This window comes from Setaria italica, chromosome V, assembly GCF_000263155.2.
Source record: "Setaria italica strain Yugu1 chromosome V, Setaria_italica_v2.0, whole genome shotgun sequence".
NCBI classification, from domain to species: Eukaryota; Viridiplantae; Streptophyta; class Magnoliopsida; order Poales; family Poaceae; genus Setaria; species Setaria italica.
The window spans coordinates 6,592,412-6,660,865 of record NC_028454.1 but is presented as its reverse complement, the minus strand read 5'-3'; the positions used below and the strand labels follow the sequence as shown (position 1 = coordinate 6,660,865).

Below are 68,454 nucleotides of genomic sequence, written 5' to 3'. Positions count from 1 at the left end.
TCAACCGAGCCGCGCCGCGCCGCGCCGCTTTTTCACTTAAGCCCCCGCATTTTCCGCAAATCAACCCGCGGTCCAGATCGCGTTGAAAATATTTACAGATCTGCCCTCGCCTTTTTCGGTTTAACCCTTGAGCTTTCCAGAAATCAACCCGCCGTCCGGGTTTGTTGTTTTTACACGTCAGACCCTCGGTTTATACGCATAATTACGTATAAGCCCTCGGTTTTCGCGGATAGGCCCTGAAACTTTTGTTTTTCTCACAGAAAAGTCCCTGGATCTTGTTTTAATCATATCTTTTGCATCTTAACTCCGTTTTCCGCGTTCTTTATATCCACGTGTTCGTTTTAAAGCGTAGATCATCTTTTCAAGCTTATTTTCTCTGTTCAACTATGTTTGGTGTACTGTTTTCTTACTTTTGCCCATGTTTGCTTGTATGTGCTCGTGTGACGCGTGTAGACGCCCCGCAGTTCGAGGGAGTTGCCGATCAAGCTTTCGAGGAGTACGAACAGCAGGAGCAAGGCCAAGAAGGCAAGTCGTGTCCTTGATCACTACCTTTTGTCCTAAACACCTTTACTTTCTCGTACTCAACATTTATGCTATGCACATATTAAGATTAAATTGATGGGTCCCAATTAAGGTTCGCCTAGATTGATTTACCTTTGTCTTGACCAACCGGTTTACTTTATGTTGGGTAGCTCATGCTTAGTGCTTACTTGGTATATGGTGGTTTAACTAAACACAATGCTTAATCTTGATTTACTTCTGTTATACCTTTCATTAAGACAAGATCATTATTTGTTAATCGGAACATGGAGAACCACCCAGGAAAACAGTGCTACCACAAGACTAAATGGCTCTGGTCTTGGCTGATTAATTAGAAACTCTAGCTTGGGGTTACCTTACCGGCCGGAAGGGCAAGAGGGGAGGCGTTAATGGGATATAGCACTCGCTCTCTTGGGAAGTGGGCTTGGCTAAGACACTATGCCCTCTAGGGGACTGCTATGTTTCGCTTCGACCTGAAACCTTAGCGGGTTACCACATTGCTAGCGAATCTTTGTAAAGGCCTCGTAGCGTCCCTATGCAATTACACCTCGGAAGTGTGGTATGGTGCCTAGCTAGCATCGCATGGTTGGGTCCAAAGTTCTTTTGAACTTTTACGCGACTTGTGGGTAAAGATGTGCCACCTCTGCAGAGTGTTAAACTGATCGATCAGCCGTGCTCACGGTTAAGAGCGGCCTGGACCCTCACATGATAATATTATCGGAAGATGGACTTAACTTGTTATCATTTCATGCATATGTTGTTTACTTTATTTATGATCATGTTTAATTTTGGGTGGTATAAACTTATACTTAGTTAATTGCTAATAAAACTTGACCAACTTAATTAAAAGCGACTGCTAATCATGCCTTAGCCATACCTTGAATTAGCCTTACACTACACTATTCCCCACGACTTGTTGAGTACCAACCATAAGTGTACTCACCCTTGCAAAACCGCTGTTCAGACCAAGTTAATTGGGAAGAGGAGTACTTCCACGACTTCGAGGAGTTCTAGGCGTACGTTCCTTCAGTCAGCTGCCTGTGGAGTCGTCGTCATCTTTGGAGTTCCGCTGCGTAATAATTAGACTTTGTGGTTTATGTGAGACTTTCGGTCATGTAATAATGGTTAATACTCTCTTTATTCGATTTAGCACTGTCTTTGCTATTCACTAATGTCGTACATGTGTGTAACTTGATCCTGGCGCACATGTATTTAATGCACTCGATTTTGTCCTTAAAATCGGGTGTGACAAAAGTGGTACCAGAGCCGTGTTGACTGTAGGACGTTAGCCTAGTTAGAAAATGGTCGTATTTAAGGATTATAATAATCTAGTAGCCATTCCCACCTTTCTTAATTTAAATCTACTTAATTATTCTTAAACTTGATTTGTCTCATCCTTATTGCTATTTTATTATCTAGCTTTGTTCAAAATTTTATTCTAAAAATTTCTTCTTTCTTTCTGTTAGATGGCTCGCACCCGGTTGACCGCACGCAAGAGCACCCGTCCGCCGCGTCATGGCATCGCGCCGTCGCACGCCCCCGTGGATCCTTGGGACGAGGAAGAAGAGGAAGAGATCTTCCAGCATCCGGGGGATGACTCTGACGAGGACGCCGTGACCGGGGAGCAGGAAGTCACGCCGTCACCAGCACCGTCGCCAGCACCGGCGCCCGCTCCTGCACCAGCCCCGACGCCCGTACCGGTCGTCAACTTGACGGATGATGAGCCCGAAGCAGATCCCGAGCCCGAGACATGGATCAAATGGGTGAAGGAAGATTATGGCCAAGGAGTGCAAATGGACGACATACTCAGGTGGACTTGTCACCGCTTGGGGTACGGCATGAGGCCACTCTACAAGTGCTCCCGGTTCACCCACCCTCGCTATCCCACTTTTTGGGAGGTGAAGGTTGTCCTTCGTGAGGAGCACGAAGGAGGATGGGAGGTGAAGGCTATTCACCATGATGTGACCGTAAGGAGGACCATGGAATCCGGCATTGCCGAGGCCGTCAGGAGGGCACTTGAGGTCGTCTCCCACAAGGAACGGCCGCGACTGCAGCACACTTACCATCGGTTCCTTCCATACCGAGCTAGTGGGGAGGCAAGAACCTTCATCGCTACTAATGATGGGGTTGACATGGCTACAGACTTCCTTCGCAAGTACACGTCGGCAGCTCTCACCGCATTGAATGAAGCAAACAACCACATCCAGGAGCTTCAGCAGGAGGTTCAGGAACTCCGGTGGGAGAGGGATGCGAATATGGCTGCCGCGACGGGAGCACCGCCGCCGCAGGAGTTTGCTGTTCATCCCGCTTCGTCGCCGTCGCCTAAGCGTCCCCGCTACGACTCGCCCGGCACCGCCGCAGAAGACCTCTAGGAAATTAGGAGTGTTTTAGTTTAATTTCTTGCAATCGTTAGACGTCGTTCGAGTGTGTTAGTTAAAGTGTGCTTAGATGATTGGTTTTGTGATACATGTTTGAGTTGGATTTTGTAATGAGTGCGGTATGTGGGGCAATTGCCACACGATACTGGTCTTAATAAATAAAGTGCTTAGTTGGGTTTTATTTCTGTTCTAAATCAGTATTTAATCTTCCTTAATCATGATCTACCATCTGTCTAAATCCATCCACCGTGCAAGCTAAGCGACATACAATTCTGTTCTCGACATTAACTGACACGCCAGTACTGTTTTATTTATATCTCGAGCTACAGAAGTCCAAATGACGTGAAACCAGTGGGGTTAGTTTCAGAATTTCGTGGAGTATTTTCTGTACATTTTTCAGAATTTTTGGAGTAACCGTATGGGAGATGTATGCGAATTAGTAAAGCAATCAGAATCTGAAACTGTCAACCGACACTGTCAGCTTGTTAATTTTATAACTCGAGATCCAGAAGTTCGATTGAGACGATTCCAGTTGGGTTGGATCACAAATTTAATAAGTTACGACTTGGAAAATTTTCAGAATTTGTGGACACTTCTTCTGACGGCCACACCTAATTAAATGGAGCTAACAGAATCTGTTTTACTTTTACATCTTGTCGCTTTATCTTTCTCAGTTATTCTTTCACACATCTATCTAAATCTATTGTCTCTAACGCTCAGATGGTAAACACCAGGTCCGGATCAGGAGTTTACCGTCCCGCAGTGCCTCGCCTCAGGGACAACAGCAGCAATCCCAACACCGCTCCGCAACAGGATCAGCAAGCACCTGTAGGGATGGAGCAGTTTCTAGCAGCTCAGACTCAGCTTCTCGCCGGACTGACCAACACCGTGGCAGCTTTACAAGCTCAGCTGAATAATAATAACAACAACAACAACCAGCAGCAGCCGCCGCCAAGGGACAGGCACAGGGAGTTCATGAGCCACAAGCCCCCGACGTTCTCACATTCTCCGGATCCGTTAGATGCTGATGATTGGCTGAAAACGGTGGAGAAGATGCTGAATATCGCCCAGTGTACTGACAGGGAGAAGGTCCTGTATGCTTCAGGACGCCTAGAAGGGCCAGCTGCTGATTGGTGGGATGCTTACACCGCCGCACATGCCAATGCTAATGGCATTACCTGGGATGAATTCCGGACTAGCTTCAGAAGTCATCATATTCCTTCTGGGTTAATGAAGCTTAAAAAGAAGGAGTTCCTTGCTCTTAAGCAGGGGAACATGACAGTGGCAGAGTACAGGGACAAGTTCGTCCAGTTGTCCCGATATGCTCCCGAGGATGTTGCTGATGATGAGCAGAAGCAGGAGCTGTTCTTGGATGGATTGATTGGGCCACTCCAATATCAGCTTATGTCGCACACCTTCCCCAGTTTCCAGAAGATGCTCGACAAGGCAATTGGCCTGGAACACAAGAGGAACGAGCTCGGGGAGATGAAGAGGAAATTTAATTCCCAGTCGTCTTCAGGAAGCAACACTCGCCCTCGCTTTGCTCCACAGCAAGGGACGCCGTTCCGCGCAGGGGGTCCGAGTGGGAATTATGGGCAGCAGTCATTCCAGCGCCCCGCTCAGCAGTCATTCCAGCGCCCCAGCCCGCAGTTCCAGCGTCCAGGGATGTAGACTATGCATGCTCCGCGCCCTAGCTTTCCGCAGAGCCGCCAGATGACACCTGCAGGCGCTCCAGTGAGGCCTAATGCTCCCGGGGGTAACACTTGCTACAAGTGTGGTGAAGTTGGCCACTATGCCAACGCTTGTCCCAAGAGGAGTGTGCCTTCTACCCCTGTGCAGAATAATAACACCCCTCGGCAGAACCCACAGGCGCAGCAGTCCAGGAATGTGAACCAGACCCCGCAGCGCGCGCAAGGACAGCAGAACTTTGTGCGTGGCAAGCTAAACCACGTGGATGTGGATACCGCTCAGGAGGCTCCAGACGTTGTGCTCGGTATGTTTCTTGTCAACTCAGCACCCGCCTCAGTATTATTTGATTCTGGAGCATCCCATTCTTTCATTACTGCACAGTACGTAGCTAAGCATAACATACCCATAAGTACCATGCCACGCCACATGCTAGTCAGTTCACCAGGGGGAAACATGAAAGCATCATATCGATGTAACCAAGTGAACCTCAAGATAATCGGCAGAGATTTCCCGGCTAATCTTATAGTATTGGAATCAAGTGGAATTGATGTGATACTCGGTATGGGATGGTTGAGCAAGTTCGATGCAGTGATACAGTGTGCAAAAAGGTCGGTTCTTCTCACAAGCCCAGCAGGGGAAAGAATTGAATTTGTGGCTACTACACCTTCAGCAGCAGATTGTGCAGTTAATCAGTTGGCTGGAAAATCCTTGGAAGATATCAAAGTGGTGTGTGACTACCCGGATGTGTTCCCCGACGATTTACCAGGTATGCCACCTGACCGCGACATTGAATTTGCTATTGATCTTTTACCTGGTACTGCACCTATCTCCAAACGTCCTTATAGAATGTCGGTTGAACAATTAAAAGAATTGAAACAACAACTAGAGGAATTATCAGCAAAACAGTTTATTCGGCCTAGTTCATCACCATGGGGAGCACCGGTTATCTTTGTGCCAAAGAAGGACGGTACTCAGAGGATGTGTGTGGATTACAGAGCACTGAACGAGGTGACCGTCAAGAACAAGTACCCATTGCCTCGCATTGAGGATTTGTTCAATCAGATGAGAGGAGCCAAGGTATTCTCCAAGATTGATTTGCGATCGGGATATCATCAGATGAAGATCAGGCCGTCTGACATACCCAAGACCGCTTTTACTTCCAGATATGGTCTCTTCGAGTACACGGTAATGTCGTTCGGGCTGACAAATGCTCCAGCTTACTTCATGTATCTGATGAATAAGGTATTTATGGAGTACCTGGATAAGTTCGTCGTGGTGTTCATTGATGATATTATGATTTACTCCAAGAGTGAGGAAGAACATGAGGAACACTTGAGGTTAGTGCTTCAGAAATTGAGGGAACATCAGTTGTATGCGAAATTCAGCAAGTGTGAGTTCTGGATAAAGGAAGTCTCTTTCCTTGGTCATATCATCTCCGATGGTGGAATTTCAGTGGATCCAGGCAAGGTTAGGGATGTCTTGAAGTGGAATCCGCCGCAGACAGTAACTGAGATCAGGAGCTTTCTCGGACTTGCAGGCTATTACTGCAGATTCATTGAGGGATTCTCCAAGATAGTAAAGCCCCTCACTACGCTACTAGAAAAAGGAAGGGAATTCAAATGGACAGAGGCATGTCAGGCAAGTTTCGAGGAACTGAAGAAGAGGTTGACCACAGCTCCAGTATTGGTAATGCCAGATCTACATAAGGGGTTCGACATATATTGTGATGCATCTCGACAGGGTTTAGGCTGTGTTCTGATGCAGGAAGGTCATGTGATCGCCTATGCTTCCAGGCAATTGAGGAAACATGAGCAGAATTATCCGACTCATGATCTGGAGTTAGCTGCCGTGGTTCATGCCTTGAAGATTTGGAGACACTACATTCTGGGGACTAAGTGTCAGATCTATACTGATCACAAGAGTCTCAAGTACATCTTCACTCAGAAGGACCTTAATCTGAGACAGCGACGATGGTTAGAGCTCATCAATGATTATGATCTGGAGATTCATTATCATCCTGGTAAGGCTAACCTGGTTGCAGACGCTTTAAGTCGGAAGGGTCATGTTAACTTAGCCTTAGCATTCCAGCTACCTGACGAGTTGATGAAAGAATTTGAGAGGCTCAACTTGAGCGTCGTTGCACATACTGAGGGAGCAACGATGGAAGTGGAGTCGACTCTAGAGCAAGAGATACGGGCAGGACAGCTTGAGGATGCCAAGGTCAAGGAAACTAAGGAGATGGTAAAGGAAGGAAGAGCCACTGACTTCACGGAAGACTCTCAGGGAACCTTATGGGTCAAAGGAAGGATTTGGGTACCCGATGTGGGAAATCTCCGAGAGGTGATCTTGAAAGAAGCTCACGATTCTGCTTATTCCATCCACCCCGGCAGTTCAAGATGTATCAAGATCTTAAGCAGAAGTATTGGTGGCCCGGAATGAAGAAAGATGTAGCTGCACATGTAGCCATTTGCGACATATGTCAAAAGGTCAAGGCTGAACATCAGAGGCCAGCTGGGTTACTTCAGCCATTGAAGGTGCCGGAATGGAAGTGGGAAGAAATTGGGATGGATTTCATTGTGGGTTTGCCTCGCACCCGAGATGGGTATGACTCTATATGGGTCATCGTGGATCGATTGACCAAAGTAGCTCACTTCATACCGGTAAGGACTACTTACACCGGATCCAAGCTAGCAGAGTTGTATATGGCAAGGATTGTGTGTTTACATGGTGTGCCTAAGAAGATTGTGTCTGACCGAGGTACTCAGTTCACGTCACGCTTTTGGCAGAAATTGCATGAATCTCTAGGCACAAGGTTGAATTTCAGTTCCGCTTATCATCCTCAGACAGATGGACAGACCGAGAGGACCAATCAAATATTGGAGGATATGTTAAGAGCATGTGCACTGGAGCATGGAGGTAGTTGGGACAAGAGTCTACCTTATGCAGAGTTCTCCTATAATAACAGTTATCAAGCCAGTCTCAAAATGTCACCATTTGAGGCTTTATATGGCAGAAAGTGCCGAACACCCCTTTATTGGAGTGAAACAGGAGAGAGTCAGCTATTCGGGCCAGAAATTATACAAGAGGCAGAAAGACAGGTCCAGATTATCCGAGAAAACTTGAGGACTGCTCAGTCTCGACAGAAGAGTTATGCTGACACCAGGAGAAGAGAATTGACCTTTGAGGTAGGTGATTATGTGTATCTCAAGGTATCGCCCATCAGGGGTATGCGCAGATTCAAGGTCAAAGGGAAGTTGTCACCTCGATTCATCGGTCCGTTCAAGATTCTTGAGCGAGTGGGGCAAGTAGCCTATCGACTGGAGTTGCCTAACCAGTTGTCGGATGTACACGATGTGTTCCATATCTCACAGCTTAAGAAGTGCCTCAGAGTTCCCGAGGAACAGTTGCCAATGGAGGGATTGGATGTTCAGGATGATCTCACTTACACGGAACACACCATTAAAATTTTGGATACTATGGAAAGGGTTACAAGAAATCGGACGATCAGAATGTGCAAGGTTCAGTGGACTCACCATACAGAGGACGAGGCAACTTGGGAAAGAGAGGATGAGTTGCAGAAGGAATTTCCCCATCTCTTTGCAGGATCTTCCGAATCTCGAGGACGAGATTCTTCTTAAGGGGGGTAGGATTTGTAACACCCAAAATTTTGAATAATTTAAATTCATTAAAATTTGCTCAAATTAAGGTGTCATTTAATTTCTAGGCATTTAAATTCATTTTCTTTAATTCAATTAATTCATCATAGGATTTATTTGTGCATTCATGCTGGTGCATTTATTTTGATTGCTTGAGTTCGAATCAAAGTTTGAATTTTCAAATTTGAATTCAATTTCCAAATCATTTTCTATTTCTCTTTCTCTTTCTTTTTCTTCTTCTTCCACTGGGCCGCATCTTCCCTTCTTCCCCTTTCTTTTCTTCATTCGGCCCAGCACCCCGCCTCTTTTCTTTTTCCTCTCCGGCCCGCGAAACGCTCCGCCAGCCCCCTTTCCTTTTCCTCCGCAACGGCCCAGCTGCGCCGCCGGCCGCTCGGCCCGCTCCTCCGCTTCCTCGCCTGGCCGGCCCAGCTCTCCACAGCGGCCCGCCGCTTCATCCGCGCCCCGCGGCCCACGAACGCGCGCGCCGGCCCGCGAAGCCGCGTCGCCCCGCCGTTCGCCCGCGCCCGCTGACGGGTGGGCCCCACCCGTCATCCCCCACCTCCGGCCGAATCCGGCCGGAACTCCGCAACCGCCGCGCGCCTTCTCCGCCCCGGTCTCCATCCGTTCCGCCTCCTCCGGGGGATTTGAACCCGCGCCGGCTCTATCTCCAAGCCCTATAAAAGCCGCCGCCCCCTCCCGGTCTCCTCCACCAGCGCCCGCGTCCAAAACCCTAGCCGCCACGAGCTCAAGCGCCGCCGCTGCTTCCCCGCCGTCGCCCGCCGCCTCCGGTGAGCCCCCGTCGACGAGACCACCACAGCTTCGTCAACAATCATCCACAAATCAAGCTAAGTCACATTTTTAATTATTTTCTGGCTTATTTTCCGCATGCGCGCAACACACGCTCTACTCACCGGAGGGCAGCAAACTCTTGCGCACAACACGCACTCTACTCGCCGGAGGGCAGCAAACTCTTGCGCGCAATCACGCTCTCTTTTTTGTCGCAATGCTGACTACTTACTTTTGTCTTCTCTTAATGTCACTACTCTTCTCGAGCAGAACACGCCATAATTCGTGAAAGCCTCGGGTGCACCTGTGACACCTAAATGCTAGCACACATACATGAGACTAAGCTCTCAGCTGTGCACACAGCAATGCCCATACGCGTATACGAGACAAAGCTCTCACACATGCAGTGGCTACGGCTAAATGGGGACTGAGAGCCTAAAACGTAATAGGCTAACTACTCGGGAAGAATATGGCCGAAACAAGAGCATGACACACAATGTTTATATTAATCACTGAATAAATTTCAATAAGTTCAATATTCTATAAATATGCTACATAATGTACGCATCTTTTCTTTCAGGCCACGCCTCGGCGACGACGCTCCAGTATGCTCAACGTACGTCCAAAGGCACAGACTGGTTCCCAAACTCGGGGGCTAAGCGCCAATCAGTACTCGAAAATACTTCCAGTGGCTCAGGTGGCTTCCAAGCATGGGGGCTAAGCGCCAAACACTACTTGACGTGGCTTCTACGGCTCACCTGGCATATAAGCTCGGGGGCTGGACGCCGCAAGACTACTCGGATGATGACTGGAGTGAAGATTTAAGATCCTTGAGTTGATTATTCAATCAATTCAAGGCTCGGGGGCTGATAAGCTACACCCAAGAATTTTTCAAGCCGAAAGAAGATTCAAGATTTTGACCCTTAGCCTGATTCTACGATTCAACCTAAGGCTCGGGGACTACTCCATATGGAGTGCAACTTTCACCGCCCTCCATACATGAAGACTACAATATCAAGTTGATCAAGGCTTTATGCACACCATAGCCTCATGGCAACTTTGAGAAGCTTTGAAGATTCCGCCAGATAAAGTACTCAAGGAGCACCAAGACTACTCGGCAAAAATCTTAAGACTACTCAAAGACTACTGCATTCGACTATGAAGCGCTCGGGGGCTTGACAGGGATAGATCCCCAGTACCCGCAAGGAAGGAAGAAGTTGGACTCCTACTAGGACTCATCCCGTGTACTCCTACTAGGACTCCTCCTTGTAATCTGACTAGGACTCCCGCCCCCTGGAGTATATAAAGGAGGGCGAGGGTACCTAGATCAGGAGAACCACAACAGCGGATCAACTCCTCACACCACAACACCCAAGCGCAGGGCGCAATATACAACACCCCCAAACAGGACGTAGGGTATTACGCTACTCTGGCGGCCCGAACCTGTATAAATCCGTGTCTTGTGTCCTCGCTTTTACCTTCGAGTTCTAGGTCCGGCAATCCCCAACCGACCAATCTACTACCTCGGGTACTCCCTTGGCGGGTTGCCGGTATAAAACACTGACAACCATTGTGCAGACGTGCGTAGGGCGTGTGCGGTAAGCCTCCGCGTATGGACGGCTGACCTGGGGGTCACCTCGTTATCCGTTCCACTTGCTCCCTAAGACCACTACGGATGGTCATTTCTATTCGGGGGGGGGTCGGCGTAGGTGGTATGGTGGAGACTTGGTCGGGAGAACAGGTCACGAATGTCCAATCGTTTGTAGCTTGTCGGGAGAACCTGTCAGGACCACTTGGTCGGGAGTGCTCTAGTCGGGGTTAGGCTACAGTCCCACCTCCGACGAACTGCGTCCGGTTGGAATACCAGTTAAGTTCCCTGGTTGGGAAGCTAGTCGGCAGTTGGCCCGCAGTTTCAGCTTTGTTCGTGTGCGGCTGGGCCGGCTTGAATGCTTGTTGTCTGTTGTGCCCCTTGTTGGGCCAGAGCTCTCTAGAAACGGTCCCGTTGGGGATCACGGGTCTATGGACCCGTCAGGAGCCTCCGAGCCCCTTTGGGGCTTTGTTGAAGCCGCGGAGGGGCTGTCGGTTGGGACGTTTCGCCGAGGGAAGGCACCTGAGGGTGTCGGACATTTTTGTCTTACGCGAGGAACGGTTGGGCCGCATTGAGGGGGCTGACCCAGTACTCGAGGAGATAAGGACGGAGTATGTGTAAAGCCATACCGGCGCCTCGTGGCCCGGTACTTTCCCCTCAATTTTCATCATGCGGTTATTGAGCCATCGTTTCGTGGAGCGGCGCCTTTAACGCGGGGTAGCTGATAAGTCGCCTCAATGTCAGGTGCTTTTACCGCGCATCCATGGGTGCGGAAGGAAACCGCTCCCGGATCGTGGCCATCCGCCCGGCTATAAATAGGGGACTTCTGCGTTCGGAACCCCATGGCTCGAGTTGTAGGCGCCATGGCTTAGGCTGTAGATTCGGTAGGTTTGAGACACCTGCTCTTTGCCCTAGGCGGCTTCGGTTGCTCCATATGACTGCTAGAAGAACTCTCTAATAGGCATTCCTCGTCCCTATCGTAGCCCTCTACTGCACATCTGGAGACCATACTGCAGGAAGAACTCTTGTAGCATGGTCCTGTCGTGGGGTAAGTCGATGGATGAGAGGACGAGGGGGCCGCCTTAGGAGGTTGGGAAGACAGGGCTTCCTCATCCTCATACCCTAGTCCGCCGATCATCAGAGGTCGTTCTCCTCTGTCTCGTCCCTACAGCCTCCTGCACTGGGAGGTGCGGAGGTGCACGTCGAGAAGGCACGAGATGACGGCGTCAGTGCTGGTCCGCTGGGAGTCAGCAAGAGCCAGTTGACCCATAGTATCGGGACGCGATACTCGTACTCCCCCCACGCCTCTTCCCCTCTGTTATTCAGGTTGTCCTGGTTCAAGGAGAAGGCTCTAGGGAACTCCAGAGGTAGCACCATCACTTCCCAAGTTCTTTTATCTCATTCTTCTTTGGGCGTCCCTGGTTCAGAGGGAGAAGATCGAAGGTGATCCGGCATGGACGGGATGATGGGCGAGCTTTCGGGTGCGACTTCCTTGTATGGATTGCGCTTCCCTTGTTTATTCCAGTCCCAAGTTGTAGGGTAGTCCCTAGGTTGTGCTTTCACACTTTGCGTGATATTGTAAAGCCCTCGGGGTCCCATGTTCACATGCTTTGCGTGATATTGTAAAGCTTCTAGCTTATGTTTTCATCTTAATGAAAAAGTTTGTCTTTGAGATGTGATTCGTGTGCCCGTCACGCCCCTGGGGAAGATTGTTATTTGGCTCTCGACGGGACATTTGCCAGAGGCCGCAGGGGCGTGTCAGACGAGTGCTGATGCCAATTCCCAAAGAGATGGCTGGCGTGGGCCGCAGGGGCACGCCGGGCTGTGCAGGGTGTCCAGTTCCTGACAATTCACCCTTAGTCAATATTCCGCTAGGTTCACGCGAGCGGACCCAGTGGGTCTAGCCCCCGAGCCTGCGATTGACTAGAGAGTTGGTCGAAGGCTGAACACTTGAGCATTTCTTTGACCAAAAATGAATCGAGTGGGATCCTGGCCCCTTCCTCTTGGGAATAAGATCTAGCATCGGTTAGGTGTATTTGCATCGGATTGGACGTACCTGCCCCCGTGCGAGTATCGGCATCCAACTCTCGACGGGACGTTTGGCAGAGGCCGCAGGGGCGCGTCAGACGTGTGCTGGCGCCCAGTTCCCAAAGAGATGACTGGTGTGGGCCACAGGGGCACGTTGGGCTGCACAAGATGTCCTGTTCCTGAGGACTCACCCTTAGTCAATATTTCACTAGGTTCATGCAAGCGGACCCAGTGGGTCTAGCCCCCGAGCCTGCGATCGACTGGAGAGTCAGTCGAAGGCTGAACAGTTGAGCGTTTCTTTGACCAAAAATGAATCAAATGGGATTCCGGTCCCTTCCTCCTTGGGAGAAGATCGACCATCAGTCCGGTCTCCGCCAGGTGCGCGCGAGCGCACCCGGTTGGTGTAGCCCCCGAGCCTGCGGCTGTCCGGGGGTCGGTTGTAGGCTGAACACCTGAGCATTCTTTTTTAGGGGCCAAGAACCTAGGTATCTTTGCCCACCAGGAGGACATCGCGATGGTCGAGGTATTTCGTCCTCGTTTGTTCTGATCACAACTTGTGTTGTTGGTCGTACCCCTAAGTCGGGATCTATCGGCCCGAGCCCCCGAGCCCAGTCGAACTCAGATGGCATCAGTCGGGTTTCATGCATCACCCCGTCCTCGGTCTCCACGACTAGAGGGCTAAGCTAACACCGTTTGCCTCGATGGCTTGAGTGGCGCACTCGGTGAGCTTGCTAACGGGCCTGTTCGAGCAGAATCCGGGTTCGTCATTCGTAACGGGGTTGGCATAGCCCGCATGGGGCATTCCGCTGCTCAGGTGGCCCACCTCCCGGCAGATGCCCGAGTTGTTCCGGAGACCGACTCAGGTGGCCCGCTAGCCTCCCCTCGATGGAGATTCTGTGGGCTGGCTCGAGGTCGGGATCGAATGAGAAGGTCGAGATGGTCCCTGACTACTTCTGAGCGGGTCGGGCGAAAGCCACTACGGTCCCATCTGTGTTTTCTCCCCTGGCTCTGTTTGACACGAGGTGGCCTCGAGCCCTCCGCGGGCTGGCCTTCGAACCTCGGTCGGTCGCAGTCCATTTTGGACGAACCGTTATTGCTTTGTGACATGATGCAAAGCAATTGAGATGCAATCGAGTGCAATCATGGGATGTATGTATGATGCGTGAATGTATGCATGTATGATGCGGATGAATGAATGTGATGCTCAGGCCTTGTTTAGTTGCCAAAATTGGGAGTGCCAAAATTACTGTGCCGGCACTGTAGCGTTTCGTTTGTATTTGTGAATTATTGTCCAAACATTGACTAATTAGGCTCAAAAGATTCATCTCGCAAGATACAACAAAACTGTGCAATTAGTTTTTAATTTCATCTACATTTAGTACTCCATGCACGTACCGCAAGTTTGATGTGATGGTGAATCTTCTTTTTGCATAGTGTCAAAGTTGGGAGTTAGGGGTGAACTAAAACAAGGGCTCATTCGTAAAAAGAAAATAGCGGAGAGCCAGTAGCGTTACCTTGGTCGGACGTATCAGGCATCGTTTCTCCTGCGATTTTCAGGATCACGGAGGTTGGGGTATCGTTGCTTACCTCGGCGGTTTCAATTGGCCAGCTTGGGGCACCCTCAGCGGGTGCGCCCGGGTGGAATCCGTACTCGTCGTTCGTGATGAGGACGCGTGTCCTGCATGTTAGGCTTCCACAAATATATATGCTTTAATCACTCTTACCGCCTGATGCTCGATCTGTCCTAGTCGACTTGCATGGCCCGCTGGCCTTGGTTGGGGGAGACTCAGGTGGAGGGTCCCATGCTTCGTCCATCCGGCCCGAGCGCCGTCCGTCCCCGGTTCAGCAAAGGCTTCCATTGGTGGGCCCTTCCGCTTTCTTGCCTTGAAAGGCAAAGGGACGGCTGCATGCGCGCACAGTCAAGGTCGGTGTCCTTCGGTACCGCTGCGGCAGTTGGTAGGCCCCACCTAGGGTCGTGTCCCATCGGGCAGAGGCGCATCCCGTCGGTCACGTCCCGTCCGACAGGACTCCGCACCCTACCCTTTATTTAATAATAGGGGTGTGACGGAGGTCTCCTAGCGCATCCTTTCGCCTTCTTCCCGCCCGCCGTCGCTTCCCCTTTCACCCAGACCTTCCTCGCACGCTGCAGTTGGCTCCGAGAGAGAAGTGAGTAGGAGGAAGGGAAGAGAGACTTACAGATTCGTCCGCCGCCATTCGCGTTCGTGATGTCGAACTGGAGGAGTCCACTGTGAGGGAGGATCTGTTGGAGCATTATGCGCGAAGAGGAGTGCTGCCATCGAAAGCGGTCGCCGGCTGGAGGGCGCCTTTGCCGGGGACCGTCTTTCCAGAGCCCCAGCCTAGCGAATTGGTTTCCTTCCTCCCCTTCCACGAGCGTGGTTTGGGATATCCTACGCATCCATTCCTGCGCGGCCTCCTCTTCCACTGGAGTCTGGAGTTGTAGCATCTCAATCCCACCGGGGTGTTGCACATCGCCGGTTTCGTGGTCCTTTGCGAGGCTTTTCTTGGGACTGAGCCGGATGTAGACTTCTTCGTGAAGTTCTTCTCCAGGCGACCCAGGAGCGAGGGTGCGAGATCGGGACCTCCCGCCCCAGTCGGTGGATTTTCATTGCAGAAAAGGACCGGCAAGAGCTATCCGTCGTACACTCGTACACCCCTACGAATTCCAACCGGGGGTGGCACAGCGATTGGTTCTATATCCGGAACCCGGTCGACGATCCGTTCCCGACGTTCACCGGGGCGAGGCCGTCAAGGGCGGAGAGTTGGTCGTGGGGGCCCGTCAAGGACCGTCGGAACCGCATGGGTGTGCTCGAGTCGACGCTGCAGAGCCACCTCAACGAGAGCCTCACTGGAGTCCAGATTGTCCACACCTTCATCAGTTGGCAGATCGCTCCGCTAGGGTGGAGGATGCGGACGATGTGGCGGTACTCTGGCCTAGGGCTGAGCCGGCAAAAATCGAGGCCCTGTGCCAAACTCTAAAAATGAAGCCTACCTCCCTAAAAAATAAGACTATAAATAAGATATATGATATATCACAATAAGATATATCAAAAACCGTACCTATTTGACTCTTAAAACACTAGATAATCCAGAATCAAAACAAAGATAATGGAACACCTAGATGGATCAATATTATATTAGCCATCACCCATCAATATTGATTAAAATATTGAAAATTAATTGGACCAGATGAATATACCTGATGCGCAACCGCAACCGACAGGCAAAAAGCAAGACTGAAGGGACGCGGTGAAAACTAGGCCTTGTTTAGTTGCGCAATTTTGGAGAACCAAAATCACTGTAGCATACTGTAGCGTTTCGTTTGTATTTATAAATTATTATCAAATATTGACTAATTAGGCTCAAAAGATTCATCTCGCAAAGTACAACAAAACTGTGCAATTAGTTTTTAATTTCATCTACATTCAGTACTCCATGCATGTACCGTAAGTTTGATGTGATGGGAAATCTTCTTTTTGCATAGCCAAAATTAGAATTTTTGAGGAAGTAAACAGGGACCTAAAAAGCAATTGGCCGAATTGCAGGAGTCATGCTGCACCTGACGCCTGATCCGCTGATCGCCTGGAGTCATGCAATGTGAGTAATGACCTTGCGTCTAGTTTGCCAGTCCAGTGAGGGAGCATCATTGTCATGTGAGTTAAAGATCCACCTGTCTAAGGACCCTTTGGGCATATACTCATACACCAAAAGCCTATGTAATTTCTCTGCACAGAAACCGATCAGCCTCACCAGATGAATGTGATGAATGCTGCCGATTGTCTGAACCTCTGCTAAAAATTCTCTCTTACCCTGACCAGCTCGATCCAAACGTTTAACTGCAATTCTTTCTTCGCCATATTGCCCCTCGAAAACAGACCCAAATCCTCCTTCCCCAAGCTTGCACTTGAACTGGTCGGTTGCTTCTTGTAGCTGCTGAAATGTGAACCTAGTTGGCATTCCTGGTAGCTCCCCAAACTCTTCATCCTCTTCCTGCATCTCCTGGTGTCGCTGTTTTCTTAGTTTATATGCAAAGAAAGTGATAAATACCACAAGTACTACCAAAATGCCTATGGAACCTAGAACCACACTTAAAACTCTGCTTCTTGTGAAGGATAATGACCCAGTACCAGTAGGTGCATGAGGATTTGTAGCTGGAGGTGAAGCTGAAATGTCGTTTGAGGGACAGAAGACGACCTGATAGTTGGTGCCTGAGGGACAAGTGAACGTGGTGCTCGAGCTATCATCCCTGGAATAGCTGTATGCATCGGGGCACATCCTTACGAACACCAATGAGTAGGTGGTGGGTTCGCAAGTGTTGTTGCTGTTCCCGATGCAGCAATACTTGTCTTTGTCCTCGAACACCGTGCACGCGCTGTTGCAACCCCCTGGTGCCTTCAAATCTTTTGGGCACTGGGATGTTATGTTGGCTGCGCATCGCGGCCCCCTGCTGCACCCTTGTACTCCCTGTTGTATGTTGGTTGGCATCGGAAGGAAATCCATGGGCACGTTAAAGCCATCGACAAGGGATATGTCGAAGTAATCTGTTGTGTTCCCCACTCCAAGTGTGAACTCAGCAGTTGTGATGGGTGGCTGGCCACTGATTTTGCAAGAGAGCATGCCACCGCAGTCGCCTGTTTGGCACGACCCGTTCCTGCCGCCCTTGAATGAGCAGCCCGTGCGCGGCCACACACGCCCACCTTTGGTGCCAGCCAGCATGTTGAGGATCCATGACTCCCCAGGGTCGAGCTGCCGCCCCCCACCCACTGGCCAAGCAGCCGGCCACACAGTGTAGGGGCATCGGTTGGTGATGTTAAATGTGGAGTCGCCATTGATGGTGACTGGTAGGAGAAGTAGGAAGAGGGGCAGAAGGTGGAGATTCAACGAGGTAACCGTCATGACCATTCGTGTTGTGAATTTCTTGCCTTGGTCTACTTCAATGGAATTCTAGGTACCATGGCTGTGGCTTTGTGATCGTGACAAGAAGAAAACAAATGATGGGCGCTAGATAAAGAAGCATTCCAATGTGCAGAAGATTTGTGTGTTGAACTGGTCTATGGTCAATCACAATAATTTGGTCAAGGACCTAACCATATTGAAGAGTGCTCCTGTCCCCTCAGAATAATTTGACTTGGCTGGACTTACTTGTGGAACTTGTTTACATGTTATTTCCAAAGTAGGCTGGACTTACTTGTGGAACTTGTTTACATGTTATTTCCAAAGTACAGCACACTCAAAACTAATTAATAATTACTCTACCTGCAAATTGTTGACTAACAATTTTCTTGTTGAAAACTATGTAAACAAAAGGAGGGTTTATGTCAATAAAATCATCCATCTCATGATACTGCTTATTTCTTAACGTAGTACTCCAGTCAGTTTTAATTGATGTTTCACACTAGCAAGAAAAACTACACGCAAGTCAAATTTGCCGTATGAAATGTCAAATAAAGATGACTGTAGGTAGTATTATGACAGTTTAACAACTTACTAGCATATCAGGTGACTGTATCGAGTGTTTATCTTTCAGAGACCTACAGTTCTGGAGCGACCACCACCGCAATATAGATGATAAGGTGGAGAGGGGGAAAAAAAGCTTCAACACTTACGGCGCATGTTCAAATGCAGACGCGCGGAACCAGCTCCAGGCTTTGGCGCTTTGACTGCCCAACCGTGCCGTCAACTATGGTCCAAGAAGAGGTCTCATTCCTCAAGGAGCTTTGTGATTGTGACGTTGATTATTATGTCTGGAGTTTTCTTCAGGACTGGACTATTATACTTAAACTATAATCTAGCTAGATTGTTTTTTTTTTGAAACAACCTAGGTAGATTATTACAAGCACGAATTTTTTTTATGACACTGATATGCATGGTCAAGCTCTGTAAACCCATGTTGTCATTCGGCATTCGTGCTTGAGGTGAGCATCTCCAGGATCCACTACAACCAGTGGCTTGTGGCTGTGTTTACACATGTGTTATGGAGGTCTGGTGAAGCATGGCTGGTGCATAACTTTCAGATTTTAGAATTGCCAGAGGATGGTCTTTTTCGTCCAGCTGTTCTGCTGTTCTGCTACCAGATTCTTGGCCTCGAATATTTTTGGTCAGCAGTCAGCACTCAGCAGACACTGAAACTGATTGGTCAGCGATCACCATATCCGACACATCTATTCCAACTTCCAGGTCCCAACCATGCATGCACACAATAACGCATTGTTGGCATAGTTCGATGCTTAACACCGCGCGGAGGAAATCCAGTGCCTGGATGAGCTGCCTGGCACACGCAGTTTTCCCAAGACTCAATACAAGCATGCCCTTAGTATCGCAACAAACAAACTTACCCTGACTCCTCGTGATGGCTATTAGCACAAACTAATAAAATGGGCTCATGGCACGACACCAATTGTTGACGCAAGATGGGTTAAACGCACTAGATAGTAAGACTCTTTTTTTAAGGGGGTAAGACACTCTTTTAACAGTACCTTCGATGCTGCGGCGCCACCATTTCAATCTACCATATCAAAATTTAAAACAAAATACTCAAAAAGGATATTAAGGGCACTCTTTCTATGGATCGTGACTGTTACCCTTTATTTTCTTAACGTTGTTTGATCAAAGTAACACGGCCCTCATAGAGGCCCACGCTATCGGCCGAGCTTTGATGGGCTCCTCTTGCTGGGTCATAATCCGTGGGAGCGCAGCCCATTCAACTGTGGATGTCTCAGCCCAGACTCACGGAGCCCATCCATCCGGCCATCATCCCCTTCCTCCCACCGCACACGCGTCCTTCCCGCCGGTGCTCCGACCGGGGCGGCGACGGCCGGGATCTGGATTCTGGACGGTCTGCTCTCCTTCAGTGTTGTGCCGCTATGCCGTGCTGCTGGAGGACCGCTGCTTCTCGTCCTCTCAGGCGCCCCCGGTACGCCGTCAGTCCTCAATCTTCATCGCTCACCAGTCACCAGTTCACCACCATAGGGGGGCCCTTCAGGGCACCTCATCCATCGCCACCTTCCTCCTCTGCATTGCTAAGGTGAGTGTCTCCTGCCTTCCGATTGCTCACTCTCATGGCTTGAGCAATTAGGTCACAGTTAACTCGTTGTGCAACTGTGTAGGAGTTACTCGTTACAAATAATCAAGGTTTGCAATGGAGGTTAATCCCCATAACAGCAAGGCCGCAACAATTTCGTGCTATACGGAAAAGTAGTACACGGCCAACAGGAAGCTTAATTTCAGTAGAAAATCCATGTCTGGAAATATTTAGGAGAATATGCATTATGACACACTTATATACTATTACTGCCTTTTCCCCCTTCAGCATTTTGGAGATTGGGAATCCAACTCCCAATTTGCTTTAAGCCTGTTCATATTATCATTTTGAAACGTTTTATAACTTTCCAAAAGAAAACTGTAAGAAATCCAAACAGGTTTGTGTTACAATGGGAAACCAAACAAAAGAATTAAACTGAGAAGCTAGCACAAGATATAGGGCCTTAGGATTGTAGTGATTTGAAAAAGAAAATACAACAGATAATGGCTTCTCACAGTTAGCCCCATTTCATCTGGGGGCTGATAAATTTGAGGCTTGAGGTGGATCCGAGGAATCTGTATTGCCAGCAATACCAAACATTGTTTGGCTTGTTGCAACAAAGTTATGCTCAATTTTGCTTTCTGCATCCAAGTCACCTTCCAAAACTTTGATCACCTCAGACATTTGAGGCCTTCTTTTTGAATCAATTTGTAAACACCACATTGCAAGTTTCATCATCTCCAATATTTCCTCCCGGTGTGCTCGCATGTCAGTATTGTCCTTTTCAATCAAATCTGCTAACTCATCACTCTTCACCTTTTCTTCCAGTAAGGTTATAAGATGGATGCTTTCTTCAGATTGTGAAGTGTCCAGGTTCTTTCTCCCGCTGATCATTTCCATGACCACAACGCCAAAGCTATAAATATCAGCTTTTTCTGTGATTTGGGAGGTCAACCACTCGGGAGCTAAATATCCAGGTGTGCCTCTCATTCTTGTGATCACTTGGCTCTTATCCCGATCAATGAGCTTGCATAATCCAAAATCAGAAAGTTTAGCATTGAAGTTTTCATCTAAGAGAATATTTTGTGGTTTGACATCTAAATGGGCAATCCTCTTCATGCACTCCTCATGAAGATAAGAGAGACCCTTAGCTATGTGAGTAATAATCTTGCGTCGTGTTTGCCAATCCAGAGGAGCAGTGCTACTGTCATGTCGGTAATAGATCCACTTGTCCAAGGACCCTTTGGGCATGTACTCATATACCAGAAGCCTGTGTGATTTCTCTGCACAGAAGCCGATCAGCCTCACCAAATTGATATGATGAATGTTGCCAATTGTCTGAACCTCTGCCAAAAATTCTCTCTTCCCCTGACCAGCTCCATCCAAACGTTTTACCGCAATCCTTTCCTCCCCGTATCGTCCCTCAAAGACAGACCCAAATCCCCCTTCTCCAAGCTTATCTCTGAATTGACTCGTTGCCTCTTGTAGCTGCTGAAATGTGAACCTTGACGGCGCTCCTAGTAGTTCCCCAAACTCTTCATCCCCTTCCTCCATCTCCTGTTGTTGCCGTGTCCTTAGTTTATATATGAAGAAAGTACTTAATATGACAAGTACAGTCAAACCACCTACGGAAAGAATCACAGCAAAAACTCTTCTCCGTGCAAAGGATGAGGACTTCATGTGTGTTGGCTCAGTTGCAACAGGTGCAGATGGAATCGCAGGCAGAGGCGAAGCCAAAGCTGATATAGGCGGATTTGCAGCTGGAGGCGAAGCCAAAGATGATATGTTTACCGGGGGGCAGAAAATAACCTGGTAGTTGGTCCCCGATGGGCAAGTGAATGTAGTGTCCGAAGTATCCAAGGCGTAGCTAAATGCTTCCGGACACATCCGCTTGAAAAACCCCGAGTAGTTGGTGGGTTCGCAGGTGCTGCTGCCATTGCAGCAGTACTTGTCCTGCTTGAACACCGTGCACGCGTTGTTGCAGCCCCCCGGCGCCTTCAGCTCTTGTGGGCACTGCGGCGTGATGTTGGCTGCGCAGTGAGGCCCCTTGCTGCACCCTTGCTCTCCCTGTCCCTTGGCTGGCACCGGCAGCAAGTCCATGGGTACATTGAATCCGTCGACAAGGGAGATATCGAAGACATCCGTTCCTCCTGGTCCAAAGCCTCCAAAGTTGAACTCGGCAAGCGTGAGGGGCGGCTGACCTTTGCTTGTGCAGGTGAGCATGCCGCCACAATCACCTGTCTTGCATGAGCCTTTACCCGTGCTTTCGAAATCAAATGAGCAGCCTGTGCGTGGCCACACACTTCCTCTGGTGGCGGACTCCATGTCGATGGTCCATGACTTCCCCGGGTTGAGCTGCACGCCGCCGCCCACCGGCACAGCAGCTGGCCACACTGTGTAGGAGCATTGGTTGGTGATGCTTAATGTGGCACCCTTGGTGGTGACTGGTAGGAGTAGGAAGAGAGGCAGCAAGTGCAGAGCACCCGAAAAACACTTCGCTGCCATCTTGTGTCGAGATTGTGGCTGCATTGGTTTACATAAAATTGAATTCTGGGCTGTAGCATGGCTTCTGTGACAGAGGAAGAACAAATCCACGGAACTAGGAAAATAAAACAGATAGGGCCATAGGTGTGAATGGAAGTTTTAGTTTTTCTAAAGATTTGCGTCCTCCCTGTTTAATTGGGCTATGGTCTACAGTCAAGAGTCAACAATAAACGCTGGAAAACTATAGGTCTACTAACAAAGATTGGACTCTTGTGGATTGTGTACTTGTTGCTTTCATTTCCATTTCTGCACAAATTTGATAGGCTCGAATTCTTTATTACAAAATTTTGCACATGCGTTGCTGTTTATGTTGATATAGTGTTAGTATGTTACTATCACATGATTAAGATTTCTTAAGATTTGCAAGTGTATGCAAATCATGTAACTTTATTCAGTCCTAATTCTCTCCAGCCCTTTTGGCGCCATTCACCTAATTCTCTCCAGCCCTTTTGGCGCCATTCAGTTCAGACCACCTTCCACTAGGTTATGAAGTGAAATTGGAATCAAAGCTCTTGCCCAGCACGTACTCCCTACATGGAAGCTGCAGCTATCCAGAGTCCAGGCAGCTGGAACCAGCTCAGGCTCACACGCATTGACTGGCCAACCATGCCGTCAACTATGGGCCAACAAGTCACATTCATCGTATGAATATGCTGTAAAGTGAAGAAGTTATGGGAGGCTATCAGCAGTTGAGTACTGCAGGTTTTCAGACATTGTAGTCTAAAGGGTGTTTGGATAACAGGTGCTAAACTTTAGATGTGTCACATCGGATGTTCGGATGCTAATTAGGAGGGCTAAATATGAGCTAATTATAAAACTAATTGCAGAATCCCTAGGCTAATTTGCAAGATGAATCTATTAAGGCTAATTAATACATCATTAGCAAATGGTTACTGTAGCACAACATTGTCAAATCATGAGCTAATTAGGTTTAATAGATTCGTCTCACGAATTAGACTCCATCGGTGTAATTAGTTTTGCAATTAGATTATATTTAATACTCCTAATTAGTATCAAACATTTGATGTTACAGGTACTAAAGTTTAGCACGCGGAAGCCAGGCCCTTAAGTTTCCATCACGACCGGAGGTAGATTAGTCCTGTCAATTCGGTTCTGTCAAGTTTGTGAACGTTCCTCTCTCCTTTTTAGGTCCCAAGAGGAGTTCTAGAATATTATAGATCTAGATTATTCTGAAAAAATGAAGAGCGTGACAAAAAATACATGCTAGTAAGATGAGAGATCAAATGTCATGGAAATCCAAAACTTAAACATACAAAACAAGTGTCTGCTAAGTAAATGACTTCTCAAGTAGTGTAACGAGGATGGACGCTTTTTTTGCAGGTTCTTGATCAAGACTCAAGAGTGATGCTTGCAGCGCACTGATGACAGATTAGAAAGGAGGAGCTTGTCACGGTAACAGAATGTCAGTATTTAGAGCTATGGAGCTTTTCGAGTTCTATATGGATGGTTGTTTATTTTACGCATAGGTTAAAATGTGGAATAGACTGTGTCTTAAAATTTCTGAATGATATGGAGTTTGAAGTAGAATTTTTCTATTATTAGAAAATAGTAACGGCCACTGTTGCGGTGCAGTTAGCCGCGTCGGAGATGACAAAGCACCCGTGTCCAATCCTACCAGTCGTCGCTATGTTTCATGCTGCTAGACCAGAACTACAAACACGTAAGGTTCAAAGCAATCAGTTCACACTTCGCACTTGGGTGCAGCTCGGTAGCTGAGTCAGCGGACCCACGCTTCCAGGTACGTACGCGTGTTTCATTAAAAAAACAATATTACATCGACCCAGATAGCTGATGACAACACACACAACACCACGTCCCAAATTAGGGAACAACCCACCGCACAACTCTCGAGGACTGCTGCCTTGTACATTTTAGCTTTTCTAATAGGGGAGGTGTGGATGACATGGGCTAAAATTTAGCCCATATCATATCGGATATTTGATACTAATTAGGAGTATTAAATATATACTAATTACAAAACTAATTGTGCAGATGGAGTCTAATTCGCAGACGAATCTATTAAGCCTAATTAGTCCATGGTTTGACAATGTGGTGCTACCATAACCATTTGCTAATGATAGATTAATTAGGCTTAATAGATTCGTCTCGCGAATTAGACTCCTTCTGTACAATTAGTTTTGTAATTAGCTTATGTTTAGTTCTCTTAATTAGCATCCGAACATCCGATGTGACACTGCTAAGTTTAGCACATGGTATTCAAAGACCCCTTAGATCTATAGATTTTATAACTGTAAGCACAACAAATATTAGATAAATAGCAAAGATTATAACTATATGGATGGAGTACAAAGCTTGACGGAACGAAACGCTACTAAATCCGTAATCCAATCCTGGTCAAGGGACGAGCCACCATCCAAACTTGAAAATAAGAGTGCATAATGAAAAGAGCGACCACCTCACCTTCATTAGCAACGAAACGAAGTAAAATCTCATCTTGCACAAGAAATATTTGACTGCTAAAACCAGTCAGGATTTTTTTTAACGAAACAAGCAGGAGAGCCTGATTATATTAAAAAAAAGAATAAACCTGTACCGAGCAAATAACGAAAAAACAACACCGAACGGTTGGATTAGGATATCAACTCACACCGTACCACATCAACACACTACTCAAACTCAACTCAACCACATAACATCAGCCGGTTGGATTGGGACATCAACCGGGTCTCTCTCAACTTTGCTCGGTCGGATTGAAACATCGACACGAGCCTCACAAACACTTTGTTCGGTCGGATTGGGACATTGACCCCAGTCAGATTGAGACGTCGACACGAGCCACCACACAACCAACACCACAGAGTGTATCCTTTTCTTTTAAGAAAGGAAAACAAAAGGCAAGGAAAAAGAAGAAAAACGCGCTTTCGGAAGCAGCCACCGCACCCCAGCCGCATCGCGCCATAGAGTCGCTGGGTGACACCGCCGCCGAACCACACCAAGCGCTGCTGCAGCCGGTCAACTCGCTCCGACCGCACACGCCACCGTAGCTAGGCACCACCGCTGCTGCCGGAAGAGCAGCCGCCGCAGACGCAGTTGCAGCTGCCGGACGAGCAACCGCCGGGGACGCCGTCGCAGTTGGGAAGAACGATCACCACAGTTGAGCCACGCCTCACAGTGGTCGTGGATGCCGCAACAGTCGAGCCATGTCGCACGCCAGCTGCAGTCGCCGCCCTTACGAGGCCACGTCGCGTGCTGGCTGCTGGTGCCATCGTAGCCGTGCCCAGCCGCGCACCCGACGCACGCGTTGCTGTAGCTGGGCTTCGCCGCCGCCGCCGCGTGTCCCCAACACGCCGAGGCTGCCCCAGGGTAGCAGATCCCGCATCCGGGGGTGTGGATCCGGCCATTCATTGGGCAGATTTGGTCGCGGACGGCCGGAACCAACCGCTGCCGCCATGGACGAGGCCAGCCACCAAAGAGAGCGTGAGGGGAGGAAAGGAGAGGAGGTGGTGGTGGAGCCCCGCTAATGCTTTCTTGCGGCCACGCGGGCTTCTAGCTGCCGCTCGGGCGACAACGAGGAGGGGAAGGGGTGCTAGAAGGGGTAGTGGAGCCGGGCTCTAGTGTTCCGCCCGTGTCACCCCGAGGAGGAGCAGGGGCGTGCGTCAAAACTGCATGTTAAAGAATTCAGATATTCAAATTCACGACCCTAGTGAGGGATCCTTGAGATGACATTTTCAGCAAGGACACGACGCTCTAAGTGTCATCGTTGTCGCCCCTCCGATCCTTCGAACAAAGTTTTCACCGCCAAGGATACAGATGTGGATGACTGGATCACCACAATGCCGTAGAAGCATTGGCGTTATAAGATTTAGCTCCGGTGAAGCTTCGTTGGCGTGCTGGCTTTCCTCCGTGAGCGGCGGCCGCCTCCGTCAGGCGCCAGCCGACGGACTCTCTACAGTCTACACTCGCGGCGCGCTTCCGCTTCCGCGAGAGCACGCACGCGGGCCGGTTCGAATTTGACAGCATTGCATGTTTGATTTTGATCAAAGAAACACGGCGCACATAACACATGATTCAAGGCCTCCTTTGGCCTGGATTAAGCTCTGTCAGTAATCAACATGGCCTGGATTCATCGGCTCCGTTATTCTCTTCTCATCATTCAGTTACAAAAGATTGCATTGGCAATTAGCATGGTCACTGATACTTTATTTTGACCACTAAGTATAACCAGTGACAGCAATAATGATGGCATGCTATTTTGGCACTACTTTTAAGGCAAATCTAACTATAAGATTTTCAAATTTCAGCCAAAGTATTCAAAAGAATATTAATGGTACGTTTGGTAAAGTTTCATCTGATTCTAATTCTCTATGGGAGCTGATTCTTTGAGATTCTCTAGCCTAAACTCTTAAAATCAAGATGGAGAATCACCTCACAGAATCAGGAGAAGCTACTTTTTCTAGCTCCCAACCTCTTAGTTCATTTCAGAGAATCACTTTACAGAATCAACAAAGAATCACTTCTTTTTGAAAAACTGTTTGGCAAAGTTCCTGCTGGATTCAGCAGAGAATCAGCTCTGGAAACTCTGCTAAACGCACCTAAGACACTCTTTTATGAGGAGTTGTTTGATCAAAAGTAACACGGCCCTCTTAGAGGCCCACACTATGGGTCAAGCTCTGATGGGCTGCTTGCTGGGTCAGGCTGCCGGCCTGTGCCGGAATGTGCCTCAGCCAGCAGGCCTAATCATTATTTCAAGTAGCCCAGCCCACATCAACTGTGGAGTGTGTGTGTCTCAGCCCAGACTGTCATGGGGACTCGGGGAGAACCGCTTCCTCCCACCGCACACGCGTCCCGGCGGCAGTGCCAGTGCTCCGACAGAGGCGGCGCCGGCGATGGCGGCGATCTGCTCTCCTTGCATGTACTGCCGCTCTGCCGTGCCGCTGGCGGGTCGCTGCTTCTCGTCCTCTCAGGCGCCCCCGGTACGCCGTATGCCGTCGATCCTCACTCCTCACCGGCCACCACGCACGGCACCACCATAGGGGCTAGGGCCCCTGTAGGGCACCTCATCCATCGCCGCCTTCCTTATCTGCATTCATCAAGGTGAGTTTCTCCTGCCTTCCGATTGCTCACTCACATGGCTTGAGATGAGCAATTGTGTAGGATTTATTCGTTACAAATAGTCAAGGTTTGCAATGGAGACCCCACAACAGCAAGGCGGCAACTCTTACGCGCTACACGGAAAAGTAGTACACGGCTAGAACAGGAAACTTAATTTCAGTACAAAATTCATGGCTGGAAATATTTAGGAGAATACTATGCATTATGGCCCCCTTATATACTAGTATTGCTTTTTTACCCCCCTACTTCAGCATTTTGGAGATTGGGATTTAGGAACCCAACTCCCAATTTGCTTTAAGCCTGTTCGTGTTAGCATTTTGAAACGTTTTGTAACTTTCCAAAAAAAAAATGTAAGAACTCCAAACAGATTTGTGTTACAATGGGAAACCAAACAAAAGAATTAAACTGAGAAGCTAACACATAAGGCCTTAGGATTGTAGTAATTTGGAAAAGAAAATACAACAGATAATGGCTTTTCCTAGACACACATATCTTCTGCGCGTAACTTCTCACAGTTATCCCAATTTCATCTTGGGGCTGATAAATATGAGGCTTGAGGTGGGTCTGAGGAACCTGTATTTTCAGAAATACTGAACATTGTTTGACTTGTTGCGACAAATTTATGATCAATATTGCTTTCTGCGTTCATGTGACCTTCCAAGACTTTGATCACCTCGGACATTTGAGGCCTTCTTTTGGGTTCAATTTGTAAACACCACATTGCAAGTTTCATCATGTCCACTATTTCTTGCTTGTGTACTTGCATATCAGTACTGTGCTTGTCAATCAAATCTGCTAACTCATCACTCTTCACTTTTTCTTCCAGTAAGGTAATAAGATGTATGCTCTCTTCAGATCGTGAAGTGTCAAGATTCTTTCTACCGCTGATGATTTCCATGACCACAACGCCAAAGCTATAGACATCGGCTTTTTCTGTGATTTGGGATGTCAACCACTCAGGAGCTAAATATCCAGGTGTGCCTCTCATTCTTGTAATCACTTGGCTCTTATCCCGATCAATGAGCTTACTTAATCCGAAATCAGAAAGTTTAGCATTGAAGTTTTCATCTAAGAGGATGTTTTGTGGTTTGACATCCAAGTGAGCAATCCTCTTCATACACTCCTCATGTAGATAACATAGACCCTTAGCAATGTGAGTAATAACCTTGCGTCTAGTTTGCCAGTCCAGTGAGGGAGCATCATTGTCATGTGAGTTAAAGATCCACCTGTCTAAGGACCCTTTGGGCATATACTCATACACCAAAAGCCTATCTAATTTCTCTGCACAGAAACCGATCAGCCTCACCAGATGAATGTGATGAATGCTGCCGATTGTCTGAACCTCTGCTAAAAATTCTCTCTTACCCTGACCAGCTCGATCCAAACGTTTAACTGCAATTCTTTCTTCGCCATATTGCCCCTCGAAAACAGACCCAAATCCTCCTTCCCCAAGCTTGCACTTGAACTGGTCGGTTGCTTCTTGTAGCTGCTGAAATGTGAACCTAGTTGGCATTCCTGGTAGCTCCCCAAACTCTTCATCCTCTTCCTGCATCTCCTGGTGTCGCTGTTTTCTTAGTTTATATGCAAAGAAAGTGATAAATACCACAAGTACTATCAAACTGCCTATGGAACCTAGAACCGCACTGAAAACTCTGCTTCTTGTGAAGGATGTTGACCCAGTACCAGTAGGTGCATGAGGATTTGTAGCTGGAGGTGAAGCTGAAATGTCGTTTGAGGGACAGAAGACGACCTGATAGTTGGTGCCTGAGGGACAAGTGAACGTGGTGCTCGAGCTATCATCCCTGGAATAGCTGTATGCATCGGGGCACATCCTTACGAACACCAATGAGTAGGTGGTGGGTTCGCAAGTGTTGGTGCCGTTCCCGATGCAGCAATACTTGGCTTTGTCCTCGAACACCGTGCACGCGCTGTTGCAACCCCCTGGTGCCTTCAAATCTTTTGGGCACTGGGATGTTATGTTGGCTGCGCATCGAGGCCCCCTGCTACAACCCTGCGCTCCCAGTCTGTTCGCCGGCACCGGCAGGAAGTCCATGGGCACATTGAAGCCGTCAACCAGGGAGATGTCGAAGTAATCCGTATTGTTGAACTGGGCTAGCGCGAATTCAGCCATTGTGTTGGGTGCCTGACCGTAGCCTGTGCAAGCAAGCACGCCGCTGCAGTCACCTGTCTCGCACCTGCCGTTACCAGCACGGTCGAACGAGCAAGCTGTGCGTGCCCACACACGCCCTCCGGTGGTGCTGGCCGGCATGTTGAGTATCCATGACTCCCCGGGGTCGAGCTGCCGGCCACCGCCAACAGGCATAGCAGCCGGCCACACGGTGTGGGGGCATCGGTTGGTGATGTTAAATGTGGCGCCCCCGGTGGCGGCTGGTAGGAGTAGTAGGAAGAGAGGCAGGAGGTGGAGAGTCCAGGAAGAACTCAGCGCTGTCATCTTGTGTTGTGGATTCCTTGCATTGGCGTGCTTGTTGGTTTTCATTTTGGTTTGTAGCATGGCTCCTCTGGCATGGCGGAGATAGAGGCAATAGATATTTAGATATTCTATTGTTTGCGTGTTGAATCAGTCAGTTGCGTGCAGCCAACCACGTAACACACTGGAGAACTAGAAGACCCAGTGGAAACAGTTTGACACGGGCTGGGACTGGCTTGTTCAACTTGTTTTTGTTTCATCATCAATCATAGGCGCACAAAACTACTGTACCTGCGAGTTGTTCAGTAATACCATTTATCATCTGTCAAGCACCATATGCAAGCGCGAAGTAAAATCTTGCTGAAGCGCATGATAATTCTTACTGCTATAAGACAATATGTCAATATAGCTTATGAGCAGATTATGCAACTCTGTTCAACCTAAACTGCTGCCCTTTTCCTTTCAGATCACCTGCAACTCTAGAGGCAGCACCATTCCTTCCAGATGCAGCCGCGTGGAACGAGGTACAGGGCTCCGGGCTTATACGCCTTGAGTCTGCCAGCTATTGTGCAAAGAAGTCTCACTCGTCACATAATTTTGTGATTGGGATGTCGATTTCGGGAGCGTTTGGATACCAGGGGTTAAACTTTAACCTTGTCACATCGGATGTTCGGATACTAATTAGGAGAATTAAACATAAGCTAATTACAAAACTAATTGCAGAAACCCTAGGCTAAATCGCGAGACGAATCTATTAAGCCTAATTAATCCATCATTAGCGAATGGTTATTTAGCACCACATTATCAAATCATGGACTAATTAGGCTTAATAGATTCGTCTCACGATTTAGCCTAGAGGTTGTGTAATTAGTTTTGTAATTAGTCTAGGTTTAATACTCTTAATTAGTGTCCAAACATTCGATGTGATGGGGAATAAAATTTAGTCCCCTCCTCCCAAACACCCCCTTCCGTGGTTGGACTTTTCGGAAATCGGGAACTAAATATGAATTACTATCATCTTAGCTAGACAAGTTTTTTTTTCTGACAGAACTGTACATTATAATTGTCAAATGAAGCACCGAACCGTGTACCGGGATGAGCAGCTTGGGCCTCTTGATGTTCTGCCTCATTTGGCCACTGTAGTGGGTTGTTAGCTTGTTGCCCTTCCGATATCCGGCCGTTTGTGGACTGTGGAGGCCTGGAGGGTAGGGAGGGAGAGAGGTGCATGATACATGCTCCGTTCCTGGCCGAGGATCGACGCATGGTCCTTTTGAGATCCATGAAACTTGTTCCAAATAGTAGAGAAGAAACGAACACGTCCCACAATATGCACTGTAAAATCGATTCGAAAATTTTGGCGATAATATGATCTTGTATTGCCCTCTGAATCTCTGCCTTCATGCTTAAAATCGATGTCCAGGATTGGGACTGGCTAATTATGTCTTTCAGGATCATGCTATAAAGCGTCCTTCAGATTATTGACAACCTCCATACACGTCTGATGCCAGGACACACCTGGAACTGATATGGGCCATCCTTGTCTTCTACTACTGCGCGCTGCCGAGGCGGCTGATTATTTGCAAAAAGGCCGGTCCACCTATCCAAAGCCCACGTCAAATGTATAGAGTATTGCAGCCCAGAGTAATCTGAATGGAAGAAATAATAGCTCTGCATCCCCTTCCACCGCACGTCCGCACACGCGTCCCGCCGGTACTCCGGCGGCGGCGGCGGCGACCGGCGATATGCCCAAATGTCTTGCAGTAGCGACGGGCCACTGCAGCTTCTACCGTCCCGGCGCCCATGGTGCGCCGTAGATCCTAACCGCATTATAAGGGGGGCCGTGGGGGTACCTGACCTCATCGGTGCCGCCTTCGAGCTTGAGTCTCCTCCGGTCCTCCTTGCAGATTAATCGGTCTGTATTTCTTAGCAACAAGGGGTGATAACCAATATCTTGTCTAGGAGGTAGGAGTTCTTATTTAAGGTTGGCTAATCAGTAATCTCTGTCAATGTTTACAATGGAGATAAATCGCACGAGCAGCAGAAATTTTCGAAGTAAGAAACAGCTTCTTCTACGTTTTACATCCACTCAGTAATCTGTGGTGTTTTGACCACAGTCACTTGGCTCAGCTTTTGCAGAAAGCAAAGCAGAGTACGCCGGTTTACCAGCTTTATATGTTTATATGACTCGTTTCTAGAAGCAAAAGCCTACCCAAGGCACTATATGAGCAGAGGACCTCGATCTACAAGAATTTACATATTCCTTAACATGGTTAAAACAATAATCTGATTGTGAAGAAATGCAGAATCCAGAACACACAAAACACAATGGTAGAATATCAAAATATGATAGACATGAGGCATCATTTGTACATGTTGATAACTGATAGGTACAAAATATCTGAAAGACTGATGTGGTCTCTAGCTTTTGATTCTTGTCTGCTAGCCAAAGGATGAAACAAATGGTTTAGGAGGCATCTTTAGGCTCTGCAAGCTATCAGTTAGCATGTTCACCACTTTTGTCATAGACGGCCGATTCACTGGGTTCCACTGAATGCACCAAAGCGCTACGATAGCTAGCTTCCTCATTATATCTTTCTCCCCTTGTGTTATTTCCCTTATCAGTTCCAGTTCTTGCCCGGTGACTATTTTCTCATATATCCATTCTGGAATGTAAACATCATTATCGTTCTTGGTCTGTGGGTCTGAGCTACTCTCCCCACTCATCATTTCCAATACCACCATGCCGAAGCTGTAAACGTCTGACTTGTATGATACTGTCCCAAAGTTCCGAGAATATATTTCTGGTGCAATGTAGCCCATTGTGCCTCTTGCTGCGGTCAGTGTGACAATGCTTTGATCCCTTGCACACAACTTCGCTAGTCCAAAATCTGAAATCTTTGGTTTAAAACTGTAGTCCAGTAAAATGTTGGAAGGCTTAATGTCGAAATGGAGGATGCGTTGATTGCACCCTTGATGCAGGTACTCAATCCCTTTGGCAATCCCTGTGGCTATGTCAAGCATTCTGTTAGGTGTTAAGTTTTCTTGGCAACAAGTATCAGATGCTCGTGAGAATATATATTTCTCTAGCGATGCATTAGGCATAAATTCATATATTAGAGCACGTCTTGATCCTTCAGAGCAGAAACCTAGAAGCCGGACGACATTGGCATGGTGGATTGTTCCAATGGTTGCAACTTCGTTGATAAATTCTTCTCCTTCTCCTTTTGAGTTCTCCAACACTTTGACTGCTACAGGTACTCCGTTGGATAGGTCACCTTTGTATACGCTTCCAAATCCACCTTGTCCAAGTTTATTATTGAATCGTCTTGTTATCTTCTTCACTTCAGAGAACGTGTATCTTGTTGGTTTTGATGCGCTATAAGTGTTTAGGAACATTTCAACTTTCGAGTGTATCTCTTCGTCATACTTTGATTTTAGGGTGAGATATAATGCAGCAGCCACAATCACTGAAAGAACTAAAATCGTGGCTACTGATGATGTTGCTGAACAAACACAAAGAAGCAAATCAGATAGTCAGATAGAAATCCACTATCCATCACATACTATCTCCTTTATGAATGATAATGTGGCCACTAAAGTTGTAAGCAACAAAAGAAGTCCATTAGTTAAGAGGGTTTTAAATTGCATACCTGCAATGACTTTGACATGTGAGCCTGCAGGCAGGAAAGAGAGAATTAGATTCTGTCAAGTCTTTCTTTTTAGGCAGCATCTACTAAGGTCAGCCAAATCACTGGCCACTGGACCAGTTCACAAACTGGAGCTTGTTCTACCAAAATAGTTGGAGAACTCGCCTCCAGAGATTAAGATAATTCTAAGCACATATCTGACTGCAACACATCTCGAACACTAAACCCATTTGATACGCATTTAGAAAGTATAATAATTTAAATTTTCAGGGGAACAGTTGGTAGGCCTATAAATGTGGAAATGTGTAAGTTGAGGGGACAGATTTTTATTTCGTGCATGTGGGAATATCTTGCAAAGGAGCCAAGTCTGGGTTTTGCATTGTGGTGGTATTTTGGACTGATCTCAGACACCTAATCTTTTCTGTCATTACCTATGACCTCTTTTCAGGGAAATAACAGAATCATTTTACTTGAATCAGAAAAAATGCTCTGTAACAAAAGAATATTCTGCAGCAAAATGCAACAGTGACAACTGGTTGAAATAACTAAGAATTAAATGGAAGACCATATTATGTACTTAGGCCATCTCTATGTGTGTTTCATGCCAAAATCAATAAGAAGTCTATCATAGCATATGATCTTTTGTTCAAGATAAGTTCTCAGTTGCAGGAGGTAGTTAGAAACTTACTGTGCTTCTTACAGAATGCTTGCCTAGTTTCTGAGTGAAATCCACAGTGCCTCCCTCCAATTTCACATTGTTGGCAAACATTGGAAATGTTGGGAACTGACCACTTGAACATCGTCTCACCAAATGCAATGGTTCCTTCTGCAATTTCATTAAGGCGCAACCTAATCCAATTCTTCTTATGGGGCGGTAACCAAATGTCATTGGAAATCACTATGCAGTCCAATGGAAGAACATCCATGGATTGAAGAGAATACACCAAGTATGAAAAATGGCTTGTGTTGCTAAGGCAAGAGATGGGGCCAGCAACAAGATCCTCATTACTTGGTCTGAACTCTGTTGAACAACTCACTAAGGTCACACCATGACCGTACGGTCTATATACATCTGTAGATAGATTGGTGGAGATGATCTTTTGAAGAGGGCACTTGGAGGCTCGAAGTGGGATAACATAAATTGAAGCGTACCTATACTCGATGTCAATCACCTTGCATAAACCAAGATTTGGGTGAAAAAGGATGGTTTCTGCTTCCTTAGAGCAACGCAACTTCATTCCCGGTGCACCACATGATGGAGGACTGGTTTCAAGGCGGAATGGAAACCGAATCTCCGGTCCACCTTCACTACAATAGGATGCTGGGCAGTTTTGGAAGAAGTTTTCATCACTGCTTGCTGTGGCCATTGTGACTCCATAGTTGAGAACCGAGAGCAGTAGAGCTGCAGCTAAAGCATTTGGCATTTCGTGATTCGTGTGGTAGAAATTAGACAGAAGGCAAAGCGATGGTGTTGTACCTCGAAAATTGAGTGTCTCATTGGTTTCACTGACCATCAAATATCTGTTGTGATGGCGGGCCCATTATAGTGGTGGAAGAATTCACTCCATGCCTTCATAAGGTGGAATTTCTTTAGAGGTGCAATACGAGTCAAATAACGTCCTTATCAGTATGGTAGTGAGGTTGGAACGAGTCAGTCAAGTCAACTAAATTAATTTGGGCGGCAGTTCATGACTGGTATGACAGGGGCACTAAGAGTGCAACCTTGCAAATAAGTCTGCAATTATTTTTGTGTGGTACTTGCAATACTATTGAGGTTTGTGCGTGCATGTGAAAAGTCCACATCAGTGGATAACAGTTAGGATGCCATGCTTGACTTTTCTTCCTCCTTGCCCATATGCACCCAAAACATTTTATAGTTTTAACCATTCTGCAACAGTATTAGTGAAGTCACAGATAATTAACCCTGTCCTTTACTCTGGCTTCAACATTCTTCTCTGATCTTGCCTTTGCTAAGCTTCCATGGCTAGCTCCCGTGGGTTTCTTCTCTGTGTTGCCCTGCAAGCATTAGCCATGGCTTCCACACTTTCAGTTCTTCCAATAAACACTGAAGCGATAGATGTTCAAGGGCAAACCTTTTGCCCTTCTTCTTCCTGTGGGTTTCTCCAAGACATTCGATATCCTTTCCGTAAGCAAGGTGATCCACCTGGTTGCGGTTTTTCAGAATACGAGCTGGTTTGTATTGATAACAAGGCTATAATTCACATCAACACTGGAAGATACTTTGTGACTAGCATCTCCTATACTGACAGTACATTCTGGGTTGTTGATGCCAATTTGTATAATAGCAGTTGTCCCATTCCTGAGAGGAACCGACGCCCTTACGCAGATGGTTTGCAGTCCAAAAGCTTCTCCTTGCTGCGTCCTGATGCATTTACTTGGGCTGCCTTTGTGAGTTGTTCAGAGCTGATAGCAAGTGATATTATTCCCTCGTCCACCGGTTTCCTTAGTGATGTTATGTACAAGCCCGTTGATTGCAGGAGTACAAAGAATTCTTTAGTTTATGTTTTCATTACTACAATCACTCCTAGGGTTGGAAACATCAAGCCTTCATGCAGATACTTGTCCATGATTCCTTTGGGTAGTTGGGATGTGATGGCACCAAATAATGCAAGTTTTGAAGATGTTGTAAAATTTATGAGGAATGGATTTGCTGTTAGATTTCCTGTGAAAATTGAAGATCGCCCATACCGTGTCATCATTAACCATTGCCTGAATGATTCAGTGAGGTGAGTCCAAGCTCTGCAGACTGGAGACTTCTATATGGCTCTATTTTGTTTTAAATCTGATTCATATATCAAATGTGCTCATCATAACTTGCAGCTACTTCTACACTCAAATATCTAGTTCAAGCATCCTGAATCAGACTTCTGCCATTGTGGGGATCGACCTCAATTTCTTAAGATGTGTAAACGATGAAACCTACCGAAGTAGACTATTTTGGATTGCGGTGGCCATAATATCTGTTATGGACATTGTGAAGTTCGTGATCGGTATGAGACAATTACATATTCCAGATCATTGAGGTGCATCCTTGCATTCATTTAACTTAAGTCTGCAATCTTTTCTGCGCAGTACTTGCAATACTATCGAGGTTTGTGTTTTCACCATTAGCTGTATTGACCTTCCTCGCCTACAAATATTGGAAAACAAGGATATCCATTGATGCAGTTGAGAAGTTTCTCCAAATGCAACAAGCTCTTAGTCCAACAAGGTACGCCTATACCGACATCACTGCAATCACAGGGCACTTTAGAGAGAAGCTGGGGCAAGGAGGCTATGGGTCTGTGTACAAAGGTGTGCTTCCTGGTAATGTTTTTGTTGCTGTCAAAATGTTGGGCAATTCGTTCTGCAATGGAGATGAGTTTATCAGTGAGGTTTCCACCATCGGAAGTATCCACCATGTCAATGTAGTGCGTCTCGTGGGGTTTTGCGCTGAGGAAATGAGGAGGGCGCTCGTGTATGAGCACATGCCCCGTGGATCGCTTGATAAGTACATCTTCTCATCTGAGCGTAGTTTTTCCTGGGATAAGATTAATGAAATAGCTTTAGGCATTGCCAGAGGAATCAATTACTTGCATGGAGGATGTGATATGCAGATACTGCACTTCGACATCAAGCCACACAATATCCTTTTAGACAACAACTTCACACCTAAAATTGCTGACTTTGGGCTGGCCAAATTATACCCAAGGGACAACAGCTTTGTGCCTGTGAGCGCTGCGCGGGGAACTATTGGGTACATAGCTCCTGAGATGATATCTCGTAACTTCGGTGTCGTTTCCTGCAAATCAGATGTTTACAGCTTCGGGATGCTATTGCTGGAGATGGCTGGGGGGCGAAGGAACTCAGACCAACATGCAGCAAGGAGAAGCCAGGTATACTACCCAGCTTGGGTGTATAATCATCTAACCCGGCAAGAGATAGGGGAGATTTGTGAAGCTTTTAATATCCATGAGGTGGAGAGGAAGCTGTGCATTGTTGGGTTATGGTGCATTCAGATGAAATCACATGATCGACCGACGATGAGTGAGGTCATTGAGATGCTTGAAGCTGGCGTTGATGGTCTCCAGATTCCTCCCGAACCATTCTTCTGTGGGAGTGAGCAAAATTCTGTAACTGGTACTTTCCATCTCTCCTCGGAGTTGAGTGCAATCTCAGAGAATGAGGTTACTGATTCCACAAGATGAGCCCATTGTGCCCCTGTACGTGCGACAAGTAGCTAGAATATGAAATCTGTATTCACGGCTGTAATTGAATGATGCTCAATATTTAATCATTTGCAATGCCATGTAATTTGATTATATGCTGTGATGCTGTGATCCGAGAGATTTGTAGGTATGTGTGACTCCTTTTTTCTAGAATACGCAGGAGAGCTGCGTATCTTTTCATTAAGAACAAAGTTTTGTTACAATGCACACCAACCGGACACACGCACACGGGATAGTGGTAGATGTTCGGTGTTACATGGTTACACGACACAATGGTTACAAAGATCAACAAAAGTACAAAGCTAGCTCCCTAGTGGCTCGGTACTGCCGGCCAACTGAAATGCGTTAGGATGCTAGCCCTGACCGCGCACCAATGCGTCGCTTCCTCCGCTATAACTCGGGTCAGCTCTGCGGGATTCTTCTCTGCTGCACGATCAAAGACGCGAATGTTGAGATTCGCCGTATCCATGGAACCTGATCACGACCGGTTGTGTTGCTTGCCGCGCCGGTGGTCACACGCTCACCGTTCTAGCGCTGCTCGCAATCTGCATGAGTTGATCATCAGTCAGATCGTTAGCTAGTGGAAAGATGTCCTATAGCGCTGTAAAATGTTGCGGCTGCATCGTTGTCTTTAGAAACTTGTCAAAATCTTTTGCGGCGACATGGTCGGCATCTGCATCGCGATCGATTATCCCTTATTTGCGCATGGCGAGCACCTCGCCCTTCTTCTTCTTTGAAGGTCGAACAGTGATGTTCAACGGCTTGCTGGTGAGGCGGCCGCTTCGTCTTGGCGTCGGCGCCGTGCTCTCAGCTGGCGCCCTGGCTGGCGGCCTATCCACGAGAGGGAGCTGTATTGCTAGACGGACGGAGCTTATGAAAGCCGTTGTCTTTTCTTTGGCAATCGTGGAGGAGCCTGGCGCCGCCGTCGGCGTTCCGGGAGGCGCCGCTGTCAGTAGTGGGGTGGCCTGAGCAGCGGTTAGAGTCCGTGGCGTGTTCTTGAAGCGCTTCGTGATTGCGACGCCGTCGGCCCCCGGTTCGCCAAGGGTGTCCAGGAATCATTCTCCGTGGGCGCCTGCGGGGATGGCTGACCGGCTTCAACGTGCCTTTCGCGTTCCGCACCACAACGTGCCCGGCGGCAGTATGTGTGACTCCTATGATGAATAAGAGTGCGGTGCGAATTACATGTATACTTCCATATGATGTGACCCTGGCTGCCATTGGCTCTGAATTCATAATTTTGGGAGGAATCGGAACGGCCTAGCAAGTTGCATAGCTTGGCTCTGTTCGAACTTGGTACTTTTTTCAGCTTCAATGGAACTCCAATCAGAGGTTGTTATAATCATTATTAATTCTGTTAATTTAGATGTGCCGATCTTTTCTCTTTCTCCTTTCACTTTCTTCTTCACAATGTACGGATAATCCTAGTTCCTCATAGATAGGTTCAATTTTTTTATTAAAAAAACATTCGTTGCTACTATCAGAAGTTAAGAAAACGGTTCTGAAGGAAAGCGATTAAGAGAAAGCTAGAGGTATTCGTCATATTTCCGATCAAGGAGGAAAAGTATAAAAACTCGAAAGGTGGTTGCGTGTGGATGGACCGTTTACTCTCTGACGTATTGAGGTACAAGTCCAGTCAACGGTTGGTGATGGTCATTGGATTTTATTTTATTTTATTTTATTGCGGTGCTGCTAGCGATCGACGTCGGAGATGACAAAGCAGAAAGCACCAGTGTCCAATCCTACCAATCGTCGCAAAAGACCAGGACTACAATTACAAACACCTTGCATCTGGGTAGTTGACTCATCGCTTCCAAGTAAAGTACCAATCAAGAGTAAGAGTCCAGCCAACCAATGTTGACCAAGAGCTAGCGCTTTCAGAGCAAGAAATCGCCGCCAGCTTTCACCGCAACACGGCAACTCTTCCCTATCAATGAAATAGGCACAATCTCGAACTATTCGTTCAAAAAAAAGATTGATTGATCAGGGATGCAGCCACAGTCTCATTCAACCGCCTGGTGGAATTTGTCAATCTTTGGAGGGCCCTAGCTACGTGACTAATCTCTCCAGCAGAACGTCCAAGCAGATAGCGTAACTTGGAAGAGGTAGGGGGAATCATCTGGAAATTATGAGGGCTTGCGAAATGCAAGTTTATTTTCTTCAGGAACCGATTTTAGACCTCGGAAAACTCGGATCATCGTGCGACTGCGAAGCGTGTTGCTGGGGCTTGGGATCGCAACCCATCACGCCTCGCTGGACGTGCCTCATCGCTGCAGATGGGGTCGTGGAGTAGGAGGAGCCCGTTCATGCATGGAAGTAGGGCAGCAGCCCACCGGGCGGGGGTGATCCATTACACTTTAGCCGAGCCTTTTCGGTGGGCTACAGATTGCTTGTACTTGTGGGCCTAACTGAGGCCGATCGGTCCACCTTGTTAAAGCCCAGCTCAATAGCAGATTGTGGGATCACCCCTTTCCTCCAACTACGGCCACCGCGTACAATTCCCGGCGGTGCTCAAGTGCTCCGTGCGCCGTTACCGCCATCGCCGAGGCGATCTAGTCATCTGGACGGTGTACCCGATGGCTTAATGACAATATAGTTATTAGATTAAATGTATTTGGAAGATGTATTTTTTAGGTACTTTATAGGGTCCAAGGATGAATTACAAATCATCAAAATGAGAAGAAAAAGAAAGATTTAGAAAAATTCTATGGCATCCAAATGATGGTAATGAAGACGGGATAAAGACACGTGAAGATTTGAAGCCTGCTAGAAATATGCACCAACATATTCCACCGATTTATACTCTAGGAACAGTAATCATCACCGATGCAGTCGGTGACCACAGGCAGGGTCAAGATAGGCGCGTGCATGGTTACCACCAATTCATACTTTGGTACCAGTAACCATCACCGATTCAGTCGGTGACCACAGGCAGGGCCAAGGTAGGCGCATGCACTGTTACCACCGATTCATACTTTGGTAAGTCAGTGATCGTCGGATCGGCTCATCATCGGCTCAAAATCGGTTCTGGAAGGTTTGTAGTATAATTTATGCCCCACCGATTCATACAGTGGCTACAGTAACCATGACAACAAATGAGTCGGTGATACGCATAAAGTTACCACGGCTAGTTCTTAGTTGGGGCTATATAGATCCCCTTGCCGAGCTATTTAGTTATTTAAGGGGTGTTAGAGTTTGGAGAAGCTATTATTCATCAAAGTGCTAAAGAGAATATTAAGGCAATTAGCATAAAGCTTAGGTCTTTGTTAGTGCTAGTTTAGGCCTATTAGCATTGCTTTAGGATTTAGCCTAGAGTTAGGCGAGATTTGCACACCTCCTTTGTATCAGTGCTTGCACGCACTAAGAGTTGTAAATCCAGAGCTTATAGGTCTTGAGAGACCCTCCAACCTTGTGGAGTGGCCGTCGGTGCTTGTGAGAGGGAGGAGAGGCTCTCGACGTTTTGCCGAAGCTCTACCAAGTGAAGAGCGGCAAGGAGCATCCGGAAGAGGCTAGGAGGAGACCCACCTACGTGTGGGGAAGGACCGTCAGCTATCCTACGGAGTTACTTGACTTGGGGGTTTATGCCCTCGTGCAGGCATTCCCTTTGAGAGGGACTCCAACAACAAGGACTAGTGGAAACATTTGCTTTATTTCCTATACCTCGGATAAAATCGTCATATCGCCACGCCCGAAGTTTGCCTTCTCTACCTCATTTACCTTCCTCATTTCTTATTTTACTTACTTTTCGCGTTTACTTTTTCTAAAATTGCCATATGTAGTTTATACGATTAGAATCTAGGGTGCAAAACTCTTTCAACACATAGAAAAACCTAGTGCACGTCTAGATAGAAATTGAAATAAGTTTTTATAAATGTTTGGAATCTTAGATTTTAGAACATCCAATTCACCCCTTTTTAGTGTCACAGTCCCTTCACCCTTGCTGCGGGATTTTTCTTATACCATCCTTAATAATGGCGCAATCTCACATCCCATTCTCCATTTCTCCTTACTCCTTAGCGATTTGATTGCCGCCGTAGAGAGATCAGAGATGACTTGGTTGCCAATTTGAGACGGTAGGTATGGTCTTCTTTTTTCATCTTGTTCCCCAAGTACAACAAAAGGTAAGAAAATGCTCATCCAAACTCCACGGATTGCGCACAGTACAACACTTCCATTAACAAGGGCAAGAGCAATATGAGAGGGAATCTTCTCAAGAGCCAAATTGACTGATCCTGATTCTTGCATTGCACATGTATAGATGATCTAATGCACATAGGAGGCTATAAGCTACTGCCAACGGTACCTTTTAGTTCATATGATCAGGAGATGTCGTGTCACCAAACTTCGTAGTTTAGCAATGCTTTCAGCTTTTTCTCATTGGTTTGTTTACTAGATTTAGGCCGCAAGCTTTTGTCTTGACGAAGAGCAGGTTTGCCACCTGGAAGCAATTGCATAAATTCTATTTGCCTTCTTTTTTCCCATGAAAAATTGATGGTTGCTAGCGTGTCTATGATGCTTCATATGGACTCCGTAATATTTTCAGTTCATAAAATAAGTCTGCAGCATATCTTGGTCGTTCATTGCTAGATCAGAATTGCAATGGGTTTATAGCATAGGAACAATAGGAAAAAAAAATCTCAACCAACTCCGTTACCACTTTCAATTACATAAGTACAAAGAGAGGATTCACTGTGGTTATCCATCTGTAAGTGGAACAAACACTAGAGGGATTTCGCATAAGAACGGGAATTGGGAAGCACTCTCCAATCTGAACTCATATTGTTGGAGAAGATAACTTTTGGGCTACACCGAATTTCTTTACTGACTTGCCAATTTTGGGAGAAGATAACTCCTCTTGAACAACACAACAAACAATGCCCGTTGGACTAGTTTCTATCTGGTGACAGGGGTTGCATGCCGTGATCCTGAGAAATGGAAGATTGGTGATGGCTATTACCGGAGACTGGAGCCGGTGGTTGCTCCCCTTGCTCTCGCTTACCCATGTACTCTGCTGCTGTAAAATCAGTAGAATGTAAGGTGCCATTCAATATGCAGCAGAAACAAATGCTACATAGTTTTTGCATACGAACTGGAAACCAAATCTGAAAATCATGATATTTGAACTGAATCTTGGTACCAGTTGTTCTCCTAGAGCAACTGGATGTACTCCAATTACAATAGGTACTCTTTCTTTTTTTCTTGGAGAAAATTGGGGTGATTAATATAGCTAGTTGGGTAGTAGGCTTGGTAATAAGTGCAGAACATGATCATTCGATTATGGTGCCACAGGACACAATAAAGGAGAAGAAAGACTGTTTCAAGTTTGAAAAACACAATGACGTTGAGATGCCACACCGCTTGAACTAGTCATTGTCTGGAAGGATGGAAGCTGAATGAGGACTCCCGCTGGAGGTTGGCGCCGGAGGTGGCATGACATCCACTCGCCCACCCATGTTCACTGGTACTGTAAGTTTAGTAGAACGTGAGCTGATGTTTGGCATTCCCTAGAAAAAAATCCTTGAAAAAATGGTTGCTATTGCTACTCTACACTACAGATAGCTAAGAACTGTTTTTGGCGATGCGCTGAATACTGAAATTTCTCTTAATTTCATAAATGGAGATACTGATGAACAGAGTGAGACTGGAAAGCGCACGATGCTTCGGTATGGAAAATGGCAAGGATCCAAGGACAATAGTGATGCTGAAAGCAAAGGGTGACCAAAGAAATTAGACCATGCAATAAAAAGGCGACAGTGTTGTTACCACCTGTGAGGAAGCCGATGAGCATCACAGCAAGGACGACCACGGACATCAGTACCGGGAGGAGCTTATGGTTGAGGAACAAGCACCAGCTCCTCTGCTGCTTCATCTCCTCTCTGTGCTTTGTAGAGCGATTCTTCATTCCTTTTGCCTTTCAGGAGAGCAGCTCATTTACTAGTATCACTCTATCATGTACGTACACCAAGTGTGCTAGGAGTTTCACCTCTGCTGTGTTGAGACCACTCTTCTCTATCTTTTTTTTTTAAAAAAAAATGAACAGGCAGGAGAGCTGCCTATTGTATATTGAACTAATGAGAAAGAAAAGCACTCATCTTGATCTGAGCCGTTGTGTAATTAACCACAGGATAGTTGGGTTAATAGTTTTGGAAGTCTGACTAGCTGGCTTAGCTTCTGGGATCTAGTGAGCATCTTGGTTTACATAGACGCTGCACGTGTGACACATTCATGGCAGTATCGAACCGAATCAAGATGCACGAATTGTGTGTTGCTCTGCTGTAATATTTCCCCGTTTCAATGAGCACAGTTACAATGTCGAATCTCTGGCTACAATTAACTAGAAGATGCAAAGTCAACTTGATTACACGACAGGTTGACAACGTTACAGAGGAAGCAGACGTGTTAAAGTACGGTTTATTCCTGAAGATTAACGATGGACCACGAACCCAAAATGATTCGTGCTGTCGAACTCACGAACTGGTTTGTTTTATTGTGTTGGTGTATTCTCAAGACCGAGAGAAGTTATAGGTTCTTTTCCATGACACTTGTCGAGCATGGATGAGTTGACATGTGAGATGCAATATTTGGTTACTAAATTGTTTAGAACAAGAAACACATATACTTTCTCATTTCCTTTTACAAGATGTATTAGGATTTTGAAAACTTTTTTAAAATATGCTGTCACCGCCAATTAACTACATATTATTAATCCGCATTAAAAAAATATGGTAATACAACTTTATATACTATAAATAAATGTGTATTATCTGACTAACTGTCAATGAAAATTTACAAAGTTTGATATTTTCGACTCCTAACATGCATTATATTTCGAAACAGATGGGAGTTGAGCATCCTGTGATTGTAACTTCCCTCTGACCCACATGTCAAGGAAATTAAGTTATATCGGAGGAACCGGTCCCCTGTGTGCAAGAGTCAAGTTGCTAAACGCCGTCGTCGGAGGGTTGAAGGACCTTGTGGGTTGATGTGGGGGTGCCGATGGAGGTTTGCCGGGCCTAAAGGGTGGATGTGGGTGTGGAGACGGAGGTGGCGGAGGCTGCCTGGACCCTGCGTGTACGTCATAATTAACAAATAATCAGTACATGCAAATCAGGTCAATTGTATAGTGAACTGAAGGCGCAGCCACACCACACACACACCTGCCACCACAAGCTCAACGTGGGTGGTGAGAAGGACGATCATGGGTAGGGCTGCGAGGATCATTTCTGCCGCTGGCCTGTAAATTTGTGGGTGCATCAGAGGTTGTGGTGAGTACGCGGTGACACGCTGCCCTTTTATAACGTGTATCCAGGAGATCGATGCCAGGACCCAGCTCGCATCCATCGCTTGCCAGTGTGCAATGCACCAAATTAAAGCTAAAAAGTGTAGTGGCGTGGTGTCAAACTCTGCGTGCTTGCCAAACTTTGACTTGACCGCTTGGCTGGTAAGGACTACCGTCAAGGCGTACGTCAACCATATGGAGTTTGGATTCTAAAACTGAGGGGGGCCAAACAAAGCGGCGTTGTTCGAATTTGAGTGGAATGGGTTCAGCTGGCAAACTTTCTACACACGTCACAAATGGTCTCGAGCCTCCCGCGCGCTAAGCTTCGCGACCCTTCATGAGAGCTCGTCGTTCGTCCCATCGGTTCTTCACGCAGCCGTTCGCATCCGCCTCTACATCCATCTAACCAGCGGCGCCGGTGCCACTTCTCCGTGTCGGGCCCTGGCTCCCCGCGGTTGCGTCCCGGCCTCTCCGTTCACGAGCGCAGGAGCGTCCGCAGGCCCGCGGCGGGAGCCCCTGCAAGACAGCCAAGTCGTCCCCTGGATGAACGATTGCCGCGATCGACGAGCTCCTCTTCACCAGGAACAACGTCACCGTTTCTCATCTTCTTCCTTTCCTGCCTCCTCATACTATCCACTAACTCATCTCGTAACCAGCATGATATCTCTGATGTAAAGGGTATGAACAGTCCGTGGGGAAAAATAACGGCCTCCACGTTCAATAAATGAGTCTCCGTTAGCTGAAAAAAACGGACACCATCAACTGAGAAGCTATTCTGTCTGGAAAATGCAAGCACCATGACAGTCAAATTTCGTCACAAATCACAAAATCGTCACAGATTGACGCAATCCGTGACGTTTCTAAACCGTTATAGAATAACCTTGAGCCTGTGCAACCCAACCTAGGTCCAGTATTAGTGACGAAAATAAACATCACGAACAATTGCCACGTGGGATAATATTCGTCATGGATTAAATAGGCGCATCATTCAACATTGACATGGATGATGATGTGGCTGATGATGATGATGAAGTAGACAATAGCGTGGCTGCTGACATGGTGACTAACATTGGTGATGACGTGGCTTTTGATGGTGACATGGCTGCTAACATGGATGATGACGTGGCTGCTGATATCACTACCACGACCCATTTGGTAACAGGCCCGTTAGAGAAGTGGGCCCAATATTTCAGCCCATCGGGATCAACCCACAAAATTTAAGGTACACAGCCCATATCAAATAAAATCAGCCCACCAAATTTCAACCATTTTCCAGCCCAATTCGTTCAACAATAAGCCATTCCAGCCAATTAATAGCAATAATTACATCACAAAATTAACAGTAAGCAATTCCAGCCCACAAATAACATCATCACATATGTTCCCATTCAGAATCGCATCAAAATAACAGATCAAATATATTTATTCATCTAGCATCACTAGCAGTCCAGCATAGCATATCAGGTCAACTGCTTGCTGATCCAATCACTTCTAATGGCTTGCTCCTTGATGCATCTAATCCTCGACCTGAAAGAGCACGTTGCCAACTACTTGTCAAAGAGCAGTATTTGTGATAGAAATTACTAAAATGCTATGTATATAGGTATCACAAACATTCATATAGCATGGACTGCAAGTACAAGCATATGTTATATCATACAAACATAAGGTGGGCAAGAGTAGATACACGTTAAGTTCTCAAATATTAAGTGTCATGGTGGCTTTTACTACTCAACTAGATTCTTGCTTAAAGTTCTAGAAGAACAAAATCGAGATGGACCAGGGAAGCACAATGGTAGAACAAGCTGATTTACTACGACAGGTAACTAACACCAGCAATATTCCAATCATCAAACAATTGAGTATCACCATGAGACAGTTGTGTGTAATCAGTATTGGCAGGTAATATTTTCATTAACAAGATTTGGCAGGTAGCTATGAATTTAATAATTCATTTGGTTGTACTAAAAGATCTTTTAGCACATCCTACTGTATGAATGCTCATCCTAATCAGGTTGTTCTTAGCAAGTACTGTCAGAGATTAGAAGACTAGCAGGTTAATACTAAGTGGATGGAGAAAAATAACTCCTAAACAGTAGGCAGACAAGTGCTAAGTAGAGGGTGCGCTCGCTGTAAACTTTAATTTTGCAGGAAGGCGGCAGCAGGATGGTGAAACTTGAGATGGCGTCCTAAGGCCCTGTCTGGATTGGAGGAATTTTATAGGAAAAGTGTAGGAATCTAAAACGGAGGAAAGGAAGTTACTCAGAGCGTTTGGAACGGAGGAATCCTCCATTACTTTCCTTTGGAATCCTGAAGCAGCCTAGCCATTTCACAGGAAATAAAATATCCACTTCAATCCGTTGTTTTCTTCCCTTCGCATGCTGCACACGCATGAAGATGAGAACAAAATCGAGCTGTGTTGAGCCGCTGAAGAAGAACATGTTCTGACCCAAAGCTTCAGGTCTGGACTGACACCGTCGTTGTCCCGTGGGCAGCCGCCAACCACCGCTAGCTTGCCGCTCTTGCTACCCTGCTCTGCTCGGTCGCTCCGCTCAAGATTAGCTGCTCGGTGATCCAGATCCGCTCAAGTTTGCTTTGCTTCTCCCCTGGATTGATTAGATGAGAACGAGAGAGAAGTGAAGAATGAATGAAGAGCCAGCCGGAAGGGATGAGAATGAGTGGACAAGTCGGACGAGAGAGAGATATGTAGACTTTGACGATGATCTCAGCTTGGGTCCATATGTCAGCATCTAGGTAGTTAAGAGATGCACATGGTGATAAGTGCGTGGCTGTTTTTTTCCTCCACTTGTGCGACCCACCTGTAACTCTGGTTTCATGCGATCTTATTCCTGCGTTCCAAACACCAATTCTTATGTTTTCTTCATGTTTTCCTTGTCTCTGTTTTGCCATTGCATACAAACTCTATTCCTGCGTTTTCCTTTGTTCCTCTATTTTCCATTCCTTCGCTCCAAACATATCCTAAAGTGAGGAGGAAACCATCACCTGGAGGATGGCAGTGTTGTGATCCAGCTCCCAACACTTTGCTCCCTGTGTACTCTGAATCAAACTGTTGAAAACAAATTGCAAACCTTAAAATCAAAGTCTGCCATTGCTGCTTTGAACTGAACGATTGAACCTGCACAAAAGAAATAGTTTATGACGGTTTATCCGTGGTAGTGACCTGAACAAAGTCCGTGTAGTCCACACGTGGATTTTTTTTATCACACTAGTAACAGACTATGTTAAGTGAGCACTAAAGCATTGCATTACCTTGTAGGTCTGTTGTTTATTCAGTTGCTCATCTGCAGTAGACCAGCCTGCATGTGCCTTCAAATCAGAACCTGAAATGCAGAACAATTGATATTAGGAAAGAACTGATGCATTAAATGTTGCCTCATGGTGGTTATCGTGGGAGCAAACAAAAATTCACCTAAAAACGTTGTCCTACCTCTGTCATGAGAAACCGTTGATGATCGCCATGAGAAACCGTTGATGATCAAATTGGTAAACAGCTTGCCCGACCAAACTAAAATGGCATCAGTCATTTACTCAATTTTTTCTATCAATTCTTTTGCGAGTTAAACAACCAGTTTAAAACTACTACTTTTGTGAGCTGATCTCCTCGCGGAGAGCTCATCGCAGATTCGCGGAGCAGCACGGGGTGTGCGCACAGATCTGTTGGAATTGCCGACTACCAAGGTTGCAAAAGGCACTAGGCGCTCTCTAGGCAGGATTAGGCGTTTCCAGGCGTTTTTTAGATGTTGCCATACAAGTATTACTTTGACTCCGTATAGGAAAAGGAAGTCGTTTTGGACAGCGACACGGTCTCCAAAGCATTACTTTGACTCCTTGTTTTTATAAAAATATTTATCCAAAAGTGATATATGTATATTTTTATGAAAGTATTTTTCAAGAAAAATCTATTTATATGGCTTTCACATTTCAAACTCAACAACTTAAAAGTTATTCATGATTTATATTCTCAATGTTTGATCCAAACCTTGTCCAAAACAACTTCCTTTTCCTATACGGAGGAGGGAGTACGTATACTATGCCATATAGAAAAGGAGAAACAGGAAACGGGAAGGCCTTGAGTTGAAAAGAAAGACCCATGCAGCCCAACTATCTCAACGGCCCACTTATCCCCACCTCCCAACTTAGGGCATGTTCAACAGTTTAGACAGCTACCGTCTGCAAGTGCTTTGGAGATCGTACACAGACAACAAAACAAACAACTATACAGTGGCTTGTCTATTAGGCTGTCTATGTAATATTTAATTCGTGTATGGGTACATAACTCATGTTGATGAAGTATAATTTGATCTTTGTATGCTATTATGTTGCTTTTTTTTTAGAAAACACAATGTATTCAATCAAGTCACGTAAATTTTTTTTAAAGCATAAGTATAATATATATATTTATAGCAACAGATACTCGGAATACATACATAACATGAACAATACAAATTTAGTTAAACTAATTGCAATAGAGAACAGCTACACCATGACACTAGTTAAAATAGTTTGAAGCTGCCATGCAAAGCCTTAGCTAACACCATCCTTCGTCTGAACAAAGCAACAATGATAAACAATTAACATGTTAGGAAACATTTAGTAAACAGCTAGCCAACAGTGAAAAACAATTCATGTGTGCAATCATCCTGGAAATTAGAATGACACCTTGAAGAACATATGGACCAACAATCAACCATCAAGTAAAAGCATTTTCCTCGTATGTGATCAGACTTGAAACAACTACAATCTGCATTTGACACATTTCTACTGAATCCCTGGTGCTCTATATATGTATCAGAAACATTTGACAGATATGGCATGATACAGTATGATCATTAATATCAGAGATTAATTAAGAGAAGTAGCAGATTGCTTACTGAACCCACAACAATGGTTACAGAAATGTCCCTTCTATAAACCTGAAAACAACTTGCAGTCACTACAAATCTAATCCAAAATTTAGTATACACTGAGACTTATCTGAACTTCTGTGGTATGCAACACTGATAAATAATAGACATGTTTCTAGCTGCAAGCAAAACTATATTTTTGGGCAACATTGATAAATGAACAAAAGATTAACCTTGTACATGAAAACTGACGTTATCCAACTATTTTATGAGTGTCAAAAAATCATGGGGGTCTTGTATTGGTGGTTCTTCCTGAACCAATTGACATACAACAAAGGTAGCATGAGCAACGTCCAAGTAAATACAGAAGATAGTAAGATCAAACTCATGCAAGTTAATTTCTTCGTACAATTAGTTCAAGAACCAAAGCATGATGAGACACAAATGAAGGGACTGAAGTCTTTCGTTTCAAAAAAGAAGGGAATGAAGTCTTACCATCCTGCTACATCTGAATCTTGAGGACGCCACCATCAGGGGCATCGCCAAAGGCAAATCGAGGCCCCGAGCTAGCCGCCACCATCAGGCCATGGCTAGCTGCAGATCGAGTCCCTACGCTAGCCGCCGCCGCGCTTCCGTGTCATGGCCGCACCTTTCCTGCTCCTACACGGCCGCGGCCTTCCATCCGGCACTGCCGCCGCATCTAGCAACGCGCCGCCGCCGCTACTCATTGGTTTCGAGGAAGGGCGCCGCCGGCTCGTGGGTTGGAGGCAGAGGAGGGGCACCATCTTCCCGCACGGAGGGGCCGCAGCGGATCGAGGGAGCGACGCAGGGGTTCGTCGGTGAGCCGCACAACGGTGCTGGAGTCGCCTTTTTCGCCTGGGAGCACGAGCTGGGATCGTCGCCTCGCGAGGCGACGATGAAGCCGTCTCCAGGCCGTCGCGGGGGGCTTTTTGCAAATGAATCGGCTCCCAGACGGCTCGGAACGGATCGTTGTACGTGCCCTATGTCCGACCCCGACGCCTCCCCTCCCCTCGTTCGACCCCACCGCTCGCCCCTGCATCGCCCCCGCCGCCGCCTCCTCCTCCGCGCACCCACGGCCGCCCCTGTTTCCTCCGCCGCCGCCGCCCGTCCCTGCTTCAGCCGCCGCCCGTACCTGGCCTCCGCCGCCGCCACGGGCCGCCTAGGGGACCGCCTACCCCCTAGGCGCCGCGGTACCCCGCCGCCCAGGGCATAAGCGTGCCTAGGCGGCCGCGGAATCTCGCCTTGTTTTTCATTGCCGACTGCGCTGCTGAGGTGACCCTGGAGCAGAAGCGGGCGCGGTCCGTCCAGCTCCAGCTGCTGATGCAACGCCAGACAATGGGTATACCTCCTCTTCCTCCCCGTTTTCTGATTCATACCTCTCACTGTAGTGTTGTCTCGTCATTTTTCTAAACCATATCTCATCGTAAGGAAATTGGGATCCAGCTGAGTAATTGTGTTCCAGACTATTAGGGAACAATTTTGGGGAAGATGGATTAGGTCAGGAATCTGTGATTTTTATGGGCCAGGAAGCATCTCTCTACCTGCACAGTTAAGCGCTGCTTATCAGCTCTGACGACGCCTTTCCCAACCAAAACCAAAAATCAAAATAGATTGCCAAGGGCACCGTGTCTTCACTCTTCCCTGTTTGTGTGCTTGATCATGTTTTTGCAAGTCTAAAATAAAGATGTTATTTTGATCAATAGCTTTTGATTTTTAGGCTAACCATTGTGTAACAGAAAGTTCAATGGCTTTCTTCAAAAGTTGAAGAATCATATTTTGTGTGTGGGATTGCAACAGCCTGTACTATTTCTTTTTGGCATTCTCTGATGTCCTAACTTGATTGGACTGCAGATGCCTCAGCACCAGAAATAGAAGGCTGGACTTGTCAAAAAGGAGATTGTGTTCAAGATGGCAGAAGGAGCGAATCAGAGCCGATACTCCCAGAGGTAGGAAATGCTAGTATGATGAAATTTCCAGAAAAAAAATTCCCAGAGATCTGGTAAATCGGAGTGTAATTTGGCTCTATTTTCTTCACTCCAAGAAACTATATTTCACTATGGCAACTATTTCATTGATGTTGATGTGATTCCTATGCTTTGTTAATGCAGGATATACTTTGTCAGATACACACTCTCATGCCAATGAGAGATGCTGCCCTTGCTTCTGGTGTGTCTTGGGGATTCCTCCGTTCTTGGGGATGCTATCCTTATCTCGTATTTGATATTAAAACACTTGGCATAAATGAAGATGCACGTAACATGGATGAAATAACAAGTGATTTTATTAGTAGAGTTGATCACATTGTGACGAAACACACTGGCATCGGTGTGAAAACATTTAAGCTTCAGACCTACCCTTGTGACAATGTGCATCCGAGTTATGTTGACCGCTGGCTTAATGTTGCTATTACACCCGGGATTGAAGAATTTGAATTACAAATGCCTTGGCGCAACAAGATTGAGTACAACTTCCCATGTTCACTGTTATCCACTGAGAGGGGAAGGTTAATGCGGTCCCTTTTCCTTGATCATTGTGCTTTCCATCCTGGAGTTGAAGTTGGTTGCTTAAGTAGCTTGACAAGTGTGCATCTAAGTTCAGTCCACATTACCGGGGAGGAGCTATGTAGCTTTCTGTCCAAATCTTTGGCATTGAAGCAATTGGACATTTATAAATGCAGTGATATAGTTTGTTTGAAGATACCTTATGTGCTGGTGCAGCTTACTTTCCTACAGGTGCAAGGTTGTGTGATGCTTGAGATGATTGAAAGCAATGCTCCAAATCTATCTCAGTTCAAGTATATAGGCCACCCAATACACATGTCACTTGGAAATGCATTGCAACTGAGCCATATGCAAATGATGAGTACTAGTGAGTCTAACATGCTGTATTGCACCGGAACCAAGCTTCCATCCATTGCACCAAATCTGCAAACTCTTTGTCTGACATCCCGTGATGAGGTTAGTGTCTTCTTTTTTGAACAATTGTACATGTGAAAAATACCTTGTTCACAGTTAATATTAATATTTATTGCTCCTCTTTCTCCAGAAAGTCAACACACCAATGTTGGTTGGGAAGTTCTTTTACCTCAAGCACCTAGAGGTTGCGCTTATTGAACCAAGCCTTTCCCCAGACTACGATTTTTGTTCTCTAGTCTCTTTTCTGAGTGGTTCACCTGCCTTGGATACTTTTATCTTGCGTGTAAGTCTTTTATCTTCTCAAACGTCCTAAAAAAACTTATCTTCATCAGATGAGTAACTTGAAAACAAATCTGAGTTAGTAATTTTTCTCACCATTAGTGTATCTTTTTATTTGACTTATATATTGCTGAATTTGTCATGCGTTAATATCACGTATTACACATCAATATGGTGAGTTCAACTAAATGATTAATGGACCATGTGCAGGTAGAGCTACCAACCATCAGGCACGATTCAGTTCTTGAATATTCTGATTATAACTCATACTCAAGGCACCTTTTGCAACACAGCCATGAGAACCTAAAAAATGTCATGATCACTGGCTTTTGTTCTGCAAAGAGCATGGTTGAGTTTACAAATCTTATTATTGAGCTTGCACCAATACTGGAGTGCCTCACATTAGACACTAGCCGTGGCCATGAAAGAAAGATACACAAGTCGACAATGTGTCTCCATATGTTTGAGGAGGATCTCGTGGAAGCCCAAAGAGCTCGTTTGGCTATTGAGCGGCATGTGGTGGGGAATGTACCATCAACTGTTAGCCTGAAACTCATTGAACCCTGCAGCAAGTGTCTATCCTAACTAGTTGTGTATTTGGGTATAATGTACATGGTTCTTAAACTTATCTGAGGTGCCATCCGGGTCCTTGTAAGTTTGAAATGTAGATATGAGACTCAGAACTTGTTAGCTGTGCCACAAGATTTGAATTTCCTTAATTAATATATGAACTTGTGTATGTTGTGTATTCGAATATCCTTAATTAATATGAACTTGTGTATGCTGCGTGCCTGCAGAACTACCAAACTGCATGGACACTGCTAAGTGCATGCCCATAGTTAGGTACATTGTTAACTGAGAGTTCAAGTTCAATTCATAAAAGGTGTGTGCTAACCTCTTATTCAGTCATTCTAACTTGAAAATGTACTGTGCTCCTTGTTGTAGTTATTTTATATGCATGTATATGCATGTCACTGCTCAATATAGTTGTTTTTATTAATCAGATTTACTCATTCTCAAATGCTTGATTTTTAACCATCACTCAATCGATGTTCAGGGGCGTCGGAATGATGACGGGCAGGGTGAGATCGACACCATGTAAATCATCTGTTCGGGTCCGCTGTTTCAGTGCTTTTGTGCCTGGTAACGCGTTAACGGGTACAGGCTGTGAGAGGGTGTGTGACCCGCTCCTGCCTGTGTGTGAGTGGTGAGCGAGGGGTCCAACTGGGTTCCCATCCATCCATCCCATTCCAACCCTTTTGTCTTCGTTTTCATTGCCGACACTGGGAGCTGAAGAGGCGGTGGCGATTTAGGGATCTCGTCCTCGAATTGGCGACCACTGACGGCGAATTGGTGACCTCCTTGCTGTCCTTGTCGCCGGTAGCACCTGCTGCTACCTGTTGTTGAAGAGTTAATTTTGCCTCATGTGTGTTATGTGTGCAGATCCACTATTTTTGCTATGATGAATGAAGCCACAAACCTGCCTCGGGAGCTGAGCTGGAGAAGAAATTTAGAACCTGAGATTGGTGAGGAAAGTTCAGATCAGCTGGATCACCACTCAATCCTCCCCCTTCTTCATTGAGTTGCATTTTTTAGGGCAAATTACCTGCATAAAAAATTTATCTGACTACCCTCATATAGGATGGCCCCATAATTTCGGTTTCAATTGTAAATTCTTATTTCCCACATTCGGGAGCCTGGATTTTCAATATTTAGGGATATGGAAAAAGGGCAATTTTTCTATAAATCCAGTTTTCAGCTTGAGTTACTTTTGCTCTGTTCTGTTTTGTTTTATGATAGGCACTAAGGCCCTCGTTTTTCTAGCAGAATGTTAAAATCTCGTGTAATCTGGAGTTGTTTTGTGTTGTGATCCTTATAGGAAGCCCGTGTTCATCTGCCCTGACATATTGCAGCTGCGATATTTCTTGTTTCATGTGGCATCTGTAAAGGTAGTTGCGAAGCTATGAACTAAAACTTTAATTAATCTATTCTTTAATTTACAGTCGACCCCTGCTGTATTTGACTTTGAATGACAGTTCGATGTACCACAGAATGCGCTTTTCTGTTGTTGCACTTGCACCATATTGGATAGTAACTTATGTTGTTGGTGTGCTGTATGAACCTACTTATTCCTGAAATAGCTACCATCGTGTGCTTGTAACCTTTCTTCTGTGGGAGTTGCTACATATCATCCCAATAATTTTACATTAAGTTATCAATCACTTTTTGAGCAAATGAAATAATGACACATAACAATACAGCAAATAGGAAAAATGATTGATACAACCACTATTATTACTCAAAAGCACGAGAAAGGGTCACTGAGAGCTTGATATGGATGCGCAATTTTTGTGACATTTTGATATATTGGTGCTTCTTTCTGTAGGTACTGTCTTTACCCCCTTCATATGAAATTGAAATCTGTACTGGAACTGGGCGCTGGAATAGGTTGCTTTACAGGTGAACTGGGTAAAACAGCTTGGCATGTTTTTGCACTGGCTTTCATTGAAAATGTGATTAAGAAGGTAGTGAAATTGACAGATTCTTCTGATTTAATTTTTTTTTTGTGCTTGGCAGCCTAAATTTAATATGATGCCGTCTTTTAATATACATGTAGATATGCTTGCTTTATTTTATCTTTTCTGCATATTTTTTTTGTTGTAGAATGAAAGCACAAATGGCCGCTACAAGAACACATCATTTATGTGTGCTGGTGTTACAACCCAGACCTGATGATTGAAGAGAACTCCATTTATTTGATATTTTCAAACTGGTTGCTGATGTATCTTTCAGATGAGGTGATGAGTGAGTCATACATTCAGATTTGAGTCGATTGTAGGGGGGAAAAACAAAAACTCAACTGTAATTTTTTAGCATGGATGGGGTTGCACTTGTCATTTGTCTTGAATCAAAATATATTCTGATCATGTCTTTGAGTTTTTCTAACTTTATCTCGTACTGTAGATTGACAGACTAGTAGAAAGAATGGTAAAATGGCTGAAGGTTGGTGGCTATGGCTAAATCTTCTTTAGGGAATCTTGCTTCGCGGACAACAGGATGTTTTCATTACTACAGGTGGATCTTATTATTAGATTGCTGGAGGCCAAGGGTTACTATGCTTGCACATTTCAATGGACTGGTAGATATCATTGCTTCTTGCTTTACTGGTAGTAACTGCTGTAGGTGATCGATCTATACATAAGAACAAATTTTAGTAACTTTTATTCTTAATGTTTGTACAAATCAGAATATGAGGCGTATATTGTTTAAAATCATGGAATTCTATTTTTCATATTCTTAGTTGTGTTATGAAGGGTTTCTGATTCTCCAGGATGAGGATGACAACTGTAGACGTTCTAAAGTTACTATGATTAGTTATTATCTTATTGCATGGATTTATGCACACTAGGTTCTACCACATCAGGCTGCTTCGATCTTTGTTCCAAAATTGAAAAGTTCCCCTTACATCCATGCACCTGCAATTTTTATACTGAAATGCCATGCTTTGTTTTGGTAATATGGTTTTCCATTTTTCTACATTTGTGGGATCATGGATCACAACGCCTACAAAGGACTCGTATCTTTGTGGCTTCTCCAACTGCTAGAACAAATAATGCATCACCATGCAATCAGGTCTACCTTTTGTATGCGTTCAATATGTATATTCGTACCATTTTTTTCCTTTTTGCCTATTTGCATTAGCATCTGAGCTTTGCAAATGATTTATTGGTTGTACTTAATCTTTTTCCGATCCAAGCAAAATCAGGAATAAAAAACTAGCTAACTGGTTTACTATACTGTGATATGTGTGCTGCCATTCCGTGATACCCATATCAACACGGCTATATCTTTGCACTCCTGTTTTCTTTTTATATGGTTCATATGCTGAATAGTCTGATACATATCCGTTTTCAAAATAATGGTCATTATTTCTAAAGTAGATGCTTCTGAGTCGTACATGTGTATATTTGTGGCTCTTTTGTAGTATATGCTTGCACCTTGCAGTCTTCTCTGACGTTTTGTGATTAGCAGTAGCAAGTGACCTCCAAAGAATAATAAAAAGAATAAAGAACCAATGAAAGCACCGACGGGCCAGGCGGCAGCAAGCCAGCTACAAGTGCGCAAGTTATACTGGCGCGGCGTAGCGCGCCAGCCTTCCTAGTTGTACATGGGTTTCCATGTTTTCATTCAAAATGGAAGCCGATGAGGCGATGATCATGCGGCCAAGCCTCGAGTGAAAAAGAAAGTGCAGAAACCGATTTTTGTCAAAATTGGGTGTGGGAACGATGCTGCATGACTATATTTTGCAAGGTCGAGTAAGAACAAAGCATCAGCCGGGAGGATTTGATAAACAAGAACAAAACTAGGTGTCCTGTAAACAAGCCGTGAGGAATCCAAATTTAAATGCTAGGTACACTGTTTGATTATAGAAATATGCCAGTTCGTCGAATTTAAGCACATCCCGTGGAAAGCGTAAAGAATCAATGCCCAACTGCTCCCCTCTACTGACATCAGTATGAATGCAAAGAAAATGAAGTATCATGATCCATGACAAAACACCAGCTTCATCACAATCTGCCATTATCATATTACCTGGACATGATGGATCAACAAAAAGAATTCACAGATTCGTTCCAACCTGCAAACTTGAATTTTTGGATTTCGATCTGTAGTGTTTCCAGTTTCCCCCAGCACATTTCCTCTAGGCAAGATGGATAAATTTATCGATTTGAAGAAAATACATGCGCACCCACAACTGAATGGAAAGTGCACTCAGTTAACAGAAACCAAATTGAATATCTACCATTTCAATGTTACTGATGTGCCTGGAAATGAATAGACCAGGATGAAGATAAGAAATAGGAGTAATCCCAAACCACTTAGTAGTTTCACAGCTAAGTCAAAGCAATAAAAAAATGTTATTCTACAGAGTTAAGCATTGTTATGCAGTTGCACTCTTTACATTACAAAAACACAACCTTCTTGCATCTTCAACCTGCCATACCTGAACCAGAAAAAATGCTGGACCGCCAAACAGATTAACCTAAAGCTGCAGAGGCTTATAGTTTTCTGATTTGCAACAAGAAGAAATCAGGCAGATTCTATGGAGTAAATTAACCCACTCAAACTCTCATCTATCAAAAAGAAGTTCATAAATTTGCAGTACAAGTACAATGGCATCAGGATTATATGGTTATTCTGCATTCGCAGCTTCCTGACTATTACCAACCGAATTACATTTGCTTTCCTTTTGTAACCACTTGTAACACAACATAGTATCAAATACTTCATTGTATTCCTGGATGAATCCTGACGAGTGAAGGTCATTTAACAGTATCATGCACTGATCCTCGGAAGGACAAATACCCATCTCTTCCATTTCTTTTAGCAAATTAAAAGCTTCGGTCAGTTTGCTCTTCCAGCAAAGGCCATCCAATAAAGCAAGATAAGATGTGCAGCTCATGGGAGCACCTTTTGCCACAAGAGCATCATGTAGCATCAAAGCCTTATCCAAATCTCCTCCTTTACAATGAGACTGGATCATGTTATGTGTCATATCTAGAGGAACTAGTCCTTGATTGTTCATGCCTGTAAACAATGAGGACAAGTGATCTTTATCATGTTGCGAAGCTTTCTTCTGTTGCAGCTCAACAAAAATTGTGTGTGCTTCACTGAGTTTCCCAGCCTCATCAAGTCCTTTTACGATATTTTCAACAGTCAGCATGTTAGGCACTATGTCTTTGTCCATCATCATGTGGAGAAACTTCACAGTTTCCTGCAATTTTCCACGTTTGCAGAAGCCATGGACCAAGGCGTTGAAAGAAGAAATACTTGCGTATCCCCTAAGAACCATCTCTTCAGTTATAAACAGAGCCTGTTGAAGGTCCCCGGAATTTGAGCAGCCAGAGGTAAGCACACTATAGACAAAAGCATCTGGGGTTACCCCTCTTGCTAGCATTTCGTTATAAAGACCAATAGCATCATGGATATCACCAGCTTTGCAGTATCCATCTATCAAACATGTATATGTCACACAATTTGGCACTAATCCCTTAACTAATATGCTACTGAAGACATTACAAGCATGAGAAATATTATCGGACTTGCAAAGCCCATCGATTAGGGCATTATAACATACAATACCAGGCTCCACTCCTTTTTTACCCATCTCATCAAGAAGGCCAACAGCTTTCTCCACATCAGCTGTCTTGCAAAGACCAGATATCAACGAACTGTATATATGCAAATCAGGAACTAACCCATTCTTCTCCATCACTGAGAGAACCCTAAAAGCTGCTTCCATATGTGCAGATCTTGACAGATTGTGAATCACAATTCCATATAAACGGTCTGGCATGACTCCCCCGTCTAACATGGATTGAAGAATAGAGGAAACCTTTCAAGATTATCTGACTTGAAGTAAACTTCTAGGAGGTGAGCGTAGATAAAGTCCTTTGGTTTTAGTCTATTAAGGATCTGATGGAGTAACTATTCAGTCTTTTCTACATTCCCAGTCATACTATAGCCATGAATCAGACCATCATATGTGAACTCATTAGGGTGCACTCCTTTCTCCAGCATCTGATCATAGTACTCTATGGCTTCCTCCATCTTTCCCACCTTAGATAGTCCAATTATAAGAGAATTGTAGCAGTACAAATCAGGCACTACATTGGAACTGGTCATCTTTTGAGAGCTTCACAGGCCAATGAGAATTTGCCTTCCCTGCAATACCCTGAGATAGGAGGCGCATAAACAAATGCATTGGGCTTTATACCTTCTGCAACCATTTGCTCAAGGAGACCACCTGCTGTTTCCGATTCACCAATTTGGCATAGTCCATTGATGATTATGCTGTAAGTGTATACATTAGGCGAAATACCATCCTTTCTCATTTCATTAAGCAGCCAAAAGGCTTCTTCTTTGTTATGCTGTCGGAGATGCCCTTCAATGAGATGATTAAAAGTGATGGTGTCAGCGATATGACCAATTTTGACCATTTCCTTCAAAACTTCAGTAGCCCTCCCCAGCTGCCCCAATTTACATAGCCCCGGATGAGATAGTCATAGGTGATCTTGTTCGGCTGCACACCAGCAGCAGACATGTCCTTGATTATCTTAAACGCCTCGTCCGAATTGCCCTCCCTCATGAACCCATCAACCAGAGTTGCATAAACAACAACATTAGGTTTTAACCCAGCACAAGATCCAGCAAGCACTTCACCTGACTCGGCCTGCCGTGCTTGCACAGACCATTAATGATTGCACCATAAGTAAATTTCAAACACTTGGCTACATACAAGATATGCCACTAAGCCAACAGATTGGATGGATATTTGTTTAATGTATACGAGACAAATAAAACATAAATATTCTTGATGAAACATCTATAGGTTTATTTTATGCAGTACAGAGACAAATAAACACTCTTGACCATACATAATCAGTATGGTACAGAGATAAATGAACATTACTGATTAAGAGGGTATCACATGCTTCTGCAAACCATACATAATCAGTATGGTAGAGAGAAGTGAAGAATGAATGAAGAGCCAGCACTTGGAGGATGGTGGTGTTGTGATCCAGCTCCCAACACTATGCTCCCCGTGTACTCTGAATCAAACGGCTGAAAACAAATTGCAAACCTTAAATTCAAAGTCTGCCTATTGCTGCTTTGAACTGAACAATTGAACCTGCACAAAAGAAATGGTTTATGACTGTCTATCCATGGTAGTGAGCTGAACAAAGTCCATGTAGTCCACACGTGGAAATATTTTTTCATCACACTAGTAACAGACTATTTTAAGTGAGCACTAAAGCATTGCATTACCTTGTAGGTCCTGTTTTGTAGGTCCTGTTGTTTATTCAGTTGCTCATCTGCAGTAGACCAGCCTGTATGTGCCTTCAAAAATAGAACCTGAAATGCAGAACAATTGATATTAGGAAAGAACTGATGCATTAAATGCTGCCTCATGGTGGTTATCGTGGGAGCAAACAAAAATTCTCCTAAAAAAAGTTGTCCTACCTCTGTCATGAGAAACCGTTGATGATCAAATTGGTAAACAGCTTGCCCGACCAAACTAAAATGGCATCACTCATTTACTCAATTTTCTCTATCAATTCTTTTGCGAGTTAAACAACCAGTTTAAAACTACTACTTTTGTGAGCTGATCTCCTTACAAGAAACAACAATTTGAAGCACAAAGGAGATTGAGTTGTCAAGTCAATTGTGAAGAAAAAGCTGAAGTATACTGAAATTGGTAAACAGCTTGATTGATCAAACTAAATTGATAGATCGAGGAGATGTAATGAGCTGACGCCCAAGCTGACGTAATGAGCTGATGCACTCACTACTCTACTCATTTTTTTTCTACCAATTTTGTTGCCATAAAAGTACTCTAGTTTCCAGCATGCTTGACCTTGTTAACTCAGTTACCCAAGCACACCTCAGCTCCTGAAAATTTGTAGCACATGACACGATGTATTTTCAAAATGAATCTAAAATTATGAGCCAGTTGCTAATAGCTGAAATTATGCACCACCTGCAAATTATGAAATTATGTTATCAAATTATCATCATTCCAATCTTCATATTTCTATTCATATGAATTTGTATGATAAGTGCATTTCCGTGCATACACTAAGACCATTTCAAAAGCATGATGTGTGTTTACTCAGACTTTAAATTTGTTCCAAGACTATTTTGTGATATCAAAGCTACCCAGGATTTATTTCAAGTCTGAGAGCTTGACAAGGGGCTCAAATGCTCAAATAGATCAAGCGAGCTAAGTAAATAAGGCTGGTCCATTCAAACTAGGGCGCGGCAAAGCCGCGCCTGTGTTTCAAGTGGAGATGGACTCATGGACTACAAGGAGAGTGTAGAGCAACATCAAACAACCGATCTTTTTTACTGTTCATCTAGCTCCTCGCATTTTGTGGCTTCTCCCCGATTTCAACGGTGGAGTCATTTTAAAATTACTCCTTCGGTAAGACTTCAGAGGACACTGGTGAAGCCCTACTCTGCCGTCGGTTATCTCAGTCTGTATCCGATTGCGTTGCTAACGGAATCCAGTACGAAGAAGGTTGCTGGAAAATTGTTGGGTATATATGGGCTCAATTTCGATGGGCCTCCAATAGTAGTAGTGCGGGCAACCTCCCTTTTAGGTTTTGGGCCATTCCATATCGCAGGGTCAGACGAGTTGGCTGTTGTATTCAAACACAAACAAGGCCCCTTCGAGAAAAACCAGCTCGACCAAAATCGTATAGGCCACTCAGTCGAACGTGTTTGTTTCACGAACGCGTTGGACGGAAGAACAAGAGGGAATCAGAACATTGTCAGAGCACAAGACGACGAGACACTTCTTTGTTCAGCAACAGAATGAAGAACGACAATTAAGCCGATGCCAAACACGAAATGATTTCATGGGGAATGAACAACAAAGCTGTGTCGTTCAGGCAAGCCGAAAGCGGCGCAGTACATTGCAGCACTACATCGCAGCAGCATCGATAGTTACATGCATACTTGGCACTAGCACAGGGTGATAAGAGGCCCATCACATCGCTAATCATCGGCGTTAGTTCCTACCAGCTCCGGCCGATCTTCCGGTGCGGCGCGGGCGGCGGAGGTGGAGCGCCGGGGTGTGCGCACTCGGGCTCCAGGTCGGGGCACCTGTGGTGCACGGTGCCCGGTCGCGGCGCCGGCGGCGCCCAGCCATCCCGCCCTCCGTCCGGACGGGCAGCTGCGTCATCTGCAAGAGCGCATGCATGCGTCGTCGTGTTCCATCAACCACCACTTATCAAAACAGTAGCTTGATACCCTACTCTAGTACTAGGTCGGGGCCTTGGGGGCGCCATGCATGCATGCATACCTTTGACCTCCGAGCAATCGACTACGCCGGAGATAGAGACGATGACAGCCAGGGAGATCGCCGCCACATACATGCAGGGAAGAGAAGGAGAGCACCTGTTGGTCATGGTTCAGTTTGCCCTGATGGCCGTCTCCATCCTAATCCTAACTAATGGCCTTTTATAAACCGTCGTAGGCAGATAGAGGTAGCTGAAAGTATTTTCCTAGCTGGCGTTGACCTTGATCTAGATTGAACAGCTTTGCATCTTTGCTCATATCTTGAATTCTGGATGGCCGTCGACTTCGATCAATGGCGTACGAACGAAGCAAGACGACCCATGGACCAGTCAACCTGCATGCGGCATGACTAGTCCTAGGTGCACCGGAGCGACTTGGAAGTTTGGAACCGTCCAATCTCCAAACAAAGGCGCGGATCCTTTGACGTGGTAGACCTGTTGCCTTCAAATTCTTTTCAAGAAAAAAAGATGTGGTGTTTTGTTTTACAACCCCTGCCCTGCTGTCGCCACATAGAGTCAACGGAGCAGTCCAGTAGAGCTGGTCAGAAGTTAAGAACTGCCACGCACTGAGGACCAGCTGGGATATTGGTCAAACTTTCTTTCAGAAAAAGTATTGGTCAAACATTTCGAGCTAAAAAGAAATCTGTAATGTATTTAATTTTTTTCCCCTGCTCGTCGTGTTGTCTCGAGAACCAAAAACTAGGCAAGATTTGCTCTTCTATTTGTATTTGAGAGAAGAAATAAACCCAAAGCACATCAAAGAACTAGTGAAGCACGCGAGCAGAGAGAAAGCATAAGCAAAGAACAGCGGATCCATGTATCAGTGTATGACACCCGGTGCTTCATTTCCTTGTGGAGACGGAGGTGGGCGCGGCTGCCTCAAACCTGCACGCATGGATTATATTATTCGTCATAACACACTTGCAAACGTTTTGAGACCAGCTGAGTAATAATATGTAGTACCAGCGGCAGCTTTGTGTGTGTTACCTTGCGCAGGTTCGACGAGCACGGCGGAGATGATGAGTGCGGCCGCCAAGATCGCCAAGCACACAGCCAGGAAGGAGGGACTACGCGCCTTCATTCTCTACCGCTGATCTCTCGTCTCTGTCACAACTCACAAGCCCTCAACTCTTGGCTCGTCTCGGCAGATGAGTTCGCTTTTGTGGGTGCATTGCTAATGGTAACGAGCTAGGCGCTGCGCTTTTTATGCATGCATGTTTGGACGGGGCAGGTCTGGTCATTAACGTGTTTCCCATGGCGAAGCTTAATTACTTGCAATTGTGCAGCAAAATTAAAGCTGAACCGGTCGTGCATGATATGAGGAGGCGGCGGTGTGCTTGCATTGCCTGACCTGGCCAGCGTTCCTCCGCCGGTCGCAGGTCAACCGTCGAAGCGTCAACCGACTTGACCGTCCGCCCGGGGGGTGTGGCCGTGTGGACGTGTGGTGAACAACTGCCATGTGAGAACAGAGAACGAAGTGCCCCGCGGTTGTGAGCGCAGGCGGCATGCTGCATGCACCCAGGCAAACAATGGAATCTCCATGCGTCCATCGATCGAGCATTCGAGCTTAGTGCTGAGGAAGCGGTAAGCCTACGTGACAATCTTGGGTTGGCCGACGTGACGACTGAAGAGGTGGGCTGGGTTAGTTGGGTATAGAGCTGGACGCCGACGCGGCGGCACACCTCGTTAACAAAACGAGAAAAAAAGGATTGGCTTGGCTCAGCTCGTTAGTAGCTCGAGCCCAGCTCGTTAGGTTCGTGAGCTGGATGTAAATTTGTGATTAACATCTCAACATATATAAAATATTTTTTAAAAGTAGTAATTATAAAGTTCTAAATACAAAAATGCACCATGCATGAAGCACCTCGACTGGCTTGGCTCTGCTTCAATTCGACGGCTCGGCTCAGCTTTGATAGCTCTGCTTCCTATGTTGGGTCTTAAGCCTTCTAGCTCATTTGACTCGCAGGCAGCTCGCAAGCTAGCTCGAGCCAGCTCGTTAACAAAACGAGCAAAAATAACTGCTCGGCTTGTTAAAAAATTGACTGAGCCGAGCTACGAACGAGCCAAGCTAGCTTGCGAGTTTCTGGCTCGTCTTCCAGCCGTAGTTAGGTAGGTATTTTGAGATTTTTAAACTCGTTTTCCTCCAAACTAGATGTCCATCTTAAAAATAGTTTGCAGTATGATATTCTCTCTTTTTTCCAGCACAAAAAAGCCAGGACATTAAACCAGAGCTCATATTCATATTAACAAATACTTAGATCATATTTGTTTTAGATCTAGATTATATAAGTTGGAATACGAGTCATGGGTGATCATATTGTGGTCAGGATCCTACTACTCATGGATCATAATCCAGCTTATATACTCTAAGAGGGAAACTAACATGCCATTAGTACTTGTAATTATAATTTCGAACATAACCCTCTCTTTTAATTAAAAATCAGAAGGCCATGTAAGGAAAAATTCAAAACCTTCGCAGCTAGTCCATTAGCGGAATATAACTTTTGTAGTTCTGCAGTTTTTATAGATGTTTCGTAGCTAGTACTTGGCATAGTACAAACTTGGGCGACCTGTGTGACTCTGAGGTGGAGCAAGAGAAGTCTCAATATAATATAATAATTCATTTTATAGATACAAACCCCATCTCTGAGTCTATGGACAAGATGGAGAACGCATCATTGCTTCGTCAGTCACTAGCACAAAACAGGCGGGTTTATCGCCATGCAGCACTCCAAATTTCTCATCCCCTTTTCACTTGCAGCTTGTAGTAGCCTGTGAGGTGACATAAGAATCCTACCCATGGTTATGGTGATGTAGATTTCCTTGTGGAGACGGAGGTGAAGGCAGCTGCCTCAACCCTGCGCGCAGATTATGTTATTCATCATAACACACTTTGCAAACGTTTTGATCCAGCTGAGTAAGTAATAACAGTACCAGCAGCAGCTTAATTTTGTGTGTGTTACCTTGCGCAGGCTCGACGAGCACGGCGGAGATGATGAGTGCGGTCGCCAAGATCGCCAAGCACACAGCCAGGAAGGAGGGGCTACGCGCCTTCATTCCACCAGCTACTGTTGTTGATCTCTCGTCTCCTGTCACAGCTAGCCCCCGAGCTCGACACTCTTGCGCGTTCGTCGTTTTGGCAGATGAGTTTGTTTGTGGTTTTGGATGCATTCCTAATGAATGCGGCGCAGCGCTTTTATATATGCATGTTTGGCCCGGTGCAAGTACTAGTCGTTAACGCGTTTCTCAGGGAAAATTAGCTTGCTTGCAAGTTGCAAGTGTGCAACAAAGAAGATCAACCGGTCGTGTATGATACGCGACGGAGGCGGCGTGCTTGCATGAATTTCCTGACTTGGTCAGCCGACTTGACCGTCTGCCCTGCCGGTGAACAAGTGAGCGCAGACAAGCTTACACGCCCAAGCAAACAATGGAATTTCTATGGATCGATCTAGCTTTGTGCTGACCGCTGAGGCGGTAAGCCGACGTGGCGAGCTTGGATTGGCGGGCTGCGGCCGATGACGTGAAAGAGACGGACATCTAGATGGGTAGGTATTTTGATTTTTTTTAAACTCCCTTTCCTCAAACTAGATGTCCATCTTGAAAAATCTTTGCAGTATGGTATTCTCTGTTTTTTTTCCAGGACTAGAAAAGGACGCGACATTAAACCAGAGGCCGAGCTCATATTCGTACTAACATGTACTACTTGTAATCATAATTTCGAACGTATCCCTCTTCTTAGGGTACGATTCAACAGTTTAGACGGTATCTTAGGGTACGTTCAACAGTTTAGACGGTATGTTAGGGTACGTTCAACAGTTTAGACGGCTACCGTCTGCAAGTACTGGACATGTCACATAGAGACAGCAATACAGACAACTTATACAATAGGTTGTCTGTTAGGCTACCTGCAACCTAATTAATTTTTGTATAGACTCATAGATCAAGGTGATCAAATATAGTTTAGGAGCACGAGCCCCCATCGTCCCTTCGCGAGGCGACGGAGTACAACGGTGCTGGAGCGGGCGATATGGCTTGGAAGCACGAGCCCCTATCATCCCTTCGGGAGGAGACAGCGCGCCCATGTTTCGGCTGAGTCAAGGGGGTTTTACAAAAATAGCATCTCCCATATGACAAAAAAGACGTACGTTGTACGTGCCCTTAATTTAAAATTAAGAAGGCCATGCGTTTAAAACCTTATAAACTTTTTTAATTCTATAGTTTTACATATGTTTGTACTCCTCCCTCCGTCTAGTCATTTAGATTTTCACATGCATTTAGATATACTATATATATATATATAGCAAAATCTATGAATTAAAAAAGTCAAAACGAATTACAATTTGAAATGAAGAGAGTAGCATTTACTTGGCATCTTATCTTCCTATTACTAATTGGAGGCTTATTTTAAAGCTTTTATGTGCATACTTCAAAAAAAAGGAGAAATTCTCACAAAAAATAAAACATCCGGTCATCAATTGGTAGACTCAAATTATTATAAGCATCGGATCTCTATTATGTTTTCTAAAAAATTACCCACCTATGCCTTTATGAAAATAGCCTAAAATAACCCCCTAAATCTATATCTAAATTACTCACCTCTACCATTATATAAAATAAACACAAAAGTAACCCCTAATCTTCATCGAAATTACCCATTTTATACCATTATGAACAATATTTAAAATAACCCTCTAAATTTGCAAATAAATTTCCCTCCACTAATACTTAAAAAAATAACTTAAAATAACCTTTTAAATTTTTATCTATATTACCAACATATACTATTATTAAAAATAACATGAGGTAACCCTACATTTGAATCCAAATCACCTTAATTAAAAGTATATACCAATGTATGATTCTAAATCACAATATATGATTCTACATTGTCTATTTCTTACACTATTGGTATATGATATAATAATTAAGGTATATAGACATGAGGCGTGCCACCATTTATAAAGATATAGAGAAGGTGATGGGAATATAAATTTCTATGTTAAAATTATAGCCCAAACTTAGGGTTGATTAAACAAATCCAAACGTATATCTGCAATGCAAAGTGAAAGGTTAAAAATTATAAATGTGGATGAAAATATTATAAAGTAATTACTGACTAAAAATTATCACAATCTGTGTAAATATTGTGTTTGAATATTTAACAAATGAGAAGCTGCTCAAGATAATAGTTTTGTAGCAATGTGACCTTATTTTTTTTCCATTGGAGACTCCGCATTAGTTCTCACGAGACATGCTAGAAAATAATGACAAATCTTAGAAATTTTCACAAAAATTAGAAACATCAAACATCAATCATGTAAACTCTAATGATCATAGTTATGGTCTATTATATTTTTTAAAAGTTACCCACCACTATCATTATTAAAATTTTCTAAAATGAACCCTAAACCTATATCTAAATTACCGAGCTCTAAAAAAAATAACCTAAAGTAACCTCATAATCTTCATCTAATTTACTCATGCATAAGTATAACTTATAATGTCATTCTAAATTTGCATCTAAGTTACCCACGTATGTCGTCAATAAAATAAGATAACGTAAACACCTAAATCGTGATCTAATTATCT

The 68,454-nt window shown here is 45.4% G+C and overlaps 8 protein-coding genes and 3 long non-coding RNA genes across 29 annotated transcripts; 3 read left to right on the top strand and 8 right to left on the bottom strand.

Moving 5' to 3' along the window:
- Positions 1-16,271: 16,271 nt before the first annotated feature.
- On the bottom strand, positions 16,272-18,273 carry LOC101758963 (zeamatin). Its single transcript, XM_022826337.1, has one exon. The coding sequence runs from the start codon at positions 17,583-17,585 to the stop codon at positions 16,272-16,274; it is 1,314 nt and encodes a 437-aa protein (XP_022682072.1). The 5' UTR covers positions 17,586-18,273.
- A 1,137-nt stretch (positions 18,274-19,410) lies between these two features.
- On the top strand, positions 19,411-23,779 carry LOC105914449. Its single transcript, XR_001164039.2, has 3 exons — positions 19,411-19,707; positions 23,282-23,336; positions 23,590-23,779. It is a non-coding gene; the product is annotated as an uncharacterized LOC105914449 (long non-coding RNA).
- Positions 20,044-23,047, bottom strand: LOC101770305 (proline-rich receptor-like protein kinase PERK3). Its single transcript, XM_004967951.3, has one exon. It carries the CDS (start codon positions 22,231-22,233, stop codon positions 20,233-20,235), a length of 2,001 nt encoding a protein of 666 aa, XP_004968008.1. The 5' UTR covers positions 22,234-23,047; the 3' UTR covers positions 20,044-20,232.
- A 4,096-nt stretch (positions 23,780-27,875) lies between the features above and the next one.
- Positions 27,876-30,142, bottom strand: LOC101770711 (G-type lectin S-receptor-like serine/threonine-protein kinase At1g34300). The gene is given in 2 exon segments (XM_004967952.3): positions 27,876-28,041; positions 28,043-30,142. Coding segments are annotated over 2 exon segments (1,842 nt in total). The 5' UTR covers positions 29,855-30,142; the 3' UTR covers positions 27,876-28,011.
- A 1,883-nt stretch (positions 30,143-32,025) lies between these two features.
- On the bottom strand, positions 32,026-35,071 carry LOC101771106 (rust resistance kinase Lr10). 3 transcript variants are annotated; one of them, XM_012846088.3, is made up of 4 exons: positions 34,570-34,662; positions 34,106-34,489; positions 33,421-33,444; positions 32,026-33,273 (listed from the first exon to the last, which is right to left on the bottom strand). In XM_012846088.3, the coding sequence occupies exons 2-4, from the start codon at positions 34,341-34,343 to the stop codon at positions 32,210-32,212; spliced, it is 1,326 nt and encodes a 441-aa protein (XP_012701542.1). In that variant the 5' UTR covers positions 34,344-34,489; positions 34,570-34,662; the 3' UTR covers positions 32,026-32,209. The 3 variants fall into 3 exon arrangements, with proteins under 3 accessions (XP_012701542.1, XP_012701541.1, XP_022682083.1); XM_022826348.1 differs by adding an exon at positions 34,895-35,071 and having other exon boundaries at positions 32,210-33,273; positions 34,106-34,819; XM_012846087.2 differs by having other exon boundaries at positions 34,106-35,071.
- A 158-nt stretch (positions 35,072-35,229) lies between these two features.
- Positions 35,230-37,776, top strand: LOC101765692 (LEAF RUST 10 DISEASE-RESISTANCE LOCUS RECEPTOR-LIKE PROTEIN KINASE-like 2.2). The gene is made up of 3 exons (XM_004967939.3): positions 35,230-36,164; positions 36,259-36,428; positions 36,511-37,776. The coding sequence occupies exons 1-3, from the start codon at positions 35,398-35,400 to the stop codon at positions 37,623-37,625; spliced, it is 2,052 nt and encodes a 683-aa protein (XP_004967996.1). The 5' UTR covers positions 35,230-35,397; the 3' UTR covers positions 37,626-37,776.
- Positions 37,777-42,312: 4,536 nt separating this feature from the next.
- LOC111257213 lies at positions 42,313-43,591 on the bottom strand. The gene is made up of 3 exons (XR_002677604.1): positions 43,410-43,591; positions 42,999-43,107; positions 42,313-42,657 (listed from the first exon to the last, which is right to left on the bottom strand). It is a non-coding gene; the product is annotated as an uncharacterized LOC111257213 (long non-coding RNA).
- Positions 43,592-46,158: 2,567 nt separating this feature from the next.
- LOC101764481 lies at positions 46,159-50,792 on the bottom strand. 12 transcript variants are annotated; one of them, XR_002677641.1, is made up of 5 exons: positions 48,371-48,830; positions 48,193-48,263; positions 47,372-48,058; positions 47,185-47,303; positions 46,159-46,449 (listed from the first exon to the last, which is right to left on the bottom strand). XR_002677641.1 is itself a non-coding variant. In XM_022826433.1 (5 exons), the coding sequence occupies exons 1-5, from the start codon at positions 48,465-48,467 to the stop codon at positions 47,431-47,433; spliced, it is 429 nt and encodes a 142-aa protein (XP_022682168.1). In that variant the 5' UTR covers positions 48,468-48,830; the 3' UTR covers positions 46,159-47,430. The 12 variants fall into 12 exon arrangements, 5 of the variants coding, with proteins under 5 accessions (XP_022682168.1, XP_022682169.1, XP_004967993.1 ...); XR_001164105.2 differs by having other exon boundaries at positions 47,185-47,771; positions 47,926-48,058; XR_215161.2 differs by having other exon boundaries at positions 47,223-47,771; positions 47,926-48,058.
- A 136-nt stretch (positions 50,793-50,928) lies between these two features.
- Positions 50,929-56,473, top strand: LOC101763805. Of its 6 annotated transcripts, none has more exons than XM_022826428.1 (11): positions 50,931-51,147; positions 51,660-51,754; positions 51,917-52,765; positions 52,854-53,006; positions 53,213-53,885; positions 54,060-54,355; positions 54,446-54,528; positions 54,882-54,951; positions 55,389-55,527; positions 55,667-55,800; positions 55,967-56,294. In XM_022826428.1, exons 1-5 carry the CDS (start codon positions 51,129-51,131, stop codon positions 53,585-53,587), a joined length of 1,491 nt encoding a protein of 496 aa, XP_022682163.1. In that variant the 5' UTR covers positions 50,931-51,128; the 3' UTR covers positions 53,588-53,885; positions 54,060-54,355; positions 54,446-54,528; positions 54,882-54,951; positions 55,389-55,527; positions 55,667-55,800; positions 55,967-56,294. The 6 variants fall into 6 exon arrangements, with proteins under 6 accessions (XP_022682167.1, XP_022682163.1, XP_022682164.1 ...); XM_022826429.1 differs by having other exon boundaries at positions 54,446-54,537; positions 54,886-54,951; XM_022826432.1 differs by lacking the exon at positions 53,213-53,885 and having other exon boundaries at positions 50,929-51,147; positions 55,967-56,473.
- A 1,723-nt stretch (positions 56,474-58,196) lies between these two features.
- On the bottom strand, positions 58,197-61,036 carry LOC101758558 (pentatricopeptide repeat-containing protein At1g05670, mitochondrial-like). The gene is made up of 6 exons (XM_022826616.1): positions 61,028-61,036; positions 60,833-60,919; positions 60,048-60,236; positions 59,542-59,623; positions 59,147-59,296; positions 58,197-59,014 (listed from the first exon to the last, which is right to left on the bottom strand). The coding sequence occupies exons 1-6, from the start codon at positions 61,034-61,036 to the stop codon at positions 58,197-58,199; spliced, it is 1,335 nt and encodes a 444-aa protein (XP_022682351.1).
- Positions 61,037-62,403: 1,367 nt separating this feature from the next.
- LOC111257176 lies at positions 62,404-63,047 on the bottom strand. The gene is made up of 2 exons (XR_002677559.1): positions 62,871-63,047; positions 62,404-62,750 (listed from the first exon to the last, which is right to left on the bottom strand). It is a non-coding gene; the product is annotated as an uncharacterized LOC111257176 (long non-coding RNA).
- Between the last annotated feature and the right edge of the window lie 5,407 nt (positions 63,048-68,454).

Bases quoted from the DNA above. Each gene is read 5' to 3' on its own strand.
- LOC101764481 (XM_004967936.2), bottom strand. From the start codon at position 48,467: ATGACTGATGCCATTTTAGTTTGGTCGGGCAAGCTGTTTACCAATTTG. The intron at 48,059-48,192 runs GTAATGCAATGC...TCTTTTGTGCAG, and splicing joins ATAAACAACAGACCTACAAG to GTTCAATCGTTCAGTTCAAA. The intron at 47,772-47,925 runs GTGATGGTTTCC...TTTGGAACGCAG, and splicing joins ACAACACTGCCATCCTCCAG to GAATAAGATCGCATGAAACC.
- LOC101758963 (XM_022826337.1), bottom strand. From the start codon at position 17,585: ATGGTCATGACGGTTACCTCGTTGAATCTCCACCTTCTGCCCCTCTTC.
- LOC101771106 (XM_012846087.2), bottom strand. From the start codon at position 34,931: ATGGTCAGTGAAACCAATGAGACACTCAATTTTCGAGGTACAACACCA. The intron at 33,445-34,105 runs GTAAGTTTCTAA...TCCTGCCTGCAG, and splicing joins AGCATTCTGTAAGAAGCACA to GCTCACATGTCAAAGTCATT. The intron at 33,274-33,420 runs GTATGCAATTTA...GTGTTTGTTCAG, and splicing joins ACATGTCAAAGTCATTGCAG to CAACATCATCAGTAGCCACG.
- LOC101765692 (XM_004967939.3), top strand. From the start codon at position 35,398: ATGGCTAGCTCCCGTGGGTTTCTTCTCTGTGTTGCCCTGCAAGCATTA. The intron at 36,165-36,258 runs GTGAGTCCAAGC...CATAACTTGCAG, and splicing joins TGCCTGAATGATTCAGTGAG to CTACTTCTACACTCAAATAT. The intron at 36,429-36,510 runs GTATGAGACAAT...TTTTCTGCGCAG, and splicing joins CATTGTGAAGTTCGTGATCG to TACTTGCAATACTATCGAGG.
- LOC101770305 (XM_004967951.3), bottom strand. From the start codon at position 22,233: ATGCAGCCACAATCTCGACACAAGATGGCAGCGAAGTGTTTTTCGGGT.
- LOC101758558 (XM_022826616.1), bottom strand. The intron at 60,237-60,832 runs GTAATGCAATGC...CAAGCACGGCAG, and splicing joins TACAAAACAGGACCTACAAG to GCCGAGTCAGGTGAAGTGCT. The intron at 59,015-59,146 runs GTATTGTATGTT...CATGTTTGATAG, and splicing joins TAAAAAAGGAGTGGAGCCTG to ATGGATACTGCAAAGCTGGT.
- LOC101763805 (XM_022826430.1), top strand. The intron at 52,766-52,853 runs GTTAGTGTCTTC...CTCTTTCTCCAG, and splicing joins GTCTGACATCCCGTGATGAG to AAAGTCAACACACCAATGTT. The intron at 53,007-53,212 runs GTAAGTCTTTTA...GACCATGTGCAG, and splicing joins TGGATACTTTTATCTTGCGT to GTAGAGCTACCAACCATCAG.